The 72089-nt window shown below is 36.0% G+C and overlaps 1 protein-coding gene across 7 annotated transcripts; it reads left to right on the top strand.

Annotated features, from left to right (window-relative positions):
- Window positions 1–24178: 24178 nt before the first annotated feature.
- On the top strand, window positions 24179–57387 carry LOC131055711 (heat shock cognate 70 kDa protein). Of its 7 annotated transcripts, none has more exons than XM_057990121.1 (4): window positions 24179–24284; window positions 55029–55093; window positions 55406–57024; window positions 57079–57387. In XM_057990121.1, the coding sequence occupies exons 3-4, from the start codon at window positions 55414–55416 to the stop codon at window positions 57235–57237; spliced, it is 1770 nt and encodes a 589-aa protein (XP_057846104.1). In that variant the 5' UTR covers window positions 24179–24284; window positions 55029–55093; window positions 55406–55413; the 3' UTR covers window positions 57238–57387. The 7 variants fall into 7 exon arrangements, with proteins under 7 accessions (XP_057846104.1, XP_057846099.1, XP_057846098.1 ...); XM_057990116.1 differs by adding an exon at window positions 29242–29350 and having other exon boundaries at window positions 24180–24284; window positions 55406–57387; XM_057990115.1 differs by having other exon boundaries at window positions 24180–24284; window positions 55406–57387.
- Window positions 57388–72089: the final 14702 nt, after the last annotated feature.

Below are 72089 nucleotides of genomic sequence, written 5' to 3'. Positions count from 1 at the left end.
AAATAAAATATCATGCATACCACAACAAAGCAAGACAATGATTTATGTGGGGAATTCCCTTTCGGGAGAAAAACCCCACACTCCAAAAGTGGCTCAATATTATTCTAAAATCAACAACAAATTACAATATACTTGCAGAGCAAGCTCTTCACAAGAGTACCACTAATCAAAGACTCAGAGGTAACACAATAGCCATAAGACTCTTACACACAACCTCTATCTCACACACCTCACATATATAGATAATACAATACAAGAAACTGTCAAACGACATTACAAAACCATGGGCTAAAACCACCCAATAAAGTAGAGTTGACCTTATCTCCGTTCTAGATGTCTTATGACATGTCAAAACACAGATCAACATGTGTTCCTCCCTTTTACAACTCATTTATGTGTCCAATGCAATTTATATTTCCTATTTGAAGAGTCCAAACTTCTAGAGCCCATAACTTGTGAACCGCTTGTCCGATTGACGAACCCTTCGAAGCACCAAAAAGCTTGTGAAGTACTCTATCACCTTGTAAACCGCTATGTCATTTGCACCCACTTTTTAAGGCATTTTGGAGGGTCTAAAGTCCTCAAAATTAATTAAATTTAAACCTTTCATCGCACCCCTCCAAAACAAACACTTTAATATCTTCAAAACTACCTGCGATCTTGTATCAAAAATTTACGAGCATGCTTATCTAGCCAACTAGATGTTTCAGGGAGAATTTCATTCCATGTTGTGATAAAATGAAAACTTTCTATAAATAGTAAGCTCATGTAAATGCAAGGTTGAGACACCATTTTCCCAACAAGATAGAGGTAGAGTTTGTTGCAAGGTGTGTGCCCTTGGTCTCCTTGTGTTGTGCAGTGCAATGCTTAGGTTTGTGACATGGCTTAACTACCTCCCATGGATTCATTAAGTCTCGTGGTTGTATCAGTTATTAACAGGCTGAGCTTTTTATGCAATGACAACCATGTTTCCAACAAGTGGTATCAAAGCTTGGGTTATGGGTTCAATCCCCTCGCTTGTGTTGGCGGTATTTTTGCAAGGTGTGCACCCTTGTGCTCCTTGTGATGTGTAGTGTAATGCTTAGGTTTGTGATATGCCTTAACTGTCTCGCATGGATTCATTAAGTCTTGTGGTTGTATCGATTATTAACGAGTTGATATTTTGGTGCAATGACAATCATGTTTCTAGCAGAGTTTGGGTTAGGTAAGACTCAAAGGATCAACTTTTGCCTCTGAGGAGATGAAATTGACCTGGAAATTATAGACACTAAGGTAAACATATGGGTCACACGATTAGGATCTTATGAATTAATCCTAGGAATGGATTGGTTTCATGAGCATCAAGATAAATTGGATTGACACAATAAGAAAATTGAATGTTTAGACGACCAAGGGAGACCAGTGGTTCTTCAAGGAATCGACTAGAGACCCTTAGTGATGAGAATGATCTCATCTATGAAAGGTAAGAGATAAGTAAGGAAGGGAAAAAATATCGATTTGGTGAAGATAGAGGAGGGTAGTGAAGACCCAATTCTTAGTATTGAAGATCATCCAATCCTTCAATAATTCCAAGATGTCTTTCTTGAGCAATGGCTAGGATTGCCTCCTAAAAGAAGATGAATGAATTTGACCATAGACCTAGTTCCAAGGACCGAGCTTATCTCAAAATCCACCTATAGAATTAACACCACCAAATTCCAAGAGCTGAAAATGCAGCTGCAAGATCTAATGGAGGAGGGAATGATTTGTTCTAGTGTGTCTCCTTTGGGAGCTCTGGTGTTGTCCATCAAGAAATATGGAACATTGAGATTTCACATAGACTATCAGATGTTGAATAAGGTCACCATTTGAAATATGTATCCATTACCACAAATTGATGATTTGTTTGATCAGATGAAGGGAGAAAATATTTCCTCTAGATATGATTTAAAGTTGGGATATCACTAGTTGAGAATTAGGGAAGAGTATATTCCAAAAATAGCTTTCCAAACTAGGTATGGACATTATCACTTTTTGGTGGTACCTTTTGACCTAAAAAATGTCCTCTTCATCTTTATAATCCTCATGAATCATGTTTTCCATGACTATCTAGATAAATTTGTGCTAGTATTCCTAGACAATATTCTAATTTACTCCAAAAATTTGCAAGAACATGAGGAGAATTTCAGAATAGTATTGCAGAGGCTAAGGGAGCACAAGTTACATGGAAAATTGTCCAAGTGTTCCTTCTTCTAGCCTAAGGAGCACTATTTGGGACATATAATATCAACCAAAGGTAAAGCAATTGATCCAACCTAGATACAAGCAATTGTAGATTGGCCTATTCCTAAGAATGTGGCCAAAATAAAAGTTTTATGGGTTTAGCAGGGCATTATCGAAGGTTCGTAGAGAAATTATCCAAGATAATGAACCCCATAACCTATCTTCAATGAAAGGATAATAAGTTTGAATGGATAGATAAATGTAATGTCACCTTCTAGTAGTTGACACTCTTACCACCACACCCCTCGTGCAAGTGCCTAACCTAGAAAAAGAATTTGTGGTTTCAACGGATCATTAATACATTTGGCCTAAAATTCCAACGGAGGTTTCTGACGAAGAAGGTATATTGTGATCAAATTTGATTATTTTTTTTTTTAAATGCCCGCTTCCATCGGAATTCCGACGATAATACAACATTTGGTTTTGACGGAGAAGGAATTGGCAATGACATTTGTGTTTTGACAGAGAAGGAATTGGCAATGACATTTGTGTTTTTTAGAAAAAGTGCCCGCGTTCATCGAAATTCCGATGACCGTGGGCATTACTTAAAAAAGAAGAAGAAAAGACCAAGTTATTTCATAAATCCCGCCTCTTTGTCCCATCAACCTCTGCCATTACAAAATCCCACCTCTTTGTCCCATGGACCTCTGCCATTACAAAATCCTACCTCTTCGTCCTGTGGACCTCTGCCATTACAAAAGCTCTAGCTTGGATAAGTCTGCTCTGGCAGGGAACCTGTGGGTTTAATCATTGCAGGATGTAGGAACAATCAGCTATCGTAGCCATCACTTTCCTTTCCTTTCACATTTGAGCCAAAGGATGTGTTTGTTAGGGCGGCCATTTCAATTATCATCGCTTCACTCTAAATTGGGCATTACAAGATTCGGTTGAAGAAAAAAGGTATGGTATAATCAGCCAATTCATTGTTATACATATTCAAATATTTAGATTCAAAGTTTATTATAGATTTATCAAATTAATTGCCAATAGCAGAGATGGTGAGAGGTTTCTGTAATATAATATGATCGATTTAAAAGAAGAATTTCTTACAAGACCTAAACCCTTGAACAATCCTACAATCATGTATTAATTAAACACTACATTTTAAATAATGAACAATATAGTAAGCCTGAAACATATTAACACTACTTTCCATGTTTAAAATATATCCTAATTAAGATTTAGTCATTCGATGTTACATATTATCTGACGGAAAGATCCTAGACAATTCTTGGAGAAAGGAAACATCATTGATAATCCTTTTTTGCAAATAACACTGAATCATATAAATAATAAATGTTTTATGCAATTTTTAAAAGTAGAACTCGTTCAATGCTTTCATGCACCGACGGCAAAGCTGTTTGACCCACATCATCTCTCTCCATCGAAATTCCGATGACAACTAAAGAAACATCCGACAAGGATGCTATATATCCGACGTCACTTCCATGTCGGACAGTCGTTGACGAGCAAACATAGCATCCGTCAGAATTCCGACAGTAATCTGCTGAAACTTGTGGTCAGGGGAGCAAATATAGCCACCATCGTAGGAGTTCATAATGTCGTCCGATGACCAACACAAATGGCATCGTCAAAAAGCCTGACAATGAGTTTTCGACGGTAAAGTTGGTCGGAAGTCCAACGTGGTGTCATCGCAATTCCGACAATTAGCCATTGGAAATTAGGCCCAAATGTACTAGTGAATGCTTCTCTGGATTTGATATGAGGAGTTCTAATGCAAAATGGACATGTGATTGCCTTTGAGTCTCGGAAATTGAAGGATCATGAACTCAAATACCCCACCCATTACTTAGAGTTAGCTGTAATTTTGCATGCATTGAAGGTATGGAAACATTATTATTTAGGAGACCTTTCAAGTTGAACACAGACCATAAATGACTCCAATATCTATTCACACAACTTGATTTGAATGCATGACAAAGAAGGTTGTTAAAATTCCTAAGCAACTATGAAATAAATATTTATTATGTTAAGGGGAAAGAAAATTAGGTAGTAGATGCCTTAAGTCAAAGGGCTAAATTAGTTGTAATCACCTAGTTAGGGTTTGAATCGCTAGAATGGGTCAAGAAAATGTAAGCTCATGATCCCTTTTGTCAGAAAATAAGGTTAGAAATGGAACAAAGGATTAATCTAGTCAAGTACCATCAAGGGATTGATGGTATTCTTTGTTACCTAGATGAATTTATGTACCAAGAGAAGGGGATTTAAGATTGAAAATTCTTGCAGAAGGCAATAATGTGCCCTATCAAGCACATCTTGGGTAACTAAAATGTATGTAGATTTAAACACTCAATACTTTTGGTTGGGATTGAAAAAAGAGATAGAAAATTATGTAGTCAAATGTTTTGAATGTTAGTGTGTTAAATTTGAATATTCCCATCCTACAGGAATGCTCCATCCTCATGGTGTGCCTTGGCATAAATGGTCAGTAATTTCCATGGGTTTTGTAAAAGGTTTGCCAAAAAATTGACACCAATAAGACATTATTTTGGTAATGATTGATAAATTGACCAAACTAGCAGACTTCATACCGCGTAATGTCAAGGATGATGCCCCAATTTTGGCTAAATGATTCATCAAGGAAGTCATTAGATTGCATGGGATGCCTGAGGTAATTATTTCTAATGGAGATAATTTTTTACTTATAGAGTTTGGAACTCCCTTATGACCACCTTGGGTGCCAAACTCAAATTTAGCATTGCTTACCACCTAGAAACAAATGGCCAAACAAAAAGAGTTAATAAAGTTATGAAAGATATGCTCCAAATATATCCCATGGATCAGCCCACTAAGTAGGAGGATTATTTGCCTCTAGTTGAGTTTTCTTGTAACAATTCATACCAATCTTCTAATCAAATTGTGTCATTCAAAGCATTACATGGCAGGAAGTGTAGGACGCCTATAGGTTGGGATGGTTTACAAAATCATGTAACCATTGGGCTGGAAATACTCTAAGAATATGATAATCAAGTGAAAATTATAAGGGAAAAACTAAAAGAAGCTTCAAATTGTTATAAGAGTTATACAGATGCCAAACAAACTTTGAGAGTTTTCATAGTTGGTGACAAGGTGTCTCATCATATCAGAGCTCATAAAAGCTCAAGAAAGTTTGGCAAGGCTGCCAAACTAGCTCCACGATTCATAGGACCTTTTGAGATACTAGAAAAGATTAGCTATGTGGCTTACCAACTAGCTCTTCCACCATCTCTCTCTCTAGCATTCATAATGCATTTCATGTATCATTTCTTAAGAAATATATTATTGATGCAAAACATGTAATTGATTGGCAAACACTATAGGTAGAAGAGGTCGAAGATATCTACCTTCAACCAGTCATAATCATAAACATGTGTAGCCTACAGTTGTGCAACTAAACAATCCAACAAGTTAAGGTCCTTTGGGACCAATATGGAGAACAAGGAGCCACTTGGGAAGATGAAAATGTAATTAAACTAAAATATTAATACATCAAGTTAATTAAGTTGAGCCAGCTTAACCCTAAGGGGGGAGTATGTCATATCCCCTAGTAATCTAATTATTTTTCTTGCCTGGCCCCTAGCCCCATGGCAAATTTGGACTAAGGGTGGATTCATTATTAACTAAGCTAAGTAAATTCATGTGTGTGTGTGTACGTGTGTACGTGTGTACGTGTGTGTGTGTGTGTGTGTGTGTGTGTGTGTGTGTGTGTGTTGGTTATGAGCTTTTAATACTATTATTAATGAAGGCTATCAATATTATCATAATTTTATTTATTTAATGGTTTGATTATATTTTTTGACTAACCTGAATTAACAATTTTTTGGAGTCGTGTGAGATTGACGGTTGGTTGCAGGTATTGGAGGTACAAAGTGAAGCGGATTTTATGATCCAATGATGAGAGATAGATTGTTGATAATGTCATGCTAGAATTTTTACCTCAATAGTAAGTCTTGTCCACCTACGGTTCATCTTACCCTAGGACTCTAGTCATCTATTTAATCATGACTATTATATGCTTTGATATATTAAAGGAACATTAAAATTAAAATCAAACCACTGTGGGAACCTACCCACAGTAAGATGATACTCTACAGTGGTATGTGAAAATATTACAATGGGGAATGCACATGCATTAAGGCACAGTGCCTAGAGCTCACTACTCAAAAATAATGGCCCGGAAGGCTACGACCCTCAGGTAAGTCTCACTAAATTACAATAAGATGCGAACTATAGTCGGGAAGAAATGAACTAAAAGAATAGTAGTCCCAAATGCCTGATTACAATTTCGATTAAGCACAAATGTCTACTCTGCAACACCAATCTCTGCTCAAACTCAAAACCGAATGATAAATCACTTGTTCCCACATAAACTTCTCTTTGCTAATGTAGACACAACAACAACACCAAAACTACATGACTATATCACCTATATATATAATTCATCAACCTTGACAACAAGGTCGGCTAAACCCTCAACCCTCAATTACAAAATTACATCACACGATACAAAGATCGACCACCAGATAAATATAATGATTCACATAGTAGAGAATGGTCCTAAATCAAATTCCCAAATGATCACATCCACCGGAAATCACGCCAAGATCAACCGCGACATGCTACACCACCAAAAATACCACATAACACACAAATCACACAAGTTGATAGAAACCACCAATAACTCACAAAATGATCGATGAAGATCACCAAAAAAAATATGACATGGCTAGGAAACACCACCAAGCACGTTATAATCACTAGGAATAGCTGCACCAACACCACTTAACAAATCTTCATCGGTCAACGTCTGGAAGCTTAACAACACAACCAATCAACAACTGTCACGAAGAAAGATAACTTGCAGAGTACCAAATCATAAGCAATATCCCAAAATATCATGAAGATACACAAGACCATCATAAGAAATATCCCAAAATATCAGCACCAGATATGATCACACTGGAGTATACTGAAGGGTATACCAAACTCTGCAAAACAGTGATCAACAAACCAACACTACAAACCGGCTCATAAGATCCTCCCAATCTGCAATCACCAGAATAATACACATGAATATGTTGACATCAATGACAACAACATATCCTAGCACCATCAATGAATAACAATACCCAACAATCTCTGCCCTTGGCATTAATGGCATCATATGGATGTGAAAAATAATCAATGCAAAGAAAAGAAGATATCTCTAGCAAACTCCCCCTATGATCGACACTTAGAAAGAAGTTTTTCACATGATCTCTCCCCCCCTTTGAAAGCAATACCAAAGCTCTCAAAACAAAAAACCAAACAAAAACATGAATCTCTCTCCCCAAAACACAGACTGCTCTAGCAAAGGAGCAACACCAACTCACCAATCTAGATAAAGCGATAAAGCTCTAAAATCCACCAAATTGATGCAACTCAATGCATCTAGTTCTCATCATGAGGGGTGGATACCCCTAACTTGTCTCTCAAATAGACAAATGTATCTACAGGAAAAGGTTTAGTAAAAATATTAGCAATTTGTTCCTTTGTAGATACATACTCTAGCTTCACCTTCTCTTCACTGACTTGCTCTCTTAAGTAATGATATTTGATTAACACATGTTTAGTCTTTGAATGTTGCACCAGATTATTTGACATGTAGATAGTACTGAAATTATCACAGTATATAACAGTAGGATCATCATAAATAACCTTGATATCCTTCAACATTTGCTTCATCCAAACAACTTGAGTGCAATTACTAGCAGCATCAATGTACTCGGCTTCAGTAGTAGATAAAGACACTGAATCTTGTTTCTTGCTAGCCCATGAAACCAATTTCTTACCCAAAAAGAATTCTCCACTAGTAGTTCTTTTCCGGTCATCAACATCACCGACCCAATCAACATCAGTATAGGCACAAAGCATGAAATCATCATTCCTAGAATACCATAATCCATAGTCCAGAGTTCCCTTCAGGTATCTGAATATCCTCTTCACAGCAGTGACATGACTCTCTTTTGGATCAACTTGATATCTAGGAGCCATACACACAACATGCATAATGTTCGACCTAGTCTGAGTAAGATACAACAGTCCACCAACCATAGATCTATACAAACTCTGATTAGCTTTAGGAGATTCATCATTCTTGGACAATTTACAGCCAGTCAACATAGGAGATCCAATTGGTTTGGAGTAATCTAATCCAAACTTCTTCAGCAATTCCTTCACATACTTAGTTTGAGATATGAATATACCTTTTCCAGTCTGTGCAATCTGCAAACCTAAGAAAAAATTCATTTCACCAATCATAGACATCTCAAATTCTTTTTGCACATCACTAACAAACTTCATGCCAAAGTTATCATCACCACCAAAGATTATATCATCAACAAAGAATTCAACGATCAGGATGTTATCATTTTCTATCTTGAAATATAGATTATTGTCAGCAACACCTTTACTAAATTTCGATTTCATAAGTATTTACCTAGTCTAGCATACCAAGCTCTAGGGGCTTGTTTTAGTCCATAAAGAGATTTCTTCAACTTACATACCATGTCTCCATCATTTGACAATGAAAATCCATCAGGTTGTTCAATATAAACTTCTTCCTCAAGATCACCATTCAAAAGGGCAAAATTAGCATCCATCTGATATACCTTGAAATCTTTATAAGCAGCATAAGCAAGCAACAACCTAACAACTTTAAGTACGTGTTAGCCCTATTTCTAAACTAGTCAAAATTTAAACTTTTGAATTACATTTATCGCTTGGCTAGTCAAATACCTATGTTTCTTAAGAACATTCAAGATTTTTTATCATAATGGTTTCAATCAAAAAGACTTCATTGATTCAAAGTTGGTGGTGAAAGAGCACAAATGGTTATAAAAATCAATGCCTTAGTCTTGAAATTTGCCATCACATGATTGATTGGTGAGTTATGTTAGTTTCCAAAGTGACCGAAATGATCAACTCATAACTCAATGAGAAGTTGTTTTTGTTTATAAAGAGCTCTATGCATCAACTCATCATTAGTAAGTTATGAAAGGCATCAAAGTTACCAAAATGCTACATCAATTAACATCATCGACGAGTTGTGACTTTTGGCCAAGTCACCGAAAGAGATTGAATGTTTCTTATCGGCAAGGTAGGTGGCTTTACAAAAATAGCAATTAATTGTGTTCATAATTTTTCAGTGAGTTGTTCAAATTCTTAAAAAAACCGATATACTCAAACCTTAATGTTATTGGAAACTTTGACAATAAACATAAGTTGGCCAACTTTCACAAATTACTGACAAAGGGATTTTTCTAATTTGATTTCAAAGGCCGAAGAGGAGGTAGTTATAATAACTACTTATGATAGCTACTTCATTGAAGCATTATGTGCAAAATCACAACGAAAGTTTCATAAACTATCAAGCACATATACTAGCCAAGTGTAAAAGCGATCCTATAATGACTATTGACATCCTCCTACCCGCTTGCACCAAAATTTGAAGCTTTGGAAGAGGTTATGAACATCTACAAAAGTATAATAATAGTGGGAATTTTTATCAGATGTTGTTGATATAAATGTGTGATCGACATGCTTGTAAAATATGGAATCATTAACAGTGCACCCGAGTTGTATGATTGAATGCCTCAAGAAATATTGTCTACAAGAATGAAATGAAAAGGTTACAGAGTGTGGGTGAAATGAAATTTTTGAAAAGGTTTTAAGACTTTAAGCAAATGCAATTAGTTGGTATAAGGGCCAACACCATAACCGTTTTGATAAACTGACTGAAAAGAGATGTCCTCTCAAGGATTGAAATGAAATTAGTACAGAGTATCGGCCTCCATCAAATCATGTGGAACACTTAACAGAAAATATCAAAGTTGAATTCCTTTTATAGAATGCAATAATCATGGGATGAGCATAAGGTAAAGTTGATGCAAAAGGTTTTGGAACTTTCAAGTAAATACAATGGAATATCTTATAATTTCTTATCGTTGTTGACCAAAACACTAAGTGCAAAATATTTTGTTAAATATTATAATTATAAGTGTGTCGGTTGGCACATACAAAATGCAACATCATAAACAAGGCATGAATAGTGTTTGATAGATTGCTTCAATGAGATGTTATCTCAAGAATGCAATGATTGCGACTATGCACCGAATATATTTGTTGAAAATTCTTTATGAACTTCAAAGCAAATGCTACTCAAATGTGTGAGGCTGAGTTCTACGACCTTTGTCGGCATCTTCCCATGCTCAAGAACAAGAATTTTGGGACAGTTTATCGACATGCATCAAAGCACATTGGTTGGGACACTTTGTCAGATAGCATATTTGGAATCATTCCCAAAGACATACATGTCGAATATGGAAACAAAACAATGCACTTGAAATGTTTCATAAAGAGCTATCAAAAGAGATGCCGCCTTATGGAATGCAATCACAAGATATACACAATAATTTAATCAAGAAGGCTTCACAAACTTTTGCAAATACTTGGGAAGACTTTGAATTCATCAAAAGAGAAAAGATGTCTAAGTTGTTGATCTATAGATTACTCATAAATTAAGAGGATACATAGGACTCATCCCAGCAAAACCAAAGTCATATACTCTTTTTGATATAATGAGTTTCAAATTATCTTTTTGTAAAAGTGACTTATGTCACTCATGTAACCACAAGTTAGAATTCAAGTTTATCTTTTGTAAAAGTTAGTTATCCTAACTTGTTTCCAAAAGGTAGTTACTAGAAGTAGTCACTTAGGTAGTTATTCTAAGTGGGTAACTAGGGCAGTTATCCTAAGTAGTTACCTAAGGTGGTTATAAAAAGTGGTTATGAGTTGGTTATCAAGGTAGTTATTGCAAGATGCCTATAAATACAAGGCTTTGCATTGTAAAAGGGAGACTCTTACAGGAGCGAGACTATGGATAAATTCTCAAAGAAATAGATTGATGACTTTTGTGTTTACACTTTGTACAAAAGAGTTCTTGAGATTGTATAATTTCATGGAAATAATAAAGGATGTGCATTTAGCTCGTATGTTCTATATGTTCTTCTTGAGTTATTGCTGCTAATTTTTCATATGTCAAATTAGTGATATCTTTGTCAATGTGCAAATCATTTGTCATCTATTCGAATGCTTATGATCCATGCAATTGATGTAATGAAACATTATCGAGCTTTGTTATCTTAGTTTGGATGTGCTAGAGTTACTCATCTCCTCGTATGTTGAGCTATGTCACCCTTCTTTCATCATTTGCAAGTTAAAACTTATTTTGTGATTAAATTCCTTTTGTAATCTGTCATCATTTGTGAAATCATGTTTGGTGTTCATGTGTTTGTCATTGGGGTTTCTGTTTCTTTAGTTTTTTTTTCTCTCCTTTTTGTACTTTCAGGTTAAAAGTACAAAAAAATCCCAAATACCCCCATCATACGAGGGATATGCCCCTCTCAAACGTAGAGGAACATTGTAGTTTGATTGCAATCTCTCCAACTATTGGAATGATTGTCCCTGCTCTTCGGGCGAACAGGGTCAATTTTGAAGGAGAATTCACAGTGACAAATTTATTTACCAACAATCTGGCAACTTGAGCAAAACTCTCCTCATAATCAATCCCTTCTTGCTATGAGGACCCTTTGCAAACCAGTCTAACTTTATTTCTGACAACTTCACTGGCTTCATTCAGTTTGTTTCCGAATACCCATTTAGTACCAATAACATTTTTATTCTTAGGTCTAGGCACAAGTTCCCAAGTGTTATTCATTTCAATCTGATCTAGTTCTTCTTCCATATCTCTCATCCAACTCTCATCTTTATAGGCTTCAACAACATCTTTAGGTTCAACTTTAGAAATCAAACATATTTCTTCAATATCTAACCTTCTTCTAGTCATCACACCTTTATTCTTATCACCAATAATTTGATTTTCAAAATGATTCAATCTTACATACCTCGGAGTCTTCTGATTGTTCTGGTTTCCAAGTTCTTGCACTCCTTCACTAGCAATATCCGGATTCATAATTTCTACCAAATCATTCTGCTTAGGCTCTTTAGGCTGAATAGGCATTAAAACAATATGTTGATGATCATCATAACCAGATGCTTGGATGTCTTTCCCAAGGTTCTCATCCACCTTCACATTTGCACTCTCTATAATTTTTTTGTCTCTTATTGTAGCACTGGTAGGCCTTGCTCTTTGTTGAATATCCCAAGAAAATACCTTCATCACTTCTAGCATCAAACTTTCATATGTCCTCATCTCTTTTGATATAACATTTGCTACCAAATACTCTAAAATATCTCACAGTAGGAAAATGACCAAACCAAAGCTCATAAGGGGTCTTATCGGTATCACCTTTGATGTGAACTCTTTTGAATGTATAAATAGCAGTGCTAATAGACTCTCTCCAATAAATCTTTAGAACATTTCCTTGAATCAACATAGTCCTTGCAACATCCAAGACAGTTTTGTTCTTCCTCTCAACAACTCCATTCTGCTGAAGGGTTTTAGGAGCAGATAATTGTCTTCTAATCCCATGCTTCTCATAAAATGAATTGAACTCACAGGAACAAAATTATCCACCTCTATCAGATCTCAAACACTCACCTTCAATCCAAACTCGGTCTCAACCTTAGATTTGAATATCTTGAATTTGTCAAATGCTTTTGATTTCTCCTTCAAAAAGACAACCCACATCATCCTTGAATAATCATCAATTAGCAGCATAAAATATCTATCGCCCTGCACACTTTTAACATTTGTAGGCCCACATAGGTCATTATGTACAAGATCTAGCAGTCCTTCTGATGTATATTATTTGCTTTTGAAACAAATTCTCGTTTGCTTACCCAACTGACATTCCTTACATATTGGATTAGCAAGCTTAACAACCTTAGGTAGATCTCTAATAGCATGTGTAGAGCATATCATAATCATTGAATCAAAATTCACATGACACATTCTCTTATGCCACAAGCAACTCTCATCAATCTAAGCAATCAAACAACTTTTTTTCACCAGCATTCAAATGAAAATTGTTACCTTTAGTCTTAGTTCCAGATGCAATCTCTATACCGGAAGCATTCAAGATCTTGCATTTACCATCCTTGAATTGTAGATCATAACCCTTATCAACCATCTATTGGAAATAAAAGATTATGCTTCAAACCTTCAACATACAAGACATCATCAGTGTTATGCTTACCATCAAAAGAAATAGAACATCTCCCACAGATTACATAGGCTTTGTCATCTCCAAATCTAAAAATTCCACCATCATATCTTTCCATACTCACAAATTTTCTTTTATCACCTATCATATGATGTGAACAACTACTATCAATTACCCATTCATCTTTCTCTTCAACTTTAGTAGCTAAAGTTTTCTCCTCAATAGTACAACTAGTGGAATCAATAGGTACATGTCCATCTTCCTTAATGACAAGGAATACAACTTCATCTCCTTCAGATTCTTCATCTATAATACCTTCATCGGCAGCATAATAACTGAAGCAGTCGCCAGCTAGGAGGAACCTCAAAGAGACCAGTCCAGACTGGTCAGCAAAAGTAAACACAACAGAAACACAAGGACATGATGGAGGCAATGAAAAATAGATTGAATTATGTCATGAAAACTGATTACAACCAACTAGTAATAACCGGGTTATAGTAACCAGCTCATAGGCCTGCTAAAACATGCTCAAAATACATAACAGGTCACAACCGGGACCTCAAATCTTAAAATATATATTCTATCCTCTGTCTAACTCCTTCGATTATATTTTAATGCTCTATTACAATGATTTATATGATCCAAGGGGATCCGATCGGTCCAAAAAGGGATCAAAACCTGAAGAACAAGACCTAACGTGTAAAACCAACAAGGTCAGCCTCTGCCAAAGAAATTCCTCTGGAAAATCCAAAGGATGAAGTGTAGATCATGAGGAAAGGTCAGCCACATGCCAAGGAACATCAGATTCAATGCTCAAGGATCTGCAAGTTACGGATTGGATCTGATAGATCACCGATGCAAATAGGTCCAGGCAACCGGTAACAGAAAAACTGTCTCGGAAACCGGTAGCGATAACTTGCCAAAAAATGATCCAAATGCTCTACGGTTTGGGAATAAGGAAGATGACCAAGTCTTCAAGAAGAATCCAACTCCACAGGTTTTGGTGAGCCAAATCCGAGAAACACATAAAGAAATAATGAAACTGCAAACAGAAAGCAAAACAAAAAGGAAATATTTTTGGTTGATGCAAGATTGCTATGAATCGGGGATGCTTCTGCATCAGACATCCGGAGTTGTTGAAAAAAAGTGAGTCTCTCACTTTGCTGGGGTCAAAGGAAAACCAAGGCGGTCCACCTCTTCCTAAGAAATCCAAGATGAATCTTCAACTGGTATGTCATTCCACTTGACAAGATAGTCCTTATATTGACTGCTCTGGGTACTACACCCAATCCTACTGTCCAAAATTTCTTCAATCTGATCTGGTTCCTTCTGGGGAAACTGTTTCTCCAAGTTTGCAATATTGTCCTCACTAAATTCTGGTTCATGATACTGATGAAGATCTATAATGTTAAACACAAGTGAAATACTCAAACTATTTGATAACACCCCTTCATATGCATTTCGAGAAGTGAACTTTTTCAAAATCTTGCAAGGTCCAAAATTTCTCATCTGCAACTTGTTATAAGTTCCAACCGGGAATCTTTCTATTCTTAGATACACAATCACTTCATCGCCAACTTCAAATTCCTTATGTCTTTTCTTCTCATTTTCTTTCTTCGTATACTTGTTGTTCATGTCCTCCAAATGTTGCTTAACTTGAATATGTAAGTCCTTCATGTGATCTGCAAATTCTTCTGCTTCTAAACTTCTCCAATCTTCACAACTAATATCTCTTAATTCTAATATACCTCTAGGGTGTGCTCTGGTAACAATATCAAAATGTGTCCTTCTAGTACTCCTATTGACTAAATTATTGTAGGCAAACTCTGCTTGTGCAAGAATCAAATCCCAACTTCCAGTTTTGTCTCCAACTAAACATCTCAACAAATTTCCCAAGCTCCAGATAACTACTTTTGTCTGTCCATCAGTCTGTGGGTGAAAAGTTTAACTAAACTTCAAATTTGTCTTCATCTTCTTCCAAAGTTTTCTCCAAAAAATGCCAACAAACTTAGTGTCTCTGTCTGAAACTATGCCCTTAGGTAATCCATGCAATCTCACTACTTCCTTGAAAAATAGGTCTGCTATATGTAATGCATCTGATGTTTTCTTGTAGGCTATGAAATGAGCCATCTTCAAGAATCTATACACTACCACAAATATAGAATCATTCCACCTCTACATTTTAGGCAATCCAAGTATGAAATCCATGCTTATATACTCCCAAGGTCTTATCAGTACTATCAAAGGTTTATACAATCCCACATTCTGACTACTGCCCTTTGCAACTTGACAAAATCTACAACTTTGCACATATTTCCTAACATCCTTATGAATCTGGGGCCAAAATTAATGCTCACTCACCAATGCTACTATTTTGTCAACACCAAAGTGTCCGGCTAATCCTCCACTATGTTTCTCCTTTATCAGATTCTCCCTCATTAAACTCTTAGGTATGCATAACTGAACTCCTCTGAATAACATCCCATCCCGAATGAAGTAATCCAACCACTTGCTTCTATCTACCATAACCAGTTCTCTACATGCTCTCTACTTTCTCAGGGTCCATCTTCAAACCATCCTTAGATATCACAAATCCCAAATAGACTAATTCTTCCTTCATGAAAGTACAATTCTTAATATTTATCAGCAACTTTTCTTCCCTCAACCTTTGTAAAACTTGTCTCAAATGCAACAAATTCTCCTCTTTTGTCTTACTAAAAATCAGAATGTTATCCAAATATACAATAACAAACTTACCCAAGAATTTCTTCAATACCTCATTCATCAGCCTCATGAAAGTACTCGGTGCATTAGTTAACCCAAAAGGCATCACCAACCATTCACATAGTCCTTCATTTGTCTTGAATGTTGTCTTCCACTCATCTCCTTCTCTGATCCTGATCTGATGATATCCAATCTTCAAGTCTATCTTTGTAAAGTGTTTGGCTCCGCTCAAACAGTCCATTATGTCATCCATCCTAGGCAAAGGAAACTGGTATTTCGCTGTGATCTTGTTTATTGCTCTAGAATTGGTAGACATTCTCCATTCTCCATTCTTCTTAGGTGCTAATATTGTAGGTACTACACAAGGGTTCAAACTTTCTCTGATCAAACCTTTCTTCAACAACTCCTATACTTGTCTATTCAACTCTTCATTCTCTGTCAGTGTCATCCGGTGTGCAACTTTGTTAGGTAAACTAGCTCCGGGAACCAGGTTCATGCAATGACTGATACTACTCACAAGTGGTAATCCATCAGGCACATTATCTGAAATGATATCTTCATAATCTATCAGCAAATCTTTTATCTCTTCTGGTTGTTCTTCTTCATGCTCTGGATTCTTAGTCTTTTTAGGAACTAAGGCAAAACACACATTCTCATGTCTCAATCGATCCAGGAATTTCCTTCCATCCACCAAACAGATTCTAGCATTTGTATAGACTTCACTCTTCAAAGGCTCCTCCAAGCGAAACAAGGTTTGCTTCATCCCATTGGCCACAATAGTGTATGTATTTTTCCTCCCATCATGTATTGTCTATCTATCAAACTGCCAAGGTCTACCCAACAAAAGGTGAAAAATATCCATAGGCATAATATCACACAAGACTTCATCATGATAATTCCCAGTTTTTAGTTTCACCAAACATTGCTCACTTACTAACAACTTATGATCATCCTAAATCCATGCTATCTGATAAGGGTTAGGGTGTTTCAATCTTTCCAAATTCAACTTATTCACCATCTCTTTTGAAACAAGATTATCTGAACTACCACTATCAATGGCAACTTTACAGCACTTACCGGATACCTTACATCTAGTCTTGAACAAATTCTTCCTCTGCAAGGGTTCTTCATCTTTCCTAGTATGACACAAAGCTCTCCTCATCATCAACAGTTCTCCATCTTCCAGTTTATTATCTGATTTGGTGGGGTTTTCTTCCACCACTGTTGTTCTTCTAGTATTCTCTATCTTCTTACATTCAAAAGCACAATCTCCTCCTCCACACTTATAGCAAGTTCCTCTAAACACTCTCTTGTCTTGTCTTCTGTCATCTCTTCCAAAATTCTCATTCCAGTAGCCATACGGTTCTCTCCTCCGGTAGAAATTCCTATCATCTTTCTGATATGAATTACCTTATTTTCTCACTTCTTTGTCCTTGTTCTCATCCGTACAGGTTCCTCTACCTCCAGTATATCCTCTTCCTCCTTGAAATCTTCCTTTGGAAAACCTTCCACCGCTGCCTCTCTGCCTTTGCTCATCTCTTGTGTTTAGCTTCTCTTCTGCTTTTAGGAAATACTGGTAAGCTTCTTCGATGCTCTGCAATTTGATCAAACTGAGTTCATCTTGTATAAACACCCGCAATCCATTCAAATATATTGTAACTTGTTTAATTTCATCATCAACATGTCTAGATCTGATATTCAACTTGTAAAATGCGTCAGTGTACTCCTTCACACTAGATTCCTTCTGTCTCAAATTTTGCAACTTCCAGAATAGATTTACTTGATAATCAGTTGGTATAAATTTTGATTTCAACTTAGCAACCATCTGACCCCATGTCTTAAACTTCTCTTTATGTCTTCTCTATCTATCAACCTGCAAATGCTCCCACCAAAGAGATGCATGACCTTTCAACCGAGTACAGGCATACTACACCTTCCTTTCTTCTATAGTGTTTTGAAAATCAAAATATTTCTCCATCTCTGAGATCCAATCCATCAATTCATCTGAATCCAACTTTCCATCCTATTCCGGTCGGTTAAAATGAGGTTTAGTATCCTCCCTAATCAAAATTCTCAAAAGCCTTTCCTCATCTGGATCAACTGCCGGTGGGTTTACTTGTTCTGTTGGGGTTTCTTCTCCTTCATCTTCACTTACATCTTCAATGTGTCAGCCTCTTCTCTGGGCTATCCCCACGACTTCCAACTGGGCTGCTATTCCTTGTAATATTTCCATCACAACAGGGTTTGCATTCTCACGCATTCCACCATTCCTATTTCCTCTCCGCGCCATCTTTACGCTAGTCCTTTGCAGTTGCAAGTCGGATCCATAGTCCTCCACCCTACAACAAAAATCTCTCAAGAGAACGCAATCTCCGAAACAAAATCTCTCTCTAATACCACTTGAAGTAGTCACCAGTTAGGAGGGACCTCAAAGAGATCAATCCAAACTAGTCAGCAAGAGTAAACACAACGAAAACTCAAGGACATGATTGAAGCGATGAAGAACAGATTGAATTATGTCATGAAAATTGATTACAACCAACCAGTAATAACCGGGTTACAGTAACCGACTCACAGGCTTGCTAAAACATGCTCAAAATACATAACAGGTCACAACTGGGACCTCAAATCTTAAGATATATCTTCTATGATATGTCTAACTCCTTCAATTACATTCTAATGCTCTATTACAATGATTTATACATCCAAGGGGATCCGGTCGGTCCATAAAGGGATCAAAACCCAAAGAACAAGACCTAAGGTGTAAAACCAACAAGGTCGGCCTCCGCTAAAGAAATTCCTCTGAAAAATTAAAAGGATGAAGTGTAGATTACGGGGAAAGCTTGGCCACATGAAAAGGAACATCAGAATCAATGCTCAAGGCTCTGCAAGCTACAAAAAGGATCTGATAGATCACCGATGCAAATAGGTGCAGGCAACTGGTAACAGAAAAACTGTCTGAAAAACCAGGAGCGATAACTTGCCAAAAAATGATGCAAATGCTCCACGGTTTGTGAATAAGGAAGATGATCAAGTCTTTAAGAAGAATCCAACTCCACAAGTTTTGGTAAGCCAAATTCGAGAAACACATAAAGAAATGCTGAAACTGTAAATAGAAAAAAAAATAGAAAGGAAATATTTTTGGTTGATGCAAGATTGCTATGAACTGGGGATGCTCTTGTATCAATAACAGTTCTTCTGATTTCTAAACTTCCGGTTAGGCTTGTAAGACTTGCCATACTTGTCATGCTTTCCATATCTATCATTCCTATCATACTTATCAAACTTATCATGCCTTTCATACTTAGCCATTCTCTCTGGGCATCTAGAAGCAAAATTTCCTATCTTATTGCAAGAGAAACATTTCAAAGGCAAATTTCCATCATACTTACCGACACCTTTAGGGAATCTCTGGGAAATCAGTGCTTCAAGTTTATCTAGCTCCCTTTCTTACTCTTTCATCTCTCTTCTCTCTCTTTCATATCTAGATATTTTGCACTCATCAGGATCATATTTTTGCTTTCCGGATACAGATACAGATGCTCTTAATGTTGTCTCAGACTTTCCATGTGATTCTCCAAATTCACTTAGCTCAAATGCAACAAGCTTTCCAACTAGCATATCTCTTGTCATAATAGTCATACTCTGGATCTCATCAATAGCAACAACCTTATGCTTATAGGTAGGAGGCAAATATCTCAACACCTTAGCAACAATTTCATCTTCCTCAATAGTTCCACCGACACATCTGATACCTAGGACAAGGTCATTCATCTTAGCGATAAAAGAGTGTATGTTCCCATCATCTCCCATCTTCAATGTCTCATACTTTCCTTTTAAACTCTACAACTTAGAAACCTTCACTTGTTTATCACCTTCATGCAACACCTCAAGCTTCACCCAGATCTCATGTGTGGTATGAAGTCCCATCACATGAGTCATCTCAGAATCGGTCAAGGCACTAAGCAATGCTTCATTCGCTCTAGTATTATGTCCAACTTCCTTAACCTCATCAGGAGTAGATGGTCCATTCTAAGGAACAACATAGACATTCTCTGTAATCTTCCAATAATCTTCACCAAGACATTTCAAGTGCACTTCCATCTGGTCCTTCCATATAGCATAGTTACTTCCATCAAATCTTGGATTGTCCTTCTTAAAGATTACACCTTGAGTTGCCATCTCGGATCTCCTCAAGAGATTAAGCTTCTACTGGAGGATCAAGCTTCGATACCAATTGTTAGCAGCAATCAAGAAGGAAGACTGAGAGGGGGGGTGAATCAGTCTTCACTGGAATAACAAACAAAACATAGATATGATAAACTGCAATAATAAAATAGCTAAGCAAATTAATAGCACAACACACAACACCAATATTTTGACGTGGAAAACTCAGTTAAGGGAAAAACCACAGTGGGAACCTACCCATAGTAAGATGATACTCTATAGTAGTATGTGAAAATATTGCAATGGGGAATGCACATGCTTTTAGGCACACTACTTAAAGCTCATTGCTCAAATATAATGGCTTGGAAGGCTACAACCCTCGGGGAAGTCTCATTGACTTACAATAAGATTCGGACTACAATCCAGAATAAATGAACTGAAAGAATAGCATCTCCAAATGCTTGATTACAGTTTTGGTTAAGCACAAATGTCTTCTCTTCAACACCAATCTCTACTCAAACTCAACACTGAAGGATAAATCACTTGTTCCCACATAAACCTCTCTCTGATAATGCAGACCCAACAACACCAAAACTACATGACTATATCACCTATATATACAATTCATCAACCTTGACAACAAGGTCGACTAAACCCTCAACCCTCAATTACAAAATTACATCACACGATACAAAGATCGACCACTGGACCAATATAATTATTTACATAGCATAGCATGGTCCTAAATCAAATTCCCAAATGATCACATTCACTGGGAGTCATGCCATGATCAACCACAACACGCTACACTACTAGAAATACCGCATAACACACAAATCATCATCAGTTGATAGAAACCACCAATAAATCGCACAACGATCAATGTGGATCGCCAAAACAAATAGGACATGACTAGGAAACACCATCAAGCACGTTAGAATCACCAGGAACAACTGCACCAACACCACTTATCAAATCTTCATCGATCAACATCTGCAAGCTTAAGAACACAACTAATCAGCAAATATCATGAAGAAAGATAACTTGCAGAGTACCAAATCATGAACCATCTGAAATGAAGATACACAAGACCATCATAAGAAGTATCCCAAAATCTCAGCACCAGATTTGATCACACCGGAGTATACCAGAGGGTATACCAAACTCTGCAAAATAGTGATCAACAAACCAACACTACAAACCGGATCATAAGATCCTCCCAATCTACAATCACCGAAATAATGCACGAGAATATGTTGACATCAATGACAACAACATATCCTAACAGCAATAATGCATAACAATACCAACAATGTTCGCTTGGTTGCCTCTGAGAGAAAGTAAGTCCTCTCTCAGCTCACACTTAGCATGCTAGTTGACCAACCAATGCTGAAATTAGACTTAGAACAACTGCATTAGTTTTAATCCAAGTGTAGGGTAGTAGCAAGAAGTCACTAGGCATCTAGCATGTTACCAACCTTATTGGCCTTTATTTAAACAATTTTGAAACCTACTACTAGTTGGAAGTTGACATAATATCTTGGATTTAAACAACCCAATGAAGCTTCTTTATTGTAACAACTATAGAATTATAAACTAAGCCATAGAAGAGATAGGTTTGGAAATTACCTACTTCCAAATTAGGATTCTCTTTCTAGTTATACCACTAAGCTAAGCACATGTGTGTGGCTTTTATGACAACAGATAGAGTGAGGACCCTACACGGGCATATGTAGAGGATGATATTCCTCTAAGATGTTGACAAGTCCTCTCTATTTGAGGTGATCACTAGAGGATAAATCCTATGACCCACTCAAAATAAGCTTATCTGCTCAATACAAATTGTAGTCAAGGAGCATACTTGTCGATAGACTGTCAGTTGTACCCCTAGTTAACGAATGGATGTTGCCAATTGCATTTAGGTGAGGGATATTCCACATTGATCTAAGGAAATTGGACTTATTCTGCTAGAAGCATGTGGACCTAGGGGCCAACTGCATGTTGGCGATGGATGTCCTCATTGCTTAGCAATCTGAAAGATGCAAGGAAAGGATAATTTCTAATGGGAATGGATAGATAGCAACCCGAATAATCTCATAGTGTGGTATAACATGTCTTATGTATTTGAACCTTGAGGTAGTCAACCCTTCTAGGTTTTTGGTCTTTAGGAGGTGGACTGAATCAATGTCTCTCTCTCAGTATGGGCCCCTGAATCTTCTTGGAGGGGTGGATAGGGACTAATCCACTATTGAGGGTTCACATTGCACCTCAAGTGATCCAGAGAAAATTATGGATGAGACGCCTACATTATCTCATAGAGCTCATAAGGTATGCTTCCAGGCATTGCTAGTTGTTTAACTCCATTATCATCTATGATATATTTGAAATTATGAATTATGATAATTTAATTGATTGCTACCTTGAATATATGTTACTTGATATCATGGTCTCATGTATTGATTAGATTGTTAAAAAAAATTGTGGAAGTTTGGATCCTTTTGGGTTGTTGTTACAAAAGGGATATTCCTTGGATGTCCTATTTGTCATGAAATTGCCTCTAAAATGGAAATCTACTATGAAGTAATAACACCGTAATTCGTTTACCTATTTATTCAATTGTCTCTCAATTAAATTCAAAAGGAATATTGTAGCCCATTTTAATATGACTTAGACATGAATTATAGTCGTATTGAATTTCGACTTTTCATCCAAACTTAATATAATTAGCAATTAGTAATAATATTTTTTGTATACACTTTGATATGCAATGGGTACCTCGAAGAGGTGTGGTTGATCAATAAGAGAAAAAATGGGTCTATTTTTTCCATGCATTTATGCAACTACTTTTTTACCATTTTACCAAAAACATTATGAAATGTTATATTTGTAACACAAAAAGAAGGGCGATAGAGGCCAAGAGCTAGGAACGATGGAGACAAGCATTGCAGATGATATCAGTGGGCACTAAAAATTGTTGAGGAATAGTTGGATGAGAATTGTCATGCACCAATTGAAAAATTTCAAGCCAAATTGGATGAATTGTCATTGAAATGTAGGTGCTTAACATAAAAGGAAATATTGTCTGGTTTTACTTAGGTTTGTCTTGTTTTATAATTATAAGTCGTCATGTTAGGAAGAGCATTGGGAGTTGGGAGAAATATTGCCTAGAAATGTTGTTTGGTAGATTTGTTATGTGGTCACTAATGCATTCTATGTGTTACATAGACAATTCGAGTGTCATCTAGTATAATTGTTTATTGAATACATTAATACAATATTGAATTTCCATGATACCAAGGAAAATAATTGATAAATGAGATAAATCAAAAATTGAATGAAGAAAATAGAGAGAAATGACCTAAAATCCAGCTTCCACATATCTAAGTAAACCACATTTTCTATTTTAATTTATGATTCTCACAATCAAATGTTCAATAAAGTATCTTCATCCAGATCAGAAGATGTATTAGATGTATTAAACTAATAAACATTAATTGAGTATCAAAACGAAATATAAAAAAATCCAATGACGAGGTTTATAAAAGACTCATCAAGATAAAATTCTCCCTAAAAAATTTGTATTGTGTAAGATTATTTTATAATAACATATTTCTATATTTCTATATTTTTAATTTTATTATCATTAATCTTTTTTATGTCTATATTTAATCTTATTGAATTATACACACTATAAATATTATATTGAAAAATATACTTTAGAATTAAAAGTAAACATGAAAGCAAAAGAAAAGTTAGACCTTCTTTATCCCTCCCCCCAAAAAAGAAAGATATGATAGGTAAAAAGCATCACAAATACCTTCGTCCTTAAGGCTGCATTTGGCTTCTTAAGTCTGAACTTGCCTCACCATTTTATATTATTGCGAAGTCTGAACTTGGCTCACCATTTTCTATTATTGCTGAGGAAAGTCCTTCAAACAGAATTCTGCCAGACTCTCACTTGTTAAGGTATCTTTCTGCCAGACTCTGGAAAAGCTGAATGCCTCTAACTTAAGTTTCATGGTTTTTTATAAATATATTGATTTTTTTTAATTTTGATTTGTGGACTTTATAATTTTGTTGATAGTATTCATTTTGTCAATTTAGAGTCATCTTTATCGATTTTATTTTTTCATATAACTTCAAATTTAGATATATACTTCTTGATAATGTTATAATATATTACATAAAGACAAGCATACAAATATCTATGTAATTCAATTCTTTTTATTTAGAAGAAAATAAGTGTATCTTGAATAAGTATTCTCTTCAAAATACATTATAATTTATGTATTCACAATTTTAAGAATAAGGTCAATTTTAAAAATTGGTTTGCATGACGGATCTTGTCTTTTGTATGTTTTACCTCTTAATAAGTAAAACTTAAAATTCAGCAATTTTGTCGCCTATCCTGTCTTAGTTGAATGAATTTGAAAATACTGACTATACATGTCAAGAAATTTTTGAGCCCTCACTCTGCTGAATCTAATCAAAAGTTTGGTTTTGTGTAATAGCACAATACATTTACAGGGGTTGCCCATCGGTTCCCTCTATTGGAACTCAAAAAATAATTTATCAAAATAGATTGCCAACCAAACCAAGTGGGATTCACAAATTTATAACGATTTGCCCCTTTTACTAGCATAAATTATATTGATGCTATCAGATCGTTTTTTTACTCAGGGTTATCACATCAAACGGTTAAACCATAGCTAAACCAGATAAAATAACCATCAAATAGCTACTAAACAACCATCAATGCCTGAAACTGGACCTTCCACTGCTGCTAGCAAAGGGGACTCATACCAAATGTCACAAAATGGCATCAACTAGTTCAACCGAGAGGGATTTCAATTTTCCCCTCAAATTGCAGCCAAAGAAATATCTGCAAGTTGTCACCACAGCCTTAGCTAACCAAAAAGGTTAGAGAGTTAATGGGGCATTCCGATGGAAAACCAGGGGTGTAACGTTAGAAGGTTTTTGCAATATGTTTAAGGTTGCATTCTGTTCTTAAAAGTTTTCATCTTGGAATTGATGACTCTTTAACTGCTGCAACCCTTTCCACCTCTTTGTTTTGCTCTCTAGGAACACCCTAGATGCCAAATGCCTCAAAGTCTTCAATCAAGTCCCATTATCATATCATATGTTTATAGGACTTGAGAAGATTGTTCTTTGCTATACTCTGAGCTCTATTTTGATTCACAGACAGCTCACTACCTTCAAATACCTATAGCAATTGTTGACTCCTTTCTTTTTGCCCTAGTAGGATCCCTGAATGAAGACCTCATGCTCAGCTACATTGCCAGTACAAGAGAATTGAAATCTGAAAGTAATTTACTACTTTTCATTGTTGCGAGAAACCAACATTACACCTGCACCAGAACCATTCTTGCTCCTTGAACCATCAAAGTGCATCAACCACTGATGCAGGGCATCCACGTGGAGGGCAATAGGCATTGATATCGTATGGCCAGCAAGTAGTGGGAGTTTCAAAATTCAGCCTGTCATTCTCAGAGTAGTGGAGACCTCCCGTAAGGCTCCATTCTTAGCAATTTGTAAGAGGACTGAAAACGCATGAGTATAATTGCTTCACTTTCCTTTTTAAGGTTTTTTTTCTGTTTGGGTGTGTTTCTTAGAGGCTGCAAGAGGTTTTTCTGGGTAGTTTTGGTTTTGATAGTTTTTGGTGTGTGGGGTTCTGTTTACTTTCGGGAAGTGCAGGGCTCCAGGAAAGAGGGAAAATTCCAGGTATGAATAAGAGAGAAGATTGGAAGTAATTTTGTTTTGCTGCTGATAATATGTTTGCAGGTCTATGATCAGATCACATTAAATTTTGGGACTCTATTCATCAATCCATAGGCTGCAATCTCATCTATTGCAGATTTGTAAAGACGGTCTCATTTTTGAAATGTTGAATGAAGATAATAACTTCTAATTTGCGAATTTTCAGTTCGATTTCATAACATTTCAATTGCATTTGAGTTTTGTCTGTCTGTGAGGATCTGTGTTTAATGAGATTTCATGAGATTGGGAATGAATGAACTCTCTTTGTGAATACAAAATGTGTCTAATCTTGTTTCCACGAGATCACAAGGGTCAAACAGAAATTACTACCCCATTCATTAAGACAAACATCTGAAATCTCTTCTGTAAGTGTAGTAGGATCAAGACCAGCACTATTTTCTTATAGATCATACATAGTTCAATTATGATTGGTTGGAATTAATACTACCTCTTTGTTTAGATTTCCTCATTCCTGGTTGCATAATTAAAGCAGACTAAGGATATCTTTGAAACTTGTATGGGGTCGGTTTTTGTTTATCTATGTCGTTGTTTTTCCTTGGAGTAATAGTATGTCCATTTTAGAATTTGACACCTCCAAAATAGAGTATTGACCTTGGTTGGCATGACGTCCCTACTCTTTGAACATATAATATGCATTATATTTATATATGACAAAGATTGAAATCTAAATATGGATTCTACATATATGTCCATTAGAAGAGTGTCATTAAGGTAACATCTTGTAGATTTCCTTATCAAATATTTCACTTTAAGACATATTGGCAAACTAGAACTAAGTAAGTAATATTCATTGGGAATGTTTTATACTTGGATAGAAAAGTTGGTTCTTTAATAGAATGTGTTGTGTGCTACCAACTTATCATTATTAATATCATTGAAGAGATGTGAATTAACTAGTTATCCTTAACAAATATTGATGTGTTAAAATGTTATTAGATAAATGATTACTTTGAGGGAATTTAGTCAATAGAGTGGAATTTGGTTTCATGATTGACCCTAATTTTATTTGGGGGATAGGTCCTTGGAACATAATTGTGATTGTATAAAGTGTCATTTGCATGATTCTAAATTAGTTTATCAAATTAGAGAATGGGTTAATATTAGTGTATGATCCTAAATTAGTTTACTTAAAATTCATGTCAAAAATTAGGAAATCTTTACCTTTAAGCTTGGATTTCAACTTCATGAAAGACCTTGGCTTTATAAGTACAATAGATGCCTAGATCTTGTTACTATTTGTGCTAAGTAGGGAAGCAAGGATGACATAAATTTTCTTATAACTAAATTCATAAGTTATTATTCTTTATCATATATGTTTGAAAACTTTGAGTTTAGTTTATATGAGTGATATAGATGGACTTGTTTGCATGCATAGAAAGATGTCTTTGTAAGCCAATGAGTGATTTTGTGGAACTATAGGTATGTCTAGACTATAACACTTATATCCACTTATGTGCTCATATATTCTTGTGAATGCTCATGTATACTATTGAAGCACGCTTTTATATACATTGTTTTGTTTTCTCTGTGATTGAGATAAATTCACATTATGTTTACCTATCATAATAAATGTGTTTGAGATGGAAATGAGATCTCAAAATTATTTTCGATAGTTAAGAAATGATTGTTTCTTCTTTCATAGATAAGTTACTGTGCCGACTTGAATTTCATCATCAGAATACTACCTACAACATATTAGTTTCACAGAATACAAAGGAAATGCTACAGGAAATCCAAACTCAACCAATGAAACTGCATGAAATTGATATAAAATAAAAACATTATTACTACCTTCATGATTTAACTCTCATTGTGTCCTAACTCCACTGTTCCTGGTTGCAAATGGTGTGCTCTCAGACAACCACTTATAGCTTCCAAGATGGCATATGAAGAATGGACTGATAACTGATAGTTAACTAATACTATGATATGCAATGCTAAATGACTATGTAAAATGATTGTGTTAAATCATTATGCTATTTGCTTCAAGATTAAAACTCATGGACGCATAAGTTTTCACAAATGGTTAGCTTGAAAACTCACTTGAAGACTAAATCTTTCTCAACTCAAACTCCTAATTTTATAGACTTTGAGAGGATATGATGATGTGGCCCAGATCAACGGTCATGATCAAATCTGCAGATTTGGATGGTTGTGAGAAAAGGTGAAGGTTGAGAGAAAGGGGGGAGGAGAAGACAAGTGTCACTCATCTCACCTTGACTGGGTTGCTAACTGAGGGAATCTAGGGATGGTTGGAGAAGATTTAGGCATGAGAGGACAAGTGGACTCAAGTCCTTCCTAAGATGTAGGGATGTTGGAGGGAATATAGAAGAAGGTTAGGAAATATGTGTACCTACACAATATTTCATTAAATTTGGAGGTTGAAGATAAATGATGAATTAATATTTAAGAAATATTAATATCTTTAGCCACATGATTGATGAGTTGGCAAATGAAAGATGAAGTGGAGATGGAAGGTGGGTTGGATAAAGGATTTAAATAATTTAGAAATTATTTAATATTTGAGACTATAGGATAGAAGAATAACCATTAAATATTAGATATTTAAATGATTGGAGGAATAATTAAATATTAGATATTCAATTAATTGATTAGAAGAATAATTAAATATTAGATATTTAATTAATTAGAGGAATAGGATAGATGAATTAATTAATAAAATATTTCAATCAAATTAATTAATAAAAAGACACAAAATGAATTAAATAAATTAATCTTTTTAAATTAACTATTTAATAGAAGAATAAATATTAAATAAATATAAAATATTTATTTAATCGCTCATAGCCATTTTTATGTGTATACATTTTGCCCCTCTTTGAAATGATATCGAGACAACATTGTTTCAAAGATTAAATCAAGTCTCGATAGTGTGCCTGATAGAGATAAAAATCCTGATTGTGTGCCCCCTCGGGAGATTGATCGTGAATTTGTTGAAAATTTTGGATAAGCGATTGATCTCACGATAATTGAAAAGGTCCATCAATTAAATTTATTTATGAAAAATAAATATAATTGCCCCATTGAAAAACATTAATTACCCTTTTGAATAGTAAATATAATTAACCAAAGTTAATTTTAATTTCATTTGTATCCTTATCAGCTTTGTGAAGAAATTGTCTTGGTGAGATGGCAAAATGGTGATCCCGTTGGAGAACCATCAATTTGAGCACGTTCGATGATATCAACGACCTCCTGAGTATGGGTATCTGGTATGTATCTTATCCCAATCTTTTTGCAACTTGTACGATTTTTCATATTTGATTAGCGCATTTTTGGTTATTTTCAATTTTTTCAATTTTCTGCAATTATGTTTAGCGTTCTTGTTTTCTTTGTTAGCACTTTTGAATGTAAAGTTAGCGCATTTGATTAGTTTAGCGCATGTGCTCATTCTATTAGCGCTTTTGCTTATTTTGTTAGCGTTTTTGCTTGGTCAGCGCTTTTGCTTTTAGTGTTTGCACGTTTGATGTTTAAGATAGCGCTTTTGATTGCTTCACGCATATGCTTGAAGGTTTAGCGCTTTTGTTAAAAAGGTTCACACATATGTGTGGTTCAGCGCCTGCGTTCAATAAAATAGTGCTTTTTGTTAAAAAGATAATTAGCGCTTTTGTTTCAGATGAATGTGTTTGATGTTTTTCATAGTAAAAATTCACTTTGATGATTAGATTTAGGCATTTTGATGCGCAATTGTGATGAATAGGTACTTGATTGTTTGATTTGATAATGTTGATTGATAGGATAAACGATTGATCGATTTGATTTGATTTGATAGATTTAGTTTTTAAGAAACCGATTTAGTTTCTGATGAAGAGCATAGAAAAGTTTGATTGAACTCAGTGATTAATAGAAAACCATGATTGATAGGTTTAGATTGATTGGATAGCTTGATTAGCTTCATTTGAAAAGATCTACCAATTGTTGATGTGATAGATTAGCGATCTCTTTGATTTGATAGATAAATGAGTGATGATTGATTGAATTCTCTTGGTAAACATGATAAATTTGATGTTCTCCAGTGTTAGGAGAAATTTCCGGCGATGCGGCACTTAGTGCCAGAGCTTACACAGATAGAGGTGAGACATATAGATGTCTGCAGATTACGCCATGTGTTATACATGCCTGATATTACCCATAATAGGGGATTGTTGACAATGTTAGCCAAGAGATGGCATAGCAATCATAACACTTTCCACCTGCCCAAGGGTAAGATTAGTGTGACACTTGAGGATGTCTACAGGATTCTCCACATCCCAGTGACCGGTGAGTTAGTTTAGTATGATTTTCAGGATCGTGGAGGAACAGAGGTGTGTAGAGCCGTATTTGGTGATGAGAGCATTTCGAGAGGAGAGATCCGATGGGAGGATATGATTATGTATTATGAGACTCTCCTTGTGATTCTTGCAGGTTTGATTGGGGGATTCATCTATCTAGACAAGAGATCTCAAGGTTTTGTTGTTGGGTGAGGAGAGATTCTTTAGAGCATGATGCAGCGTCGGACTCAATATGTGTGGGGTATTTGTATGCTTTCTCATTTGTATCATGATCTTCATCAGGTTGTTTTCGATGAGAGTGCTACTCTATCGACAGGATGCATACTTTTGTAGATCTGGTGTTGGGAGCACATTTCTATTACTTGGCCTATTCATCATAGAGTTTGTGGTGAGAGGCAGCCATATGTTTATCCGTATGCAACTATCCTTACTCAGCATAAGCTGGGTAACATGGAGTATTGGTGTTGAGCTCTTGATTCACTAGATAGTGTTATTTGGAGACCTTATATCGATTGTGAGCCATGGATGGATGATGCACAAATATTACCATTTACTATGCAGAGTAGATATCTCATTGGTTGAACTTCATACATTGTTGAGAGATAATTGATTAGTCGCATTCTGAGATAGTTTGGTATCATTCAACCTATGCCTACTGGTGTCATGATATATGCACGATAGTATAGAGATAGGCAAGATTGGGGACCTTCTTTGTCATTTGAGATAGCACGTGCAGAGTTTCTAGCTACTCCTAGGGTGGCTCATGATATGAGATTGTACATTCTAGATCCTGGGGTTACTGCAGATTATGCTCAGTACATATTGGCACACCCGTTTCCTCCTATTACCAATCCAGCAAATCCTCCTCCCAGATCAAGAGATGAGGATGATGATTCAGATGATCTAGTTATCAGGAGACGGAGACGAGAGCTTAGAGATGCTTAGGAGACCAGAGGGGATGGAGGTGGTGGTGATAGGAGACCCGAACGGAGAGGAGGTTGATTGAAAGTCCGTGGAGGACCGTTTGGACCAGTTGGCAGGATTGGGAGACCATTTCATTTGTCATAAAATGCCTTGATCTTCATTGCTTTGTTGCTCATTATCTGTTTCAAAACCCTAGGTGTTTTTGGTTTTTCTAAGTTTTTCGAATGTTTTGGATTTTCAAATATTCAAAAGATCACTTTAGCAAAAGCAATTAGGATTTTGCCCCCAGCGGAAAAAAAACTTTATTATGGATGTATGAATTGATCAAGATCCAAATCATGGAGGGATACAAATGCAGATTGATTGATTCTGATAAAATCTAAGACACTAACTATGACAAGTATGTCAAATATTGATAACTATTGGTAAGCTGCATATTTCCTGCTAAATGGTTCAGAGCAATAGATGCGAAAGATGAAATGGATGAGCTAGATAGATGGAAGTGATAAACGTGATAGGATGGAGTGAATAGGTGCACAAAGTGATCTCATAGATGGAAGAACTCACTTTTTTAGATAGCATATGTTTACCAAGTTTCACTATTTTATTCTTTTTAGGGATTTTCTGATTTTCTAATTTTTACTGATTTCTTCAGGATTTTATATACTTTTTATTGATTTTTTCCAGGACTTTATATCTCAAGCATAGAACTTCTTTAGATGAATAGAATTGATAGGTTCATCAAACCAATCACCTTCAGGGTTAGATAACTTGTATGCTCCTGAGCCATATGTTGCTACTATGACAAAAGGTCCTAGCCAATTTGGTTCAAATTTACCCTTCTTTTCTCGGTCTTGTTGATTTCTTGGATTCTCCCTTAGAACTATATCTCCAATCTGAAAAATGTGTGGCTTGACTCTGTGATTATAAATTCTTACCATTCTCTGTTGATATACTTTCAAATGATCTGTTACATTTTGGCAACGTTCCTGGATCAGTTCAAGTTCTTGGAGTCTAGAGACTCGTTGTTCTTCCTCTGGTATAAGACCTTTCAAGGAAACCCATAGAGAAGGTATCTCTACTTCTATGGGTAATATGGCTTCTAATCCATAGACTAAGCAATATGGATTTTCCCCCATTGGTGTGTGGATGTTGGTTCGGTATGCCCAAAGAGGAGGGTTTAGCTGAATGTGCCAATCTTTTCTAGCTTCATTGATTGTTTTCTTCAAGATTTTCAAGATAGTCTTGTTTGATGCCTCAGCTTGACCATTTCCTCATGGATAATATGGAGTAGAAAACCTATGTTGGATATGAAACTGCTCACATAGTTCCTTCACATCTTGATTCTTAAATGGTCGTCCATTGTCAGTGATAATGGTCATAGGAACTCTATAGTGACAGATTATATAATTCAAGATGAATGATGATATTTTTTTCCTGTCACTTTTGTCCGAGGTAGTGCTTTAATCCATTTAGTGAAATATTTAGTAGCAGTCAGAATGAACATATGTCCATTAGAAGATGAAGGATTTATCTTTCCTACCAAATCAAGGGCCCATTGAGAAAATGGCCACGATCTAGCCATAGGATACAATTCTTGTGTTGGTGCATGAATGAGATTCCCATGGATCAGACATTGTTTGCATTTCTTGGCATATGTGAATGAATCTCTCTCCATAGTAGGCCAATAGTAACCCATACGAAGAAGTTTATTAGCCAATGTTAATCCACTTGAGTGTGTGCCACAAATACCTGCGTGAACTTCATTAAGAACTTTCTTAGATTCTTCTTGTTCAAGACATCTCAATAAAGTACTATCTAGACCTCGCCTATATAAGGCATCGGCAATAATAGTATAGCGGGATGACAGACGGATAAAATTTCTTCTTTGATTGTGGGTTAGTTCAAGAGGAAGGATATTCTCTTTTAAGTACTGATAGGTTTGGTTGTATAAGGATTGGTTGATCCCTGATATATGCCAATTCAAGTAGGTATGCTGGGATTGAATTGTAGGGGTTAAGATGTCTTCCACGAGGAATTCGTAACGCTGTTGATTCTCTTGATTCTGCAAGAGAGATGTTATTGTAGCTATTGCATCTGCTACTTTGTTCTCATTTCTTGGGATTTGAGTGAACCATACTTCTTCAAAGTGTTCTTTAAACTCTTCTACCAGCTATTTATAGGGCATGAACTTGTCATCCTTAGTTTGATAATCATCATTTATTTGGTTGATGATAAGTTGTGAATCACCATAGACATGTACTTCCTTCATATTCCATTCAATAGCCATTTTGAGCTCAATAGTCAATGCTTCATATTCTGCAGTATTATTTGTGCATGGAAACCATAGTCTATATGATTTTGGAATTGTGTGTCCCTAAGGTGTGATGAATAAAATTCCTATGCTTGAGCCATATTGTGTATAAGAACCATCAAAGTACAATTCCCAGAATTTTGTACTTACTATCAGAATGTCTGCATCAGGAAATTCAAATGTGCAATGGCATGTCATTTTGTAAAGGTGCTTCAGCTAATTGATCAACAATGACCTATCCTTTGATATCTTTTTGATCAACATACTCTATATCAAATTCACTTAGTATCATAACCCATTTGGCTAGTCTTCCTGTTCAAAGTTGACTTGTTCAGCAAATACTTAACTAGATCTATCTTTGCTATTAGTTTCATAGAATGAGTCAGCATATAATGTCGCAACTTCTGAGTTGCAAATACAACTGCTAGACATGACTTCTCTATTGATGTATAATTTAGTTCATAGCCGACAAGTTCTCTACTAATGTAATACACTGCTCTTTCTTTTCCGTCTTCATCATGTTGAGCTAGGAGAGCGCCTAATGATATGTTTGTCATCGAGATATAGAGAAACAATGGTTTCCCTTTGATTGGTGATACCAATACTGGAGGGTTCATGAGATATTCTTTGATTTGCATAAAATCCTCTTCACATTTCTGATCCCATTTGAATGGAACATTCTTATGTAAAAGATGAGTGAATGGATGACATCTATCTGCTAATTGAGAGACAAATCTTCTGATTGATTGCAATCTTCCTTGTAAAGATCGCAATTGAATTATGTTCCTAGGTGGTGCCATCTCCATGATGGCTTTGACCTTTTCAGGATCTACTTCAATTCCACGGGCTGATATAATGTACCCAAGAAGTTTTCCAGAGGTTACTCCAAATGCACATTTCTTTGGATTTAATCTCAACTGATATCTTTCTAGCCTATCAAAGATCTTGCTTAAGATGTTCAAATGTTCTTGTCTTGTATGATATTTTGCAAGTATATCATCTACATAATCTTCCATAAATGTATGCATCATATCATGGAAAATTGTTGTCATAGCCCTTTGATAAGTTGCTCTTGCATTCTTAAGCCCAAATGACATAACATTCCAGCAATAAGTACCCCATACACAGGTGAATGTTGTCTTTTCTTGATCTTCAGGGGCGATTCTTATTTGATTGTATCCTAAGAAGCCATCCATTAATGAAAACATCTCATGCCCTGCTGATAAGTCTACAATTATATCAATGTTGGGTAGTGGGAAATCATCTTTGGGACATGCTTTGTTCAAATCTCTGAAATTGGTACAGACTCTTATGCTTTTATCCAGCTTTGACACTAGTACAATGCTTGAAACTCATTTTGGATATGCAACAGGTCTTATGAAACCCACATCTAATAGTTTTTTTAGCTCAACTTTTACAAGAAGAGCGATGTGTGGATGCATCTTCCTTAACTTTTGCTTAACTGGTTTTTCTTTTAAATCCACATTAAGATGATACATTATAAGATCTGGATTAAGTCCTGGCATGTCTGCATAGGACCAAGCAAAATTTATTTGTCTTTGTATGAAGAATTCTATGTATTCTTTCCTCTCTTTATCTGATAATGAGGCAACAGAATGAAGTATCTTGGGATCCTTTGATGTGCCAATGTTTATTGCTTCTGTTGGTTCTCTTAGAATAGTAGATCTCTCCTGAAAATATGCAAGGAGAATGTCAAACTTTCCATCTTCTGGCGTCTCCAAGAGGTTTTCACCGTCAGATACATCTGTTATTTTCCCTTTTGATTGATCTAGTGTTGCCATGAAATGGTTTTCAATAGTAGGTCTCTTTCCTTGTTTTATTTTAATTTTGCGACTGGAAAGTTTGGCATTCTCTTGACTGTAAGAAACATTACTTGATTCTATAATGGAAGATATCTTAGGTGTTATGGGTTCGACAACATTAAGATATACAACTAAGTCATGAGCATTGGAAAAGACATCTAATTCAGGGTTTTCTAGATTATCCCAATCAATTAGTTCAAGATGAAGAAGGGGTAAATCATAATCATTGTCATCACTAGGTGCTTCAAAGTTCATAACATAATGGTCATAATTTGGCATAGAGTAGGTAATGCCATAGATAGAATGATCTTGAGGATAGTCTCTCCCAAGTGTTCTCCAATTAGTTCTAACAAAATCAGTATTAGTATTTTGTAGTTCACACTCAAATGGTTCTTCATCTGACATTTGTCCCTTAAACAAATGGATTATATCAACGCACATGTCTTTAGTACTACAAGTTCCTTCTTGATTATTTTCAATAAATTCATTTGCATTTTGAAGTTGACATACTTGTGTACATGATATAGATAATTATTTTCCTAGCTTTTGTCTTCTTTCAAACTCAGCTTCTTCTGAACTAATAGTCAATCTTACTTGACTATCTCTTAGTTATTCTACGGTTCTACCATACCTTGGTACATCTTGCTCTTTATTTGATAGAAATCTGATATTTCCAGATGCTTGATCCATATTTGTTTGTACTTCTTATGGCGTTATTTCTTTGTCTTTGTCATCCCCTTTCTTTTGTTGTCTTGTATATGCCTCTTTTCTCTGGATTCTGAGTTCTTCTTGTCTTCTTTCTAACTCCATCTTTTATTTTGTAATAGACAAGTCTTCCTTTGTGATAGCTGCTTGCTCTTTATTTTTTTCTTCACTTGATACACTAGATGGGACATCTGGACCCCATTCATATTCATTTGAATCTGTCTTTGAACCATTATCTAGGACTATACCACTATACCACACAGGAATGTTGTATGGTGCAAAAATTTCCTTGATTTCTACCATCTCGATTTTCACTGCTTCTGGAATATCTTGTTCATATTTTGCACTTTCTCATATTCCTTGAACCTGTTGACAAGATTCTTCTTTTCTTTTGATTGCAATCTCCTCTTCTTGTTTCTCATGTTCTTCTTGTTTTTGCTTATTGGCTACTATTAATGCTGCTTGATGTAGCTTTTCTTGCCATTTTTCTTCTTTAGAGACTGATTTCTTTCTCCACTTTGGTTGTTGATGATTATGTTGCTATTGATTTGATTTTAGATATCCAAGTCCTGATTTATCTTCTTTAGATTGCGAGTGAGGACAAATAGGTTATGAAATACCTTGATGTCACTTACCAATTGGTCATTTTCCTTCATATCCCTTTTTTGCATGATCTTATAACCATTGCCATATTGTTCTATGGGAATATTGATTTCTGCAACAGTTGCTATAGTTTCATTTTCATCTTTGTACAACCAACCAAGAATGTCCTTGTCTTTGGTTTCTTCTTCAAGTGTTCCAGCTCTAGCAAATGCTTCGTTAAACATGTCTTTTGATTTCTCTGAGGTCTTTGATTGGATATTTGTAGGCTTTCCATATGACTTAGGTGAAAGTGGAAAATTATGCAAAGAATATTTTCCCATTTGTTCATCATTCAATTTGAGCTTTTTCTCAAAGGTTTCCCATAACTTTTCTTGAATCTCTTTGGTAGGATATACTGATTCTCTGTTATGTGGAACTCTTGTATCTTGTGTTGGCTTCAGATTATTGCAATATTGGCTAGAGTCTGCAATTATAGTGACCTCTTGTCCTTCATGAGGAAATTTTACACATTGATGATATGTAGAAGGAACTGCTTGCATGCTGTAAATCCACAGCCTTCCCAGAAGAATGTTGTAAGAGATGTTCAAATCTAAAACCTGACATAATGTATTCTTTTCCACAGGTCCTATTTTAATTGGTAACACCACAGTTCCTTTAGAAGAATGCTTTGCTTCATCATAAGCCTTAATAGTTATTTTCTTCTTTGGATCTACTGAATTTTCTGAATATCCCAAAGCTTTTATCAAACTTAATGCACAAATGTTGAAGCCCGCTCCACCATCTATGAGTACGCGTTTGACACAAGTTTTATTAATGGTGACTTCAACATGTAAAAGAGCATTGTGAGGATGTTGCAAGGACGCGTCATCATTTTCCGAAAATGATAAGCAATGAGGGGCTATAAGGTGCCCCACCATGTTTTGGAATTGATCCACATCCAAGTCTTTTAAAACTGTCATTTCTACTAAATCTTTTTCCAAAATTTCCTTATGCATAGGTGAAACTTTGAGAAGTTCCAAAATTGATATTTGAGCGAGTATTCTCTGTAATTGCTCTACTAAATTGTATTGTTGTGAAGTGGATGTTGAGTCTTTTGTTATACCCGGAAAGGTGACCTTTGCTTTTCTTCTCGTAATGACATTGATTGGTTTTGAAGGTGGATTATCTTTAACAATGATGACATTTATCACATCATCATATGTATAAGTGTAGTTCACTTTGGCTTTTCCTTTGTCATCTTTTAATTGGTATTGTTCACCATTGTCATAATTCGGAAGTGAAGTTTTGAAAGCTAGGTGTGATTCATTTGTCTTATGGCTATCCACTATGATAGTTCCATTATTGATTAGATCTTGGATAAGGTGTTTCAATATCTGACAATCGTTTGTTTAGTGTCCTTTATTTCGATGGTAATTACAAAAATGATTGTCATTCCACCAATTATGCTTTACTTGTGGTTCATAACTTCTTACTTCTGGTAAAATAATCAGTTTGTTTGCAAGAAGAGTTTTTAAAGCTGATTCTAATGGTTCTCCAATGTTTGTGAATTTCCTACGAGGATTGGAGAAGAAAGACTTGGTTTTATTGCTTTCTTGATTGTTATTGTTTGGGATTTGACTTGATAGATTAAAAATTGGTTGTTGTTTTGTAGCACTATTGTCGTCATTTCCTCCGTTGATGGCATTCCTATTCTTTGACCAGAACTTGGGTTTGTCATTGTTGCCATTGTTGTTGTTGTTGTAAAGTTTTAGCTCTCCTTTCTTTACCATCGCATTTTCTATCTTCAGATCATTCTCAATCATCTTGGCGAAGGAGGGAGGACATTACATTTTTAGTCAATAACTCATTTCACTGATAAGATTATCAATGAATATGTTCATCTTTTCTTGATTAGGTACATCTCTTGGATACCTATTAAACATCCATTTCCATCGCTGCAAGAAGATCATAAAAGATTCACCATTCTTTTGTTTAACATTGCATAAATCCAGCATTGTTATCTCATTCCTTACATTGTAGGAGTATTGTGAAATAAATCTATTCATGAGTTCTTCAAAAGATTTGATTCCGGATGCTAATCTGGAAAACCATTCCATTGATTATCCATTTAAACTCCTAGGGAAAATACGCATCAGGTAAGTTTCGTCGTGTGCAAATTCCATACTCATAGTACAAAACTCCCTAATGTGATCCCGAGGATCAGATTTTCCATCGTATTTGCCATATTTAGGGTGTACCATATTCAATTTTTTATCGAAAGGATATGGGTAGATATCTTCCAATGAATACTTCTTGGAGCTTGTTCCATTTTGCATATCTTGTATCTATTGTTGTAGAGTTTGCATTTATTGAGTAAGGTTTAATAACGGATTATCCATATAGTTTCTCCTTATTTCTTTGTAAGTTCTTTTATCACTTCGCTCTCTTCTTGTGTCATCATGTTCTTTTCATGTTTCTTCATGACTTTATTTGTTTACATCTTCGTTGTTTAGATCATCTTGTTTTGGGTGTTACTTGCCTCCGCATCTTGTTTCAAGCTTTCTATGTTAAAGTCTTGTGGCAATTTAGCTTCTGATTTTGCCAACATCAAAAGATATTTCTCTTTTTATTTTGCCAATAATTTTTCCATTACTCTATCAAATTTGAAATCTTGCTCAAGGTCTCTAATGGTGTTATTGACCGCTTCTTTGTCAACAGTGGTATACCCAAAAGTTTGGAATATCGGATTATCTTCTTCCTCCATTTGTTTTTTTTTGTTTTCTAAGTTGTTCGTATTAAGCTCTAGTCCAAACTGGCATGTGATTGTTTCAAAAATTTGAAGTTTCCAAAGGACAACTCAATAAGTGATTATTGGTTTAGGAAGATATGCTTTGTTGATTTTACCACTATTGTTTGTTCGTTGTGATAAAGTGTCTCTTTGTTGAAAAGAACGTCCTTGCAAAATTTCTCCATCAAACTCTATCCCGCAGCCACGTAAATAGTGACGAAAACAGTGTAGGAATGTCCTATGTTTTAATAAGATCTTGCGATTGATATACAAGAACCTTATTCTTTTCTGAGTAGCTTTATAACTAAGTTTTCTTTTCTTAAGATGATACTTAAAAGTCATATAAGCATCTGATAGTTTACAAGTTTGTTTGATTCCAAAGTTGGTGCAATTTTGATTTTGATATGACCTAGGTTCAAAATAGGAAAGATATAACCAAGATAATGAACACAAAATGAATTGGTCAAGCTTCGTGATAGAGGATTTGATATATCCTGATGAGAAACTTGACAATGATGTTGATTTTTGCACTTAAAATGTTTGAATCAATAGCTTGTTGAATGTTTATGCTTATGGAAACCTTTCAGAAATAGCATGTTGGATTAGTGACCCAGTTATTGAACTAGTTTGAAAATGTGTGATAGTTTAGATACAAATCTACTCAAGAAATGTTTTGATACTGATGTTGAAATTTTGGTTTGATATACTTTTTAGATGTGAAAAAGCCTTTGTGCTAACTCTTGTGGCAAAGAGTGTTAACTTATGAGATAAAAGCACTATTTTGTTGCTTGAAAGCGCTATTCTAATTATGTTTCAAGGATTTTCCTCAAGTCCTTCAGCAAGTTGTTGGATTTTCACTCATTTTTAGATGATGATTTTTCTTCAATTTTTTACCATTTTGAACATGTCATAGACATAGAAGACACAATTTATTTGAAAAACAAAATGCATAAGCAAGTACAAATCCTATAGCAGACTGAGACAATATTTTTTGAGTCTCACATGGGGTTTCCCCTGAGGCTACGCTATTCAAAGTGGATATTTAGATGCTTGACCCCACTGGCTCCACCCTCAGCACTCACTTCTCTAGGGCAGCCAAGCACCAGTTTCCATGAAAACTCTGCATGGAAAACTTTATATCTCTACTAAGAACTGTATGTGTGTGAGCTGCTTCAGAGGTCCGACCTCTTGTGCCAACAATTAGAAGGATTTTGGAAACTAGTACAAGTGGTTTTTAGTAAAGGCTTCCGTTCATCTGGCCATACATGCGGAACTTTCAGCTCTGTAAATACAGAAGGTTCCTAGCCTATAGAGGTTACGCTCCATAGGGTTTATGGGGAAACATAGTGTCGCTATGAACTTATCAGCACATGTTGCTTGTGACTTTCGTCACAAACACGATTTATTTAGAGTGGATTGGAAGGACTCAGTATTATCCCATTTCCACTTTAGGTCATTCCCCTCTCACTGCCCCCCTCAAGGCAGCTCGGGAAGGCATGCCCTCTAAAAGTTATACATAAAAGAAAGTAGGTCTGGTTTTCTGATCACCGTATGATGGTGAGAGCATACTTACCTACTACTTCATCAAGCACGGAAAACACAAGTTCATTTTAGCCTTCTAAAATCTATGTGCAACTATTTTAAAGAAGTCACTCAAAATGCAAATGTTGTTAATTTATCCCCCTTAGTCAAGCTAAATGAGCATGAAATGATGTGTTACTTTCCAAAATAGAACTCTTAATTAACTAGGCGAGGAAATGTATGAAATTTGCTTTAAAAACAATCCTGCACATGCATGTCAATAGTTTGAAAAATTTAAGTTCTTGGACTTTCGGACTTGCAAGAAAATTATGTTAGCTGCAAATAAAAGCGCTATCCTAACAAATGCGCTATCTTTCACCTCTAAAGCACTAACCTAAAGGACAAAAGCGCTGACATAAAACACAAAAATGCTGCTCTGCGGACTAAGAAGCAGGAATTCTCTGACAAAAGCGTTAACCAAACTAACAAATGTGCTAACCTGAAGGACAAAAATATTGTTCTAAAGATTAAATGCGTTGATTTACAAACAAACGCGCTAACCTAAATGACAAATGCGCTAACCTGTAGGACAAAAGTGCTAACCTATCAAATAAAGGCATTGTCAGAACTCACACAGATGTGAATTTATATTACAAATGCGTTAAATTTTCTTTTTGCAAGAATTAGACAGGATATTAGAAAGAATATGCGAGGCTCTAAGCCCCATGGTGGGTGCCAAAATGTGTCGACTTGAATTTCATCATCAGAATACTACCTGCAACATATTAGTTTCACATAATACAAAGGAAATGCTATAGGAAATCCAAACTCAACCAATGAAACTACATGAAATTGATATAAAATAAAAACACTATTATTACCTTCGTGATTTAAGTGTCATTGTGTCCTAACTCCACTGTTCCCGGTTGCAGATGGTGTGCTCTTAGACAAGCACTGATAGCTTCCAAGATGGCATATGAAGAATGGATTGATAACTGATAGTTAACTGATACTATGATATGCAATGCTAAATGACTATGCTAAATGATTGTGTTAAATGATTATGCTATTTGCTTCAAGATTAAAACTCACAGATGCACAAGTTTTCACAAATGGTTAGCTTGAAAACTCACTTGAAGATTAACTCTTTCTCAACTCAAACTCCTGATTTAATAGACTTTGAGAGGATAAGATGATGTGGCCTAGATCAACGGTCATGATAAGATCTACAGATTTGGATGGCTGCGAGCAAAGGTGAAGGTTGAGAGAAAGGGAGAAGGAGAAGACAAGTGCCACTCATCTCACCTTAACTAGGTTGCTGACTGAGGGAATCTAGGGATAGTTGGAGAAGATTTAGGCATGAGAGGACAAGTGGACTCAAGTCCTTCCTAAGATGTAGGGATGTTGGAGGGAATATAGAAGAAGGTTAGGAAATATGTGTACCGACACAATATTTCATTAAATTTGGAGGTTGAAGATAAATGATGAATTAATATTTAAGAAATATTAATATCTTTAGCCACATGATTGATGAGTTGGCAAAGGAAAGATGAAGTGGAGATGGAAGGTGAGTTGGATAAGGGATTTAAATAATTTAGAAATTATTTAATATTTGAGACTATAGGATAGAAGAATAACCATTAAATATTAGATATTTAAATGATTGGAGGAATAATTTAATATTAGATATTCAATTAATTGATTAGAAGAATAATTAAATATTATATATTTAATTAATTAGAGGAATAGGATAGATGAATTAATTAATAAAATATTTCAATTAAATTAATTAATAAAAAGACATAAAATGAATTAAATAAATTAATCTTTTCAAATTAACTATTTAATAGAAGAATAAATATTAAATAAATATAAAATATTTATTTAATCACTCATAGCCATTTTTATGTGTATACAGTTACATATATGCATCTTGCATGCCCATGATATTGTTACATTAGTGTGAGAATGTGGATACATCATGTTGCACAAATTCCATTACTCTTGCTAGTATCACATTGCTAGTCTTCCTTGTGTTGGGCTGGGTATCTTTCATGTCATGAAAGATTTCGGGGAAGTGTAAGTACTTCGTGGTAGGGTGGAAACGTGTTCCAACAATGTTATCCCCCATGATGTGTGCAAGGGAGACAAGTGTCAGGAGTTCCTATAATGGTGGCCTCCATGTTTGGTACATTGTGTATTCATTGTATTTGATCATGTGATCTATTATAAAGTTATATGTTTCATGTGATTTGTAGCTTATATACTTTGACTTATATGTCAAAATGTAATTGCATGTCTCTATCTTGTGTATTTGAACACATGGCATTAATGTATGCTTGTTGATGTGTAATTTATGAATTATATTATCATGAATTATGGTGGTCCTTACACCAAAAAAACATATTCTAATTGTACTCATTTTGTAGACAAGAGAAAATGTTTCTTTATAATCAACACATATTTCTACAACTCCATCTAATTTTAATTTTGCTTTATAAACCCATTTGCAACCAATAACGTACTTACCTTTGAGGAGAGGCACAAGTTCCCAAGTTTTTTAATTTTGTAATGCATCATATTCCTCATTTATAGCTTGCTCATATGAGATTGGATCATTTATTTGTAATACTTTTTCCATGAGAGCACCACCATTCCTTCCTTGGATCTTCAAGGCTTGTTTATAGTATATCTCTTCAACACTCTTTATCTTCTTTCTAACTACAAGGTCTTCTTCACCATCACTACATGTAGAAAATAGCTGATCACAAGCACTAATTGTTTCATTTTAAATAGCATTCTCTTCATTAGTACTAGTGCACTTATCAACACCATCAATGGAGTTTCCATATCTTTGTAGAATATACAAAGTGTGGAAATTAGTTGTGGCTATAAGTTGTAAATGTTCATCAAACTTTACATCTTTGGTAATAAAGATCTTTTTTTTGTTACCAAATCATACATTCTATAAGCTTTTGATACTTTGGGTTGTATTCCATAAACAAACATTTATGACTCTTTGGTTCAAGCTTTTTTATGTTTTGTTTTGAGATGTGGGCCCAAGCAATACACCCAATACTTTAAAATACCCAATTTGAGGATTTCTTCCACTCCATGCAAGTCTTAGGAGGTGATATTTGTGAGGGCTTTTGTGGGGATTCTATTCACAATTTGTACAGCATAAGAGACAACCAAACACCAAAATTTATTATGCAAACTTTTGAAATGCAACATACACAAGCAATTTCTAAAAGAGTTTTATTCATCGTTTCAACTACCCCATTTTTTTAAAGGGTATATGGAACCATTATTTGTACTTTAATACCATATTTTTCACAAATGATTCAAACGTGCATAGCAATATTTACCCCCATTGTTTGTTCTTAAGTGTTTAATTATTCTTCTCCTTTAGTTTTCAACTAATGCCTTCAACTTTTGAAATACCTCGAATATTTCATTTTTCTTTTAAAGAAAATAAATCCATACTAGTCTACTATACTCATCAATAAAAGTGAGAAGGTACTTTGCATTTGAAATGGAAGGTAGCCTAGCTCACATAAATCATTCTGAATGAGTTGGAGTGGATGATTGTTTCTCCATTCTTTTCTTGAATCAAAAGGATTTTGATGGTGTTACCTAACACACATCCTTAACATACACCTTCAAAAGATAATGTTTTTGTTAATCCTCTAACCATATTTATTCTAAACATGTTTTGTAATTTGCTATAATTTGTATGTCTAGGTCTAGTATGCCAAATTTTTGACATGTAATCACTCTAAGCAATAAAATCATGGGAGAATGACCATCTTCAACAAAGCTAACAAATTTAAAGAGACTCTCTTTATAAGCACTCTACCAATAGCAACCATATTCTTGAATATTTTATATCTTTAACAATAACTGATCAACAATGACAACTAACTCATATCAACTTGAAAAATTTTAAACACTGAAATAAGATTCACTCCTAATCCTTCAACTAGATAAACATTTTTCAAGGTTCTATTTGTTACACTAGTAGTCCTTGTTCCTAGAATTGGTAGTTTTGTTTTATTGTCGATGGTAATTTCTTGGTTTGAATTCTTTCCTTCATAAAAATCAAGAAACTTCTAAATTTAAAATCTTGTTTTTATTAGAGTTTGAACCAAAGTATCTGTGCCCCCTAACTCTATATTTATTTTTGGCTTTATTTTTTACCCATACACTTGATTTCACTTGTCTGGAGGTGGCCACAAAGCTATGTTTATCTACATTTCCTTTCTTAGTCCTTTTTGGCTTAGGGTTGAATGGTTGTCTTTCATTGTTCCTCTTCTCCAAACAATTTTTTTCCACGTGGTTCTCACCTCCAAAATATCTACAAACAATGGGTAATCTTCCCTTTCAACCATATCAATCAATTGAAAATTCTTTTTTTTGCATATTCAACCCCCATTTTCTTTATCAAGATTAAATCAAAGAAGTAATAATTTGGAAATAGTCACAGTTGATCACGATTAATCTAGAGTCGTTGTTGGGCCTGATTTTTTTCCCCAAAAATGTAAAAATTGGTAATAAACTGTCAATATTTTTCACTTGGACTTTCTAGGAGACTTAGATCTCCTGAAAGACATAGACTTAGATTTCTTGTCCTTCTTCTTTCCTTTCTCCATTGATCTACCATGAGCAACTAGGGCATACTTAGCCATCTCAAAATATTTCCTTCTCATTTCTTTAGACAATAGTGAGGAAACCACATCCTCCATCTTTGAAAGTGGTTGTAGTACTTCCAACAACCATAACCAGGTGATCCCATGAGTTCGACAAAGAACATAACAAAAACATGCACACTTGTCCTGATCATCAATCTTCAAACTAATAGAGCCAATTGACAACAATTACATTGAATGTAATCAAGTGATCTACAACGAATCCTCCTTTCTCTATCTTCAAAGAATATAAAAGACTTTCTTAGGAACAAATTATTGACCAAAGATTTCCCCTGATAATTTTTATCTCTAGGTTTCTTCCAAATTACAATTGTAGTCTTCTCTTCATGGATATTCAGGAGCACTGAATCAACCAAATAGAGTCTTATCAAAACCTTAGCTTTCTGATCCATTAAATCACAATCAACTTGTAGTGTAGCAATAGGTTTTTTTTACGAAACCATAGCCCATATATCCATATCCATGAGGATATCCTCTATTTTGAATTTCCACAACTCGAAATTGTCACCATTAAATATTTCCATATATATATATATTGTTATCCTCAATTTTGGCTTGCTCAAAATTATGGGATAACCCCTGCAAAATTTATCTGTTTCAAAGCCCATACCCTCTAAGAACTCATGTCGAGGTTCTTGTCAAACCCCCTCATGTGTAGTCAGGCTCTCGAGAAATCATCTTGATTCGAGTCTCAATTTATCAATTCTAAAAAACTGTCAAATTCTCTTTTTAGGAGTTAGTTTTTATTTTTTGGCATAAATCGGGTTTATAACCCCAATTTGCACCAAAGTCCCCCTTCTTAGTGGAAATTGGGTTTATAACCCCGATTTGCACCAAAATCTCCCTTCTTGGTGTAAATTGGGTTTACAACCCCAATTTGCACCAAAGTCCCCCCTTCTTGGTGTAAATCGGATTTATAACCCAAATTTGCACCAAAGTCACCCTTTTGGTGTAAATCAGGTTTATAAACCTGAATTGCACCAAAGTAACCCCTCCTTGCAATTTTTTGGTTTTTTTTACAGTCCAACTATTGGAATTCTTCAAATTCGTACTAGACTCCACTCCAAATGCCAAATTCCGCACACTGGAACCAGATGACTTTGAAATACAAGCTACCTTGCAACAATATGAAGATTTCTTGAAGAAAAATGGAGATGATGATGTTCAAGGTGGAGATCCAAACACTTAGTAATTTTTATGCATCTCTAGTGCAGTGGCATTTTGTAAATTCAATTGACACCTCAAGTGTCATTCTATGTATGCACTAGTACACATGTAGGAATGCACATGTTCTAAGTCAAATAGGACTCTACCTTTGACTTAGTCACAAATTAGTTATAACTTTCCTAGTTTCATGTTGCACCTCTCCTCTATATATATGAGGATTTTCATTGTAATAAGGATCTTTTTTCAATCTTTTGGGTAATGCAACAAAACTCTGTTGGTTTGGGAAGCACTCTAAAACTTTGTTTTTAGCTGTAAATCAAATTGCAATCAATAAAAGAGACAAGTTGCTTTCAATATTTGTGTTGGAACTATTGGCATTGTTGGCATTAGGTTGTCATTGATCTCAACTGGTATGGCATGGTCATCAATGAGTAAGTAGTGGTGACCGGTATGGGGAAGTAAGACATGATGATGTCAATCCATATGTATGTAGGAAGATATAAAAGCATGTTGTTGGTACACATGAAATGCATCATCTACCGGTAAAGTAGGACCATTGGCAAGGCAAAGCAAGCAAGAAAAAGAAGAACTGAAGGATGTGAACCAGTATACATAGAGACATTTAATGTTGCCAGTAAATGGACTGAGTAGTTGGACCGACATGTTTGATGGAAGGCCAAGTTGATCCACCAATAGAGAAGAGTTCAACAGGTATGATGGACCACTGATGAAGTTAGGTTATACTAGTAAGGTGAGTTGAATCGGTAGTCAATCTTGGTCAGTGAAGGATGTCATACCGACATAGCAAACCGAGCATAGCAAACCAAGCATAGGTGGATGTTGACAAGGATGACAGGTGGAAACCAAGTGGCTAGCACGCAGAGGTCGGTGAAGTGTTCATCGACGTAGTAGTCAACAAGCAGGTCGACTTTAATGAAGGACTCAAAAATCATGGAAGGATGGCAGAATGTTGCAGCTCAAGGAAGACAAGGTGGTAAGATGATTAAACTAACCTTGCAAGAAGATCTGGTCTTTGTACCCACTTGTCGAAGGAAACAGTCGAGACATCAATGGTGATTGACAGAGAAATGCAAAAAAGCATGTCATAGACATCCTAAAATAGAAAATGCACATCGAAAAGCGAGGAGATGGCAGTGCTGTTTGGTGTGATGCAGATCACCATTCCAGAAAAATAGATCGGATCAAATCTAATACAAATCGAGTTGGTGAAGGAAAAACCTAACATGACACCGTTTGAATGCAGCCTTTGGCGGGAACCCTAAAAGATAAATATTTTAGCTCAAGACTGAAATCAGTTGATGCTGGATGCGAGGTGTGAGAGAGAAGAGAGCCTGAGCAAGAAGAAAGACTATCTACCTTAGAGTTATTTCTCAGAGAGTTACAGTGTGTGTTAGCAGGATGAACTGGTGAGAGGGTCTAACCGGTAGAGACGGAGTAACCGACAAACTGTTGTAGTTCTAACAGTCAAACAAATCGACAATTAGTGATTCGTTAGGAAGGCATCCAAGAGTGACATTGTGAAGTGTGAGGCTGAGAGAGAGAGAAGAAAGGCTAGGAGTAACTGGTGAGTGATCAGAGAGTGTAATTAGATAACCGATAGTGTGAGAACCAATGAAGAAGAGGAGGTTGTTAACCGACAAAAATCAATTGATTAGGTGTTGCAAAAATCATTTGCAACTAGATGCTATCACTGTGTTAAAATTGTATTTCATCACATACACTGAGTTGGTTCTTGGTGCAGGGGTTGGTGCTCCTTGGGTTGGTTCCCTAAATCATTGTAATCTATTGTTTTATTGTGAGGTTGGATTGGAGCAGTAGACTCCAACAATATTTCTCATTGAGGTTTTTCCCATATTGGGTTTTCCTCGTACATCTGGTGTTGTGGGCTATGCATTTGTGTATTTGACTCTTTTGATATCCACTCTTATCTTACCGGTTTGATTGTTTAGTGTTTAGGTTGTTAACCGGTACTCAAGGCTTGGTTTAAAAGAAAAATATTTTAGGAACCACTGATTCACCCCCCTCTCAGTGGTACATTGTGTTCAACAGGAACAAGTTGTAATGTGATGACATTATTCCGAGTTGATTGTGAGTATTGTGGTGTTATTTGAAAGATATTTAAACTCAATCTTGTAGTCTTTGAGCTGCTTATTGTGTTTATGTTGGTGTAATTATTTATTCATCTTGGATATAATTACACTTTACTTAAGTTTACTTAGGTACATGCACCACATTGTAGTTTGCATATGAGACACTTAGGGAGATGTGCATACATTGGGAGTGTGTATGTAGGAGAAATTCCACCTTTTATGGTGTGATATTGTTGTTACTTTATCATATCCACTTATTGTGGGGTGATAATTCCACCTTTGGTGGGTGATCTACCTCATGTGGAATATTTTACTCTCTCCTACCTACCCCTACCTACCCTTGCATCTCATTGAGCCACATGTCATCATTGTGTGCTCTCTTATCTCTTAGCCTTGCCTTTATAAGCAGGCTCATCATACATTGTATGTAATTCTTGATGATCCAGTTGGTCTCTTTTGCATCTTGATTAGAATACAGTTTATTCTCATCAAATATTTTGTCTCTCTTGTTATTGTGCTATCTATTGGTCTCTTTGATCTTCAGTGCTTCAAGCATAATCTCACAGTTTATCATTAGTGTAATGTTCTCAAACTTGATCTTGTAGTCTTTGAGCTACTTATCACGTTTGAAGCTAATGTTTCATGCTCAAGCAAAGAGATATTTTGCAGTCTTTGTGTCGCTTTTACCTTCTACATTTGTGCATTTAAGGTGAAGTGTATGTTGAATTTTTTGAGCTACACTTATGTCATCTTTGTTCTTGAAGCTTTAAAGGAAGTCATGGAAAGTCTTTGATCTTTCATGAGCTTCTTGGTTTATTCTGCTTGATTGTACTTGAAAGTTTATTGTAAGAAAAAAGAGTCATTTGTAAAAGGTTGATAGGCCAATAATTAGAAGAAGACTTTGAGCTTTGTAGTTACTTTCCCGTCCCTGCAAAGTTATTTTCAGAAAAAGGGAGCAACGGGAGGCTTTGTACTCTTATGGACACTTTGCTCTCAATTAGCATAGATTCTTAAGATTACTGCAAGTTAAAATTATTTTGATGCTCTATTCTAAATAGAGAATTGGGTAGATACTTACTTTGAAAAAAGAGAGTAAAGTAATTGTATCATCCTAGATTAGTGTAAAGTTAGCATATAGGATAATACTAGATATAGTTTGCGGTACAAAGGGGGAGCCTTCCCTTACAAGTAGGAGGGACCATATCTTTCCTTCTAAGAGATATTGTCTCACATATTGCGGTGAAACCCACATTTTGTAAGCTCTCTCGAGTTTACAAAATTTTCACCCAACACACACACACACACACACACATTGTTGGATGTGCTTGCCATCTCACAACTGCAACAAGGTTACAATTTTTTTTCTATAAAATTCCTATTGAAACAAGGTCAACACAAAAACCCTTCTACACAACAAAGATAACAAAGTTGGCTAGTCTATGATACCAATTGAAAGAAAGTTGAGTGCGGAATAATGCTTCCAATGCTAATCAAAGAGAAGCATGAATGCACAAAAATTTCTTACAAACCCTCAAATAGTTATAGATTAGATGTGCATATATATTTCAGATTTAAACAAATAAAACCATAAGACTGCATTTACATGGCAAAAGTCTTTCAAGAAAAAACCCACACTCCAAACACAAAGCTCAATTGTATTACAATAACTAAGCAATACAATACAATACATCGAGCCAATGCTCTACATGAATAGTGACAACAACAAATAATTTTGAAATAATTCTAACAACATAACAACATCTCAAAAAATAATAAAGATATCTCATAAAATACAATAATGCATTAAAATATTTATAGAGCTCAACATGAAAAAGGTAGATGCCCATGGTTTCCAAAATCTAAATCCCACAAGTAAGAGGTAAGTGGTGTCAAAAACAACGAATTGCCATTTCCATGACACGTTGCACATAGCAATTTCCAAAACACTAACACCTATCTCATCCATAACAACCATCTAGCCTAATGCAATGCATGTTCAATGTATAAACTGTCATAACCAAGAATAGGTGCCTTCTTTACCTCACACCACTTGTCAAAAGTGAACTCCACCATAAATGCTAGTTGCCAAGCATTAACTCTCCATGATTCTTCCACTGAACTAGTAGTTGTCATAGTCATAATGGGAAACCATCATAGTCCCAACATAGAATATTATGACACTAGTCCCTTAAAATTTAGGACCCCTAATTGGGCACCAACTTCCTTTAACTTAGGAATCCATGTCATAGTCTTACCTTCCATGTAGGATTCCCCCTCACAAAAAGGTCCCACAAAGTTGATGTGACAATAGGAAATTAGAAACATGGGATATAACAATATATGCAACAATTAACATCATATTAGGACTTTGAGGTTGAGATACCTTAAGCCCAACATCTCTCTCCCTCTTCGAGCTCTAGACCTATCTTTCTTCCTCTCTCTCCTTCTATCTTTGTCCCTCTTTAGATCTCCATATCTCTCTAGACCTATCTCTCTACCTCTTCTTGTCTTCCTCATTTCCTCTTTATTTATGTCTATCTCACCTCTCCTCTCTTTTGTATCTCTTTATATCTCTCTCCCCACTCTCTACCTCTCCTTCCCTCCCTACTTCCCTCTTTACTTCTCTCTACCTCATCCTCTCTCCCTCATTCACCTCTCTACCTCTCCCCCCTCTCTCTCATGAAATAGTTTAGAGAATTAAATGCATACTTAAAAAAATAAATGCAATACTCATTTTATTTATTAAAGTGAAAAGGATTAAATTAGATTGATGATGTAGAATAGGCGAATTTAATTAAATGTATAGTTAAAGAAATAAATACAATATTCATTTTATTTATTTTGGGGAGAGAGAATGAGATAATTAACTAATAAAAAATTTTCAATTATTATGAGCGGGAAAAAAATTAAATCCAGACTCGGCTTCTAAGTCCAGACTCGGCTTGTTATACCCTCATCATCTTTTATTGCAGAGGAAAGCCATTCACGGAGAATTCTGCAGACTTATAAAAGGTAATCTTACTTTTCTCTCTCATTTATTTTTCACATTACTTTTGCAGCACTGCTAAGATTATGTAGGTAGCTGTTCAGTTGCGCTCGGAAAAGGTGTATGCTATGGTCCTTAGCAAGCTGTTTACGCGTGCATCACCGATTTTTTATTTTGAGAGCAACTATTGCATTTACTTGTTTTTTAATGTGATTTTCATCACTTTTTGAGCCGCAAATTGATGCAGAAATTTCTCTAAACCTGTAAATTAAATCCCTATAAATGCTCATGAAACAGTTTTCATCACAAATACATAGATTTTATTTTATTTTGTGGACTTCATTTAGAGCTCGAAAGGTATTACTACACCAAACCATTCAAATTCTCCCCCAAATAATTGGAGCAGGCCTGCATCGCTGTTTGTATGCAACTTAATCCCCTTTAGGCTCTTAGCCTTGCTGTCATATCTGGTAATCTCACTTCTCCTCTCATCTGGCCTCTGTTTCTCCCTTAAAACCCTAATGGGTTTTTAGTCTACACTAAATCAAGGGCTCTGACTTACTCAACCATGTTTGAAATGAGCCTGCACGACTGATGGTTGTAATTTTGCCCCTGACAATACTTGATTTCGCAGTCACCATGGCTGATTTCACTTTCCCCTATCACTCTTTATCTCTCACAACTTATCACATGTGAAAAAAAATGGAAGCCTGTTCAGTTCGTGTTATCACATTAGTTTCCTCAAAGTGAAGCTTTATGATTTGAAAAGAAGTGTGCCTTGGGATGGATATCCTCTCTAAAATCCTAGTGCATCATTTCACAATTTTGAGGATACTGTCAATGGGCATTCATGTGGGATATAGTGCCCCTAAGCGAGAAGCAGCAAAATAAAATTTCAAAAACTCTGCCCCCTTACTATAGTGCATTACACAAGGCATAGGTTAGGCTGAAATTCTATTACACACAAAATTCACAAGTTTACCCATAAATGGCACAGATGCCCTTATTCTGCTTCGAAAGGGGAAAACAGACCAAGCCCCTTCACGAAATCCAATCGTGCATGAATATCATAACAATAAGCCCAGATGGCAGCAGGAGCCTTTGTAGTGGCAGATAATTGTTTCGGCAATTATAATAATACCAATATCTTTTTCCAAAACCACATAATATGGTGTCCACCAAATGACAATTTGTTTGAAAACTGTCAGCTTAGGATAGTGCATTGATAACTGCAACCATTTCTACAAATCAAAACATGTTGGAAATAATCACCAACAACCATCATTTACTCCTCAGTAGTACATTTTAGCTGTGATTTCTTCTTCACCATCACATACGTATGGGCTTCCATGCTGCAGATAGTGTTTTTTAAAAATAACCCATTTTATAATCTTTCTTGTAGACTTTGTATGTATATCCTGTCAGTGCATTTAATATATTTGTTAAAGCTGTTCTTAGTTTAGCTGTGTATATACGTATAGTCTAGGGGAAAGGACTCAGTAGTTGTGCACCCTAACTTCGCGTTTCTCAAAATCTTACGTGGAAATTTCAAATCACTCCGATTTTTGTACAGCAGCTTACTTGGCAAGTCCCCTACTTATAACTAAGGTTTCAGGGCCACATCAGCATGCTTTTTGCCAAGGTGTCCAAAACAGCCCAAAAAAAAAGTGAAACCAATAGGTGTGCAAAAGGGCCCCAATACTTGTGCAGTTGATGTAGCATCACATGATTGGTTACTTTTCACAACAAATGGTATATTTCATTCAATTATTGGTACTTATCATACAACTATTGGTGCAATGTTATACAAAGGTTGAACATTAAATCAGCAAGTATTGAAAATTAAATCAACAACTTCTATCACAAGAATTGGAATGCGCTCAATACTCAGTTCTTTCCCCTAGTTATTTATTTTTTAGAGGAAGACAAGAAAATGAGAAGAAGTTTAAAATTGCTGCAGCTAGAACAGAAGTATTATGGCCAGAACAGGGGCAGTTTAATGGGTGCTCAGTAAGACAGATTACAAGTATATTGCTGTTTGAAGCACAGAACAGAGGAATATATGTTCTGATTTAATGTGTATGAAATAAAAAAGCAGCAGTTATGTTTTATAAATTAGATTTGTGTGAATATATATATATATATATATATATTTATTTATTTATTTATTTATTTATTTAGCAACGTTTCTTTTACCTCTGTTTTTATTTGCTCTGTTTTGTTTCATTTCTCCTCTGCTTATTCAGCTTCCGCCACAGCTTTGTTGGGCTGAAACTTGTTATGAGATGTGGATCTTTTGAATTCGTAACAACAAATATAGAATATGTTTATTATAAAATGACCCTGCACAATGCAAACCCTCAAAGGAGATTTTTACCCTGACGAGCCCTCCTGATTGGATTTTCATGCATTTCATTTTAACGACCCATTGATGTTTGGTTTAATGCATCTTGGATTTGGATGAAGACACTTGATTATCTGTTTGTCGGAATCATTAATGAAAATATAAAATGTGGTTTACTTATATATGTGGGAGCTGTCTTTTAGGTCATTTCTCTGTTTTCTTCACTCAATTTAATTAACTATGCAATAGTTCTCATTTTACCATGCCTTTTCTTAGTTATTTCCCTCAGTATTATCGGGATTCGAGATTGTATTAGTTTATTCAATAAACAAATACCAGGCGACATTCATACAAATCAGGATCCAGCTTATGTTCAAAGAAAATTCCAACAATTAAGAAATTTAGATGAATGCTAAAGACCATTCATATTCTCCCTGCCTGTTTTGTTCGTCCATTCAAGCTTGCGGGATTTCTATCACCAGCTCAGATCCATAACTGCCTTCCTCCTCATTCTCTATCCAGACATTCAAATGAGAATTAATTGCAAAATCTTCATTCTCACACTTTTCCTCTTCGATTGACGATGCTCATTTAATTGTAACTAATCGTTTCATTTATTGCTCTCTTTGCTGGGCATATACGCAGGTTTTAAAGTCTTTTATCATAGTTGTACGAGAGCACATCAACAGTTTGAAGCAGTCAACGAACAGGTGTCTCTCTTTTTCTTATTTTTCTGTCCACAACACAGAGCAGCAGCTCTGTCTTATATCATTAAACCTTATGTCTTTGAAATATATATCGATACATTTCTTTTTGGGTTGATCTATGTTCTTTTGTTCTCTGTAATAGTCTTTTGTTTTCTCCTCAGTCCTCTGCCTCTTCCTTTCACATTATAAAGCTCTTGCACTATGTTTAAGGTTGCATTCTGTTCTTAAAATTTTTCATCTAGGAATTGAAAATAGCAGTTTCCTGTGATTACATTAACTGCAAATTTTCTAAAAACTATTCTTACATTCATGCAGAATATAACATGGACAGGAAGGCCAAAGATAAGGTTATTGGAATTGATCTGGGGACAACTTACAGCTGTGTGGGAGTGTGGCAGCATGACAGAATTGAAATTATTGCTAATGACCAAGGAAACAGAACCACTCCCTCCATGGTTGCTTTCACCCCCGATGAAAGACTTGTTGGAGATGCTGCCAAGTTTCAGATTTCAACTAATCCTACCAACACTGTGTTTGATGTCAAGAGACTCATTGGAAGAACATACAATGATCCTTCTGTGCAGTCTGACAAACAATTGTGGCCTTTCACTGTGATTCCCGGTAAGAATGACAAGCCTATGGTTGAAGTGACTTATAAAGGTGAGAAAAGGCTATTTGCGGCTGAGGAAATCTCGTCCATGGTATTGGTAAAAATGAAGACGATAGCAGAGCAATACCTCCAGTGTGGTGTGAAGAAAGCTGTAATTACCGTGCCTGCTTATTTTAATGATTCACAGAAGCGAGCAACTAAAGATGCCGGTAAGATTGCAGGGCTTGATGTCATGCGGATCATCAATGAACCCACGGCTGCAGCAATAACTTATGGCTTTGATGCATTGGAGGAAGGAACAAGAAACATTCTAGTTTTCGACCTTGGAGGAGGTACCTTTGACGTATCTATTGTTACAGTGGAAAGAGGTAAGGTTGAAGTAAAAGCTGTTGGAGGGGACATGCATTTGGGAGGTGGGGATTTTGACAACAGGATGCTCAATTATTGTGTTCAGCTGTTCAACAAAAAGTATAAAATGGATATTGGTACAAATCCCAAAGTTCTTCGGAGACTACGCTCAGAGTGCGAGAGGGCAAAAAGAAGTTTGTCTTCGGCGGTAGAAACTGTAATTGACATAGATAGCCTGTATGAAGGGCAAGATTTCCACACAAAGATCAGAAGAGCCAAGTTTGAGGAGCTCAACGCTGACCTATTTGACAAATGCATGCAAGTAGTGAAGCAATGCCTGGAAGACTCCAAGCTTAGCAAACACCAAATAAACGACATTGTATTAGTAGGAGGTTCTTCGCGTATACCCAAGGTTCAGGAGTTGGTAAGTCAATTCTTTGAGGGAAAGGAGCTCTGCAAAAGTGTAAATCCAGACGAGGCAGTTGCTTATGGTGCAGCTTTGCAGGCAGCTGTACTCAACAAGGAAAACATTCACTTAGTCTTGATGGACGTCACTCCTTTGAGTCTTGGAATTTCAGTCGACGATGGCATCATGAAAGTAGTAGTGCCCCGCAATACTCCCATTCCTACTTTGAAAGAGTCTTCTGTCACCACAAGATTTGACAATCAGACAAGTGTAAGTTTTCCAATTTATGAAGGCGAGAGAACTTTGGATGCACACAATAATTTGCTTGGCGAATTTGTCCTCGATGGGATTCCACCTGCCCGGTGTGGGGTGCCTAAGATAAGAGTTTTCTTTAAAGTGGATGAAGAGGGAATTCTTACAGCCTCTGCCAAGGATGTGGGAACAGGGAGAAACAATCAAATTACTGTTACAAATGAGCGTGAGAGACTTTGTAAGGAGGAGATAGATAGAATGGTTGCTGATGCACACATATTTCATAAAGAGGATGAAGAAATGGCTAAGAAGCATTTGGCCAAAAACACTCTAGAATGTTATATTTGCAACATGAAAAGTAGGCTGATGGAGGCCAAGAACAGGGGAACAATGCAGATACGTGTTGCAGATGATATCAGTGGGGCACTAAATATTGTCGAGGAATGGCTAGATGAGAATGACAATGCAGCAATTGAGAAATTTAAAGCCAAATTGAACGAATTGTCATTGAAATGCAAGTGCTTAACATAAGAGGAAATACGTAGGTTTGTCTTTGTTTTATAGGTGATTATAGGTCGAACATAAGCTGGTTTTTTTCCGCACCTTTTCCTAGGAAACACTTCAAATATTGTTAGTTATATTTGTGCTTACATTAATATTAAATGGCCATTTTAAAATGGATACTACAAAAATTCCAATGATCTTGATGAATTTTTAATAAGTAATGATTTATTGAGCTCTTAAAAATAGAGCAATTTTTTAAAAAATTATTACAAATAAGTTTAGTTCTTATATTTTAGTCTAATTTCAATAATAGAATATATTTTTTTAAATAACATATATTTTTTAAATAACATATTTTTTTTTAATTAACCAAAAGATCCAAACTTTGCAATCAAGAAAATGTTACCATGAATTTTAGATCTTTTAGATTTATACTAAAGCTTTTTTCAAAATTTTTATACACAATATTTCAACTTGTGTTGGGATGTGCAAAATTTTGCTTTAGTGCTGAAAATGTTTGGTTTAAAGTCTCATGGCTACAACCTCAATCCTTAAACCCTAAACCCTAGTGTTCATTGTTCGATCCGTTTTTTTTTGTTATAATCGGTCATTGACTTGTTGTAGCAGGTTCTGTTTCCTTTAGTTATAACTTGACCCTTTTTATTCGTTGTGATCGGCCTTGCACGTTAGCCATCTTGTCGCCATGGTCTAAAGTTTTTTTTCCTTGTGCATATTTTTCGAGATCGATAGTTGTAATCATTGCGCAGTTGCGTGATTAGCCAAAAGTGCTCGCCCAACCGAACTCTGCAACCCCACCTGCAGACGTGGCACATGGTGAAGATGACACTAAGCACATGGACCAATAGGATTGTGACATATATATGGGATTATGGGATTATGTGGCATGATAACATGTGCCCGACATATCTGCTTCGTAGCTATGATAACAAGTGTTTCTATCTCTCATGATCAACGGTTCAGATTGATTGCACAACTGTGCAGTTAGCCAAAGATGCTCGTAAGACTTAACTCCACAACTCCGAAAAGGCTTATATAGTGGTGGCAATTTAATAATAATAAAAGTGGTTACATGTTCATTTCCTATTCGTCGCTGCTTAAAGGAGACTTTGTTGTTAGAGCCACAACGTTCAAATACAATTTTTAACTATTACTTTGTGCCATCGCACCTGCAAACGTGCCCGCAGTTAATGAGCTAAAATTGTTGTTATAGCTTGGATTTTTTTTATTAAATTTGCCTCACTATGTTCTCACAGTACTTTTTCTATGTTTTATTGTGCTCTGCATAACTCTTGCAATTCAATTCTTCAATTGCTAGGGTTTCCGCTTTAAGGGTTTCTGTTATATCAGAAAACCTTTGTGCTATTTGTCAAGGTTCTGGCCTTATAAATTGTCGTATTATCAAGCATTACTAAGAAGTTCATTCTGTAGAATTTCGTTCTAAAACCCTAGTAAGTGTTTGAGACAATTTATATAAACCCTAAGTCTAAAAGATGGTCGAATCTTCCAACCAGGAGAAGAGGAAGTTCTCTGAAGAAATAATTGCACAGCTTCCAGGGTCAATAGAAACTCAAAAGAGGTCCAAGCCAGGTGCTAGACCAGATGTCATAACTGATTACACCAGTGGGTGTAGGGACCCCATGATTCAACCATGGGGGTTTAGTCTCTGAAGGAGGGGCTATAACAAGAAGGAACATGTCCTTGTATCAAACATCTAGAATTACAATTTGACAATGTTGGTGGTCCCAAATGTGATTGTAAACATTGATTTGGTTGCAACAATTGCTGATAATTACAGACCTGATGTAAGAGAGATTATGGCCAAACAAGGAGAAATATTGGTGGCCATCACCAAGGAGGTGATTGATGAGGTTTTTATGCTTAATCCTAACTTGGATTTGCCTATCAACTTAGAGGAGCTAGGAAAAGAATACAAGACCCATGAGAGGCTATATAGGGATAAGCTTGCATCTTTCAGGCATATACACCTAAAGAGGGATGAGCGACCTTTGACTTCAAAGGATGTTGTCCCTTACAACACCAATTTGTTTGTTGGATATTTCACAGATACTTACTATGCTCTATGCAAAGTTTGTGGGGTTGATGCTTGGAGCATGATCCCTAATTGGATGCTTGTTTTATGCATTGATATTCAAGACAAAGATATAAATAGGCCTTTTGATTATGCTAGTTTGCTGGCCAAAGTGTTGGTGTTGGAAATAAGCCACACCCGGACCAACGATGGACTGGTCCAAGAGGGGCTAGTAGCTCAGTGGTAGAGCACTCCAGCAGCATATGGAAGGTCCTAGGTTCAAGTCCTAGCTGGTCCATGTCTCAACATGGTATCAGAGCCAGGTCCAGGCTAGGAGCCCCAAGCACACAAGAGGTGTGGCTTAAGGGGGGGTGTTGGTGTTGGAAATAAGCCACACCCGGACCAACGATGGACTGGTCCAAGAGGGGCCGGTAGCTCAGTGGTAGAGCACTCCGGCAGCATATGGAAGGTCCTAGGTTCGAGTCCTAGCTGGTCCATGTCTCAACACAAAGGACTTCACAAAGCCCTTTGTGATTTCAACTTCTTCATTGAATTTCAGGTACTATTTTGTTTTGATATACATTTTGTTGTATAAGGGTCTCAAGGTTTGGTGCTTTGACCTTAAAGTTGTTCCTGTTTTAAGAGGTGAATTGCTCCCAGTCCAAGAATTGACTTATATTTGGGATATGCATTTGAAAGAGTCTAATTATATTGCCCTTGAGAATCATTTTGTTAGAAAGATGTTGAGTATCCTTCAGGGAGAAGTGAGATGGGATTTGAGTAAAGAAGTGAGAATTTTTTAGGCCTAAGGACCTTGTGTCTGCATTAGGAATTTATCATAACTGAGGATCGTGGTTATACTTTAAGGACCATACATGTTGGTAAATTGGAGGAATTGATTATGTATTGCATTGATGTTTTGTCATTGATGGCAACACCGACTGTTTTTGGTTGTTTATCGGTTTCCGGTAGGTTCCGCTAGAGTGGTTGGATTATGATATTGATCTAGTATGCTCCAGTATGCTTTGGTTTGTGGAATTGGTTTGGATATTTCATTCATGCTATTAAGATGTGTATCACAATCAATTGGTTCGGGATTTTATGACTCAGGAGCTATCATTTGTTCTAGTAAGCCTTTTGGTCACCAGTAAGGGTTTTACCGGTAGAGCTTTTTTGAAGATCTTTTGATGCACGTGATAAGTGGTGTTGGTGCGACTTCTAGATGGCTTTCAGGATGTTGTTGGTTATCTTGTTCGTGTTCTTGTTGATCCGCAGTGTTGCATTTAGGACCAGACCCAATGCTATCTTATTCTGCTAGGTTATAGATCGGTTTATGTAACGTGTTGGTGGATGATCCCGATGCGTTACTAGTTGGATCTATTGATTGGATTATGTTATTTTGGTCTTAGGACGACTTGGTTAATCATTGGATTGTGAGTTTATATTATGAATTTATTGTATTATCTTTTAGGTGGCCGACCTAATTGTTTAGGTCCTGGGTTGGTATAAATATGATGTAAGATCTCGTTGTAAATCATGGATATGGGTCTATGGTTTTAAGGGTTATGCAATTATCTGTGTGAGAATAAGGTTGTAATCATATGCAAAGATTTTGGTTGATCATAGATGATCGAATTGGGTTGGTGAAAGAGGTTTAAGACCTCCGGTACTGAGCTTAACTGGAACTGTACTCAAGCATAGGAGATGCTATTCTTGCAGTTCACTCTTCTTTCCGGACTGTAGTCTGGATTTATTTTGTAGTCAGTGAGGCTCCTTTTGTGATGATCAGTACACTCTAGGTTGTTGGCCTTCCTACATGTGCATGCCCCTCTTTTTGTAATCACATACTTACTATAGAAGTATTATTTGATTGTGGGTAGGCTTCCCACCATGGTTTTTCCCTTTACCAGGTTTTCCACGTACAAATCTTGGTGTTATCTTTTGTGGATGGTTGGTAAATATTCTGTGGCTTATGTTTGTGCTTATCTGTTATATTTGTTATTCTAGTATTTGGTTTATGTATTCTGGTAATAAGATTTTAATGCTTAAAGTTCTATAATCTATCGACAACTGATTCACCCCCCCTTCTCAGTTGTCCACCGGTTATCTAAGCTGTCTAACAATTGGTATTAGAGCCTAGTCCTCTTTGTAGAATCTTAACTGCTTGAGGAAGATCCTATGACATCTAATAGTTCAAGTTCATCAAGTTCATCTGCAGTTGTTTTCCAGAGAGAAATTCCTAGGCTTGATGGAACAAATTACAGAGTATGTAAGATTCAGAGGGAGTCTCATTTGAGAGGTCTTGGTAAGGAGATTTGGGAGATCACTGAGAAAGGATATACACCTCTTAATCGAGCATCTGGCAATCCTCCTTCGACAGGCTTGGATAAGGACATTGAAAATGATTGTAGAGCTAGAGAAGCCCTTTTGTGTGCACTTTCTGATCAACAAGTTATGGGACTAACTGACAAATCAATTGCAAAGGCTATATGAGATAAATTGGAGATTTTGAATGAAGGTAAATCTATTGTTAAAATTGCTAAACTTGATGGTTATCGGGTGAGGTATGAGAACTTGAAGATGGAAGAAGATGAAAGGATTACTGCCTTTATGGAGAGAGTTAATGAAATTGTTCTGGGAATTTAGTGTTGTGGTGGATCTCTGAGCGAAGATAAAATAGTTTCTAAAGTATTGATAGCTTTGCCACCGGCTTACAAGATGAAGGTTACTGCAATTAATGAGTTGAGAACAATGGCAAACACCTCTGTTAATAGGGAGACCTTGGTTGGGAAGTTATTGCTTTTGAGCTTGAGGAATTTGGTCCTTCTGGAGTTGCAAGATCTGAACCTACTTTTCATGCATCTACATCATCTACCGGCAAGAGTGATTGGAAAGCCTTATATGCTAAGGAATTGGAGGAAATGAAGAAAGAAGATGAAGAGTTTGAGCAACTTGAAGCCCTATTTGCTAGAAGAGTACCTAAAGGTCTGACATGAAGTAAGTATGAAGGAAAAACACCTTTTAAAAGTTTCACATGTAATAAGATAGGTCATTTTGCATCTAGATGTCTTGAAAGGAATTCAAGATTTGAGGAAAGAGATAGAAGATCTTTTAGGCCTAACCATGATTATCAGAACAAGCATAAGTACAGAGTAACAAAGACAAATCATGCTACTATGTGGATGAGGAAGGTGTGACTAATTCTGATGATGAACAGGTACAAGATTCAGCTAGTGGATCCAACAATTGAAAGGAATGGGTATTCTTGACTATCAAGGAAGATGATCTGGTACCTGAAGAAAAGGCCTTTGCTGCTAAAGTTGAAGACAAAGATGAATGAGTGATAGACAGTGGATGTTCACATCATATGACTAGAGACAAAAGGAAGTTTCTATCTTTGCAAGAATTTGATGGCGGTCTGGTTAGATTTGGATATGACAAAGCATGCATGATCAAGGGAAGAGGAACTATATCATTGAATGGTAAGCATAATACTAATAATGCTTATTATGCTGAAGGTTTACAACATAATATTTTGAGTGTAGGATGGTTGGTGGATAAGGGATTTTAGTTACAGTTCAAGGATGGAAAATGAAAGATTATCAATAGATCTGGATTGGAGATTGCAACTGGTACTCAGACTAAAGGTAACATCTTTCATTTGAACTCCAGTGAGAAGACATGTTTGATTGCACAAATTGATGAGAGTTGGCTATGACATAAGAGGTTGTGTCATGTGAATTTTGATTGCATTGTAAAGATCAGTTCTACTAAGACAATTACAGATATACCTAAGATTGTGAAGCCCTATAATCCGATATGTAGGGAATGTCAAATGGGAAAGCAAGTCAGAACTTCTTTTAAGAGTATACAAGACAAATCTAATGATGTTCTTGATCTTATTCATACTAATTTGTGTGGTCCTGCTAGAATCAAAAGTTTTCAGGGTGATAGATATTTTATGCTAATCATTGATGACTATTCTAGAATGATGTGGGTTACTTTTCTAAGGGAGAAATATAAAGCATTTGAAAAGTTTAAGATCTTTAAAGCTAAAGTTGAGACAAAGACAAGATTGAAGATTAAATGATTAAGGTCTGATTAGGGTGGAGAATTCACATCTAGTGAATTTAACAGTTATTGTGAAAAGAATGGGATAAGAAGACAACTATCTGCACCCCGGACACCTCAGTAAAATGGAGTTGTGAAAAGGAAGAACAAAACTATCTTGGATGTGGCTAGAACTATGATGATGGAAGCTAATTTGCCTTGTATCTACTAGAGAGAAGCTGTGAGCACGACATTATACACATTCAACATAGTTCATATCAAAGGAGACCAGTAAGACACCTTATGAGTTATGGTTTGGTCATACACCTACAGTTAAGTATTTCAAAATCTTTGGTAGTAAATGCTATATCAAAGAGATGATTCCATTAGAAAGTTGGATCCTAGATGTGATGAAGGGATATTTATTGGTTATTCTAATGAAAGAAAAACATATAGATGCTATAACAAAAGATTGTAGAGAATTTTGGAGAGCACTAATGTCAAAGTGGATGAGCTGAACAAAAGTCAAATCAGAACTTATGAGAGAGAACTGACAGTGAAAATGATCATAATTGAACCGGTAGCGCCTACATCGGAACATAATGTTGAACCAGTTACTCCGATAGTATCAGAAAATTCAATAGTAGCTGAAGATCAAAGCAGAGGAACAGAAAATCAAAAGACTCCTAAGTATGTTAGGTTAAATCATTCAGAAGATCAGATCATCAAGGAGAAGAATAAAGGAGTGATGACAAGAAGAAGGTTGACAACTGATGAGGTATGTTTAATTTCTCAAGTTGAACCGACATCAGTAATTGAAGCATGTAAAGATGAATGTTGGATGAAAGCTATGGAAGAGGAATTAGATCAGATAGAAAAGAATAATACATGGAGTTTAGTTCCCCGACCTAAAAATAAGAATGTTATTGGGACTAAATGGGTTTTTAGGAATAAACTGAATGAAGATGGACAAGTTGTGAGGAATAAGGCTAGATTGGTTTGTACAGGATATTCTCAGAAAGAAGGAATTGATTATGATGAGACTTTTGCTCCGGTAGCTTTGATTGAAGCTGTGAGATTATTTCTTGCTTATTGTGCCCATAAGGACTACAAGGTTTATTAGATGGATGTTAAATATGCATTTCTGAATGGAGATCTTGAAGAGGAAGTTTTCATTGAGCAACTCAATGGATTTTCACTTTCAGATAACAAAAACATGGTTTGCAGGTTAAAGAAAGCTTTATATGGATTGAAACAAGCCCCTAGAGCTTGGTATGCAAGATTGGATAAATATCTTTTGAAGCTTGGTTTCACTAAAGGTAATGCTGATAGTAAATTATATTATAAGATCACTGATGATGACATATTGATTGTTGAAGTCTTTGTTGATGATATCATTTTTGGAGGTGAGGATAAGTTATGTATGAAATTCTTTGATAATATGAAGAATGAATTTGAGATGTCTATGATTGGGGAGATGAAATTTTTCTTAGGTTTGCAGATTACTCAAACTAATAAAAGTATTTTCATTTGTCAAACTAAGTATGCTAGGGAGTTGCTGAAAAAATTTGGTATGGAAAATTCTAAACCAGTTGGTATTCCTATGGTTACAAATGAGAAATTGACAAAGAAAGATGCATCAACACCGGTAAATCCTACAAGGTACAAGCCTATGATTGGAGGTTTGTTATATCTGACTCAGAATAGACTGGATATAATGAATGTAGTTTGTATTGTATCAAGATATCAGAGTGATCTTCGAGAGAATCATGAGAGCGCAATGAAAAGGATTTTCAGGTATTTGCAGGGAACAACTGAATATGGTTTGTGGTATCCTAAAGATGGTGGTTTTACACTATGTGCATATACAGATGCAGATTGGGTTGGAGATGTTGATGACCAGAAGAGCACATCCGGTGGAGCTTTCTTTCTTGGAAAGAAACTTGTTTCATGGATCCGCAAGAAACAATCATGTACCTCTTTATCTACTATTGAAGCTGAGTATGTTGGTGCTGCTACTAACTGTACATAAGTTCTATAGATGAAGCAAATGTTGAAGGATATAAGGGTGGATTGTAATGAACTGGTAGTTATTCACTGTGATAACTCTGCTGCTATTGACATATCAAAGAATCCAATATTTCATTCTAAGACAAAGCACATATCTATCAAGTACAACTTTTTGAAGGAGGTGGTCGGACCAAATGAAGTCAGACTGGTTTATGTGAACACTAAAGAACAGATTGTAGATATCTTCACTAAACCTTTGCCTAAGGAATCATTTGAGTACTTCAGAGACAAATTGGGGCTTTCTGCTCCTTCGGTAGATATTTGAGTGATGTTGATTGGCATTAGTCTAGTATGCATTTACATAGCTACTATTCATTTCAGATTGATGTGTTGGTGCTACTACTTGGGGGGAGTAATCAGCTGTGTGGTTCAGTGGATTTATGATCTTTCTTTGATGTTTATGTCAGATTTTTGACATTGATGTCAAAGGGGGAGAGATATATGTGAAAAACAGAGCTTAACAAAATATCAGTCAAAGGGGAGAGATTAGAGCTTAACAGGGATATCATTCACATGGGGAGTTTGTTAACTTCGTTGTAATATCATCTTATGGGAGATTGTTGGTTGTCTTCCTTTGGGGGGGACTTGTTTGGCATTTCTTGGCACTTAGATGTTTTTTACATCTAGTGTTGTCATTGTAGACACCTAAAATTGTCCAGTCTAATTATTTTAGCCTAATTCTTCTATTAATTAAATGAATCTTTATTTATTTAATTAATTCATTTATCCTCTTCTAGCCTTATTTCTCATTTGAATAAATACATTTATTTATTTAAATTATCCTTTTCCTAAATTAAATAAATACTTTATTTATTTAATTGATCCCACTTCCTCTATTAATTAAATAAATCTTTATTTATTTAATTAATTCATTAACCTTTTCTACCGATGACACATGTCATTCATCTCTTAATTCCTACACTACCTACCCTCTCATTATTTTATTATTTCTTTTACCTACCCTCTAATCATAGCCGACCATTTATCTTTTACACCTCTTAATCTTATCCCTCCATTTCTTATAGTGTCTTCTATATAAGGAGATGCTTCCTTCATTATCAATCCCCAACTACGCTTTCAAACTTTCATATGCGATCAAGCCTACTTGCAACCACATTTTTGTTCTTTGTTGAGCTCTTGTGCACATATACAATCTGAGAGCAAATATATCAAGCAAGATCAATGGAGATAGGAAGAATGGAGATCCAAACCCTATTGGACATGTAATGATATAATCTTTGTGATTTCATTTGATTTGCATTGTCTTAGGTAATCTTCATATGTTATGGTGGATCTTTGTTGTTGTTAGGCTAGGGTTTTGTGGTTGAATCTATTTAGTCTTTCAATATTGTTGTTATCCATTTTCACCATATATACATTTTTGGCACGCCTGGTGGGACTCTTGTCCCTTTTGCATTTGACATCTTTTATTGCAGATTTTGTGTTTTGAAGTTGCAGATCTGACATTTCCGACAACATTTCAATATTTTCGCGTTTGCACATTTTGAGATCACGTTTTTGATTTTTTGTCACATCTGTGATCCCTAGACTCGTGTCTGCGTCTTCGACACTAGTTTTTTTTTCCGCAGATTACAGGGTCGCGTTTGTGTTCCTAAACTGCATCTATGAAGCCTTCAGACACGTTTGTGTTCGGTAGTCGCGTTTGTGTTTAGAAGACGCGTTTGTGGCGTATCTAGGCGCGTTTGCATTTTACTGTGGTGTTTGTGTTAGGTTTAACCATGTTTGTGTTTTACCTTTTGCATTTCAGTTTTTTTTTTTATCAATTGGGAGGTTTTGTTTCATCATTTGGATTTTAGATCTGATTTATTTTGAGCTAACATCTTCTGATCGAGCGAAATTGGTGCAGCTTGTCTTGAAAGCAAAATCATTTTGTTGAAGACCCCTATTTCACAAAGTCTTTTGGATCTAAAATTTACCTAACTTGTGTTCTTGCAGGAGGGGTATTATTGCAAAACTACTAACAAATCTTTGTTGCAGGATCTTGACAAGGGTTTTCTTTTTTGATCTTTATTGTGTGCCTTGTTTTCATAGATTATCAAACACTTCAATTGGTGCACTAAAATTGAACCAATGCCTTTTGTGTCTTGGGCAATAGGCTATTTTTTTTTCATCTTTAGAGGGCCTATCTCCCAGTGTGGTCATTAGGACTACTAGTGAGGAGAGAACGACCCAAGTGGTAGCGAGGAAAACCCACCTCTTCCGAACCACTATAAACAACTGTATTCATGGTGAAAACCATGGGTAACGTGTGCTGATTAGTTCATACTGACACTATGTCTCCCCATAAACCCGTTTGATCAAATTTATTTGATCAGTTGTAGGGCGTAACCCCTAGTGGCTAGGAGCCTTCTGTATTTACAGAGCTGAAAGTGCCGCATGTATGGCTACACGAACGGATGTCCTTACTATCACCTTTTTGATTTAGAAAGCCAAAATCCTTCTAGTTGTTGGGTTAGGAGGTTGGACCTCTGGAGTGACCCACACACATATGGTTCTTAGTAGAGATAAAAATTTCGCCATGGGGAGTTTTCGTGGGGACTGATGCTTGACTGCCTCGAGAAGTGAGTGCCGAGGGTGGAGCCAGTGGGGTCAAGCATCTAAGTATCCACTCTGAATAGCGTAGCCTCGGGGGAAACCCCATGTGGGATCAACAACTATTGTCTTGGCCAGCCATAAGAATTGTTCTTGTCTTATTTTGAACATTCAAACATTCAGGACCAAACACCAAAATATTGTGTCTTTTGTGTCTTCAAGTGTATGCAAAACAATTTTACATCAAACAACACACTTTCTTTGAGTCATTTTGAGTCTAAACACTTGCAAACATTGAGTCTTCATCAACATTGTGTCCTCTTGTCATGGAAAAACAGTAAAAAAATTTAGATTTGGTCACAACAAACAACTTCACACATTGGAAAAATTGCACTTAAGTTCTAGAAACGCGTCTGTGTCTGACAAAATCACGTCTGTGTCATATAGCCGCGTCTGTGAAGGGCATAAATGCGTCTCTGTTCTCTTAAGCAACATTACATTTCCAAAATCTCTGAAATGCGTCTGTGTTTGACAAAACCACGTCTACGTCATTTAATCACGTCTGTGACGTATACAGGCACATCTGTGTTCAGAATTGGAAAACTTTACAGTCCAACAAACAAGAGCAGTTAGTTTCAAACTTATTGAACTTCCTAGGTTATCTCTCCGGGTTTTCATCTAGCATTCAACCTATTTTTGGGTCTCACACAGTCCATCATTGCTTTACACTTGCATTACATTCACATTTGTCTAAACTTGAGTCAAAAGGTCACTTGCTTGTCCTCATCTTGCTTTGTCAACACACTACATACAACAACATTTTGCTAAGTGGTCCCTCATCAAGGTCTATCACCTTTGGGTCTCATTTGGTCTTACTTAGAGTCAAGGTCAACTTACCTCATCAAGAGAAACTATCATCTCTTTGGAAGCCACACCTACTCTACTACATACATACTTGGTCTTACACTTTGGACATTGCAAGTACACCTTAGATTCATTTACATTCCATCCAACTCTTGGTCTTCCATACTCTTTCCATCTTCATCTAGTCTCACACATCTTGGTCGAGATCTAGTTCATGGTTGAAACCCATTCCCAAAAATCTAGGAGAGAAGCTAAAGAGGCTCAAGAGTCCGCAAACATGAGTGCCTATGAGTATGACAATGATGTCTTTTTCAATTCTGATCATACCACATTACCTAACATGGATGCCTATAGAAACATTCCCAATATTGAGAACATGGACAATACAAACAACAATGGTACACACAATGGCAATATGGACAACATTTCAGTACATTCAGTAGAAGTGGAAGACTCCATTATGGATCCCTGTATCAATCGATTGGTTAAAGAAATAATGAGGAGAGATAGAAAATACTTCTTATAAGTGATGGCACAAAGTGGAGCCAAGATACCTCATGATTTTGATATGTCTCAAATAATGGAAAATCAACCTTTGCAACAACCTCACCTCAACATGGATCAAAGGAGGCCTAGTAGTGGAGTCAATAGAGGACCACATATGGTTCCTGAATCATCATCATCTTTATTTCAAAAACCTGAGGTCCCACATACACATGGTCAAGCATATGATACTAACCTTCGCAGACCATTATGGAAGTCTTATTCAAAAAAATATACTCAATCACATACCAATTCTAAGGATCAACCACCAAAGCAATTGGATATCCAAAGGCATGATCAAAATTTGGACACAAGGAAACCCCGCGTCAAATTTGGGGGCAACACATTAGAACAAACTCATGACATGCCTATAGAGTATGGTATACATGGACACATCAGATATTCCATTCCTCATCATGACTCTATACCAAGTGGTCCATATACACAACATCACTATAGACCTCCTCCATATGAACATGTGTATGATCAATACCATCCATATATGCAGTATGCTCCGCCCCCACTCGGTGGCTCAGGTATGGGATATGGTCCAAGAAGTCGGTCTCCACCTAAGAACAATTTGGAACAACAAATTAAGGACTTACAAAAGAAAATGGAGGACATAAATACACTGAAGCCAACTTATACAATGAGAGACATATGTCCCTATCCATTTGACAAAATCATTCCAATGCCTCCATTTCCTACACACTTTGTGACACCTAAGTTTGATAAGTATAGATGAAAAGGGATCCTAAGGCACATATAAGACAATTTTTCACAACTTGCATTGAGGTAGCAGCAGAAGATACATATTTGATGATATTATTCCCACAAAGCTTAGGTGATCAAGCTATGGAATGGTTCTCCCAACTTCCACCTGGAATTAAGTCATGGGGTGACTTAGCAAAGGCATTTATCCAACATTTCTCATACAACATAGAGATAGATATATCAGTCACTACTTTGTGCAACACCAAACAAAAGGATGGCGAGTCTTTTTCATCATTTTTACAAAGATGGAGGAATCTAGCCAGCAGATGCTCTTGTGAAATTCCACAGAAACAAATGGTAGAGATGTTCATCCAGAATGTTAACAAAGACATTGGTTATGACTTGAGAAAATCTTGTTTGTCCACCTTCAAGGACGTCATTGGAAAAGGCTTAGCAATAGAGAAGGTCCTGATTGAGCAAGGCATCGTCAAAATATTCAAAGAAAAAAAAGAGGACTTTAAAGGAAAAGACAAGCCAAGATTTTGGAATAAAAACAAGAACACAGTCAATGATGGTGTTGTTGATGCCAATACAGTACGACCCAAAATCATTTTTCCTGGATCAAGCTCTACAAACAATCAAGTGAATACTCAAACAACTTCCAAATCATGAAGGAAGTACACCCCATTAGGAGAATCGCCTGAGTCAGTTTTCAAAATGCTAGTGGCAAACAAAATAATAACAATTCCGGATCTGCCTCCATATGAACCAAAGGTCAAACCAAATTGGTGGAATGATGATGAATATTGTGAATTTCATAAGAGAAAGGGTCATAAGACAGGAAATTGTCATCGACTGAAGAAAATCATACAAGATCTTATTGATAGAGGTGACATTGAGATCGAAGGACACTCATCTAACCAAGAGCATGAGATGTTTAAAGAACCATTCCCAAAACATGACAAGGGAAAAGCTAAAGCCACAGATGACCAGGCCAACTATACTAGAGCATCCTATAATTATGATTCAACTGTCAATCACATTTCGATGGAAAATTATGTCTCTACCATTATCATCAAGGACAAAACACCTGAGAATTCTACCCAAAGACCCAAGATTGTCCTAAAAGGCATTGGGTCTTCTTCTGAGCCTACCTCTGAATGTAATGTTACAACTCGTCGAGGTAAATTCACTTTGCAAGGTGCTCCAGCTAAAAACATCACTTCCTCATCAACCAAACCTGAGTATGACCTTGTAGAACAGTTAGGGAAGACACTTGCGCTTATCTCAATCCTCGAGCTCTTACGCATATCCCCTGCACATAAAGCCATTCTTGACAAAACTTTGAGAGACACTTCCGTCCCTACTGATCTGAACGTGGACTAGTTTCAAGCCATGGTGGGATAGCTTTCCGTTCCACACTCCCTTACATTCACAGAAGCTGACGATGCCTCCATGAGCCAACCACATAATGCACCTTTACACATTGAATCCTTCCTACACAAACATCGAATAAAATGAGTCCTGATAGATGGAGGAGCTGGTCTCAATATATGTACTTTGAACACAATAAAACAATTGGATTATTCTGAAAAGGCTATGAATTCTACACATGCAATCACCATCAAGGCATATGATGATGAAGAACGTTCATCCAAGGGCACAATCACCTTACCTCTTAGTGTTGGGCCAGTTACAAAGGATGTGGTATGCCAAGTCCTTGATCTAGATCTCACATACAACATATTGCTAGGACGCCCATGGATTCATGAGATGAGAGCAGTCCCATCTACATACCATCAATGCATTAAGTTCCCACACAATGGAGTTGAAGTGACCGTCAAAGATGACCCAAATCCATTTATATATGGCAACAATTTGTGACCTAGATCAGAAATAACAATACCGGTCAATTGAGAAGCTATTCCTTCATCAGCATATGTGGATCTAGAATCTTTGAAAGCTTCTACATCAAAACAAGATGAGATCAAATAAAAATTCAAGGTTAAAGACTTGGGATGTGGTTAGTATATCT

The sequence above is a fragment of the Cryptomeria japonica genome, chromosome 10 (assembly GCF_030272615.1).
Source record: "Cryptomeria japonica chromosome 10, Sugi_1.0, whole genome shotgun sequence".
Taxonomy (NCBI): Eukaryota; Viridiplantae; Streptophyta; class Pinopsida; order Cupressales; family Cupressaceae; genus Cryptomeria; species Cryptomeria japonica.
Note: the sequence above shows the minus strand (reverse complement) of the source record. Positions and strands in the feature narration are given on the sequence as shown.

What these genes read in the sequence shown, in the direction of transcription:
- LOC131055711 (XM_057990115.1), top strand. Translation starts at nt 55,414, where the DNA reads ATGGACAGGAAGGCCAAAGATAAGGTTATTGGAATTGATCTGGGGACA.